The following is a 54,988-nucleotide window of genomic DNA, read 5'->3' on the forward strand; positions in this document are numbered from 1 at the left end:
ACTCTAGGCGGGCTTTTTTGTGCCTGGGCTTTAGGAGAGGCTTCCTTCGTGGACGGCACCCATGCATGCCATTCCTCTGCAGTGTACGCCGTATTGTGTAACGGGAAATAGTCCCCCCAGTTTGGCTTTCTATTTCCTTAGATAACTGCAGTGAACTTGCATGCTGATTTTCTTCCACACTTCTCATCAGAAGACGCTCCTGTCGAGGTGTTAACTTCTGTGGACGATCTGGACGTCTCTGTGAGATGGTTGCAGTTCCATCTTTTTAAAGTTTTTGTTCCACTTTTGCTACAGTATTCTGACTGATAAGTAAACATTTGCTGATCTTCTTGTAGCCTTCACCTTTCCGGTGTAAAGAAATTATTTTCTTTCTCTTCAATGTGATGCCATTGCTAACAACATGAAATGGGGTGGGTTTTTAGTAACACCCTTTTATAGTGTCTGCTGGACACCTGTGTAATGAATAATTAGACTCACCTATGCTTGATTCTTGTTAAACTAGAGATTTGTAGTCTAAAATTTAGCTTTGCTCCAGAGACTTTCAGTGGGGTGTACTCATTTTTGCATCGCCCTTATTTGAGTAAAACTGAAAAATGTGTAATCTAAGTTATATTATTAACCTTACTTTCATGTTATAAGTTAAACAGAGTTGTGTAAAACTTAGTCTTGTCAACATTTTGGAAAATGTTTTTGTGTTCATTGAGATATTGTTTAAAATGTTACTTTTCGAAGGTGGTGTACTCATTTACGCTGAGCACTGTATATATAAGTGGCTTTGCCTGTCGCTGTGGTTCTGCCTGATGGTCAACTTACTAATTCTTTGATGGCTCCCAGAGGATTGTTGACATCCACCTGGATCCATCTTCATCTCCTCATATATAGACATGCATTTCAATCATTTGGACTACCTATGTTGTAAATGTAATTTCTTTTTAATTTACACACGACATCTATTGCACGTCTGTTTGTCCTGCTGAAGGGATCCATCCTTGGTCTTCTATTTTTCCGCCATTAACTGTCGACTGGGCCGGATCTATCATATGGGCAACCTGGGCAAGTGCCCAGGGTCCCTTGAGCAAAAGGGGTCCTTCAGTGACAAGAGATTTTCTTTTTGTCCGCACAACCTCACTCATAAAACATTTCAAATAGAACTCACTCTTCACCACCATAAATACATCTGATTTTCGATAAGAGGAAATATTTGTTCTAAACTGTCTCTGATAGGATCTCACTACACTATCAACTTTATTATTTTTTTATTTTAGCAAAGCCCCTGGTTCAGTTGGAGGGAATTAATGAATTGATCAGTTAAGGAGCTTTTTATACTATAAAGCAGCTCTGTGCAGCATTTACTGTAAGAATCACACACAGTTATTCAATAGGGCAGACATTTCTGACTTGAGCTCTCAGAACCCAGGGGCGCCTCGAGTTATTAATCCTGCCTTGACTGTGGGGTTTCTTTGGAAGTTTTTCCTTTACCAATGTGAGGGTCTAAGGAATGAGGGTGTCGTATTCGTAGTCTGTACAAACTGTAATGTCCCCCCGAGACGTTATATAAATATACTTTGATTGACTGATACAGTACATGTTTTGTATAGATATTGCCTTACAATATATTGTTACAATATAGCATAATAAAGTACCTTTAAATGAGTAGCAGGCGATACTGTTAAGCTTTTAACCCAGTTTAACCTCAAATCACCTTTTTGTTTGGAAACTGGATTAAGCATTACGTTTCATGAACTCAAAACAGTGTGATTCATACATATGAATCATAATGGTAAAAAAATAAAGACTCTGGGAAAATTTGGTTACATAAGACAACCATTTCTTTATTCACACCTCTGCTGTACACAACATAAACAAGCAGACACACAATCTCACAAACAAACAAACAAAAAACAAACAAACAAACACACTCTCCCACACACAGATCTTAAGAAAATATATAAAGCAAACTATGGCTGTTTATATGCCATGTGGGCTGAGCACTGATAATACAGTGGAACGATAAAAAAAAAAAAAAATGAATTATTCGTCATCCTCTTCTTCCTCCCCCTCTTCTACCGCCGCCGCCACCGCCGCCGCTGCCGCCGCCGCCTCCTCCTCTTCCTCCTCATCATCGCTGATAACATATTTCTTGGCCTTTTTGGTAGCCACTTCTTCTTCTTCGTCGTCGTCGTCTTCTGCCTTTCTCTTACTTGGTCCCTCGCCCTCCTGCACAAAAACAGAAGAGAAGAGATGACTCCAATGCTGACAGCAGCAGACATTTTGTACAGCTTCTCGGTACACTCAGTTCGGCATGTTACAGTTTTGTTTGTTTATGGGAAGAACCACAAGTTTTGTTATTCTGCAGAAACAGTGACTGCCGTTTAAAGTGCTTGTTATTTAGAATGACAAGTCCTGTTCGGTTCACTGAAGGCTGACAAATTTCAGTTTTTAAGCTATGAAGTAAACTGCATTACACTGCCCCCTGTCTGTGGAGCAGGATTCAACACCCACCTCATCGCTGTCTAGCTTCTTGGCCTTCATCAGCCTCTGGGCCTTGTCATCATCGGATCCTTCATCACTGTCTGAGGAGTAGATCCTGGCTCGCTCCTCTGTATTGGGGGGAAAAAAATTGAGGATGTTAAAAAGGCCTCATTGACTTCATAAAAGTCTTGTGAGAAATAATAAAATATCCCTCCTCACCTCTGAGACCTCCCCCTCCCTTGAATTTGCTCTTGATGGCTGCCAGACTGATGGCCTCATCGCCCTCCTCGTCGTCATCGTAGCGGTCGGGCTCCAGGTAGCTGCTGCTCAGGCCTCTCTGGTGCTGCTTCTCCCTCATCCTCCTCTGCTGCGATTCTCTGCGGATGGAGGCTCGCAGCCGCTCCTCTTCTTTCTGACAGAAGAGACACAAGGGGGAATCATTTTTGAGCACTGGCTTCAAGTTTGACATTTTGTTTCTAGCCCGCATCAGTTCATGCATCATTCATGTCATAATAAATTCACTACATAGTACTTCTATAACAGGTTTTTACAACCAGAATTAACATTGCAAACCAATTAACAGGTTTGTTTTTGGTAAATCAAAATGTATTTTGAGCAGGCTCACCACCTTATTTCTGGGCTGCAACATTTACCAATATTCACTATCAAATAGCTTAAATATTGTATTTGAACTATTATAATAGTTTTATTAGTGTCAGGTTTTGAACTATTATAATAGTTTTATTAGTGTCAGGTTTTGATATTCTGATATTTTTGAAATTTCAGTATGGAACAAGCTGTTTTCTGTGTCAGAGTTAAGTCTATTATTTATGTTTTTTACTGTACTTTGTTTCATATCTAACTCCTTGAATACTATAACCCTGCTTATTATTTTAGGATTGAAGAAACATGGATGTTGTAGTTAAGCTATGTACTATTCATATTAATAAAGTAATCCATTTTAACTGTACAGTTAAGGCAGTAAAGGTAAAGAAAAGGGAGGGTGTGGTTACAGTTAAATGTCTAAAGTCAAACTCCACATATTGCAAGCACATGAGGTGCATCCAACTCTGAAATTGAAATATTAATGTAACAGAAATTAGCTTTAAGTGCGTCTTAAATGCTGCCTTGTCATTCAACGCAGCAATTGGGGAATTTAACCATCTTATTTCAGACAATAAATGCTGCTTTACGCCCTTTCAAGTGTCCCCCCAGCTTAATTAAGCATAGTGATAACAAACATGTAGGTATCAGCAAAATCTGGCATGTTAGAACACCTTTTTTTTTTACAAAGTTGCATCTTTACCAGCAACAAGAGCAGGAGCCTGATGCCTGTACAGTGATTCTGCCCCAGATGAGCGCTGAGCACAGTGAAACTATAAACGAAGCTATCAGCAGTACTTGTTTGGTGTTGACAGTAGATACAAAACCAGCCCCCTCCAGACATGCTAACACTTTTTCCATTTCACTGACCCATGTGTGACCCAATTATGTAAGGATGTCAGGTTAAGTCTTAATGTAATTGAGCACAATGCTTGTCCACAACTGGTCTCACGCCACATGTTTGGTCCCCGCGAGAAGAAAATCGTTGTCCAACAGGGCAGAGGAAAGAGTGCGTTACCTTGATCATTTCATTACGATGGGACTCCGGATCTCGTCCAGCCATGGGAAGGATTCTGATCTTCTGGGTCTTGGAGCAGCGGTCAGCCAGAGACAGAGTCATCTTCCTGTGGGTGGCGCTGTCTGTGGAGTGTGGCCTGGAAATACAAAAGAAACATCATCTTAGATTTCATGCATTCCCTAGTGCTTTACTCTTTAAAGTATCCCCTAAAACCTCTTTATTTCACATTTAACTTAATTTATTTGGTAAATTGGAAGAAAAAATATATATATTTAAATGAAAGTAATTAAATCCTATTAATTATACAATGGGAGAAATCAAGAAAGGGGCAATTACCATCACGTTTGCAAAAAAAAGGTCAGCACTCAAATGCATGCAAATTCTTTTGAACAAATCTTTAAAAAATGAAACATTGGTGAATGTCAGAATCTTTGTGAAAACATTGTCATTTTCTTATAGAATTGGCTCAATCTTAATCTAAAAGAAAGATTTCCGACATTTCCATAATGATCAGCTCTCATGTCACATTAGAGTTATTTTAACATATTCCTTTAAAAGTTTTACTTTGAAGCTTATTCATGGTCCGGCTATGAGACCAGAACAAATGCACTGTAAGCAGGTTGCTGTAAATTACTTTGGTCCATCTACCCAGAATGTTTTTGCCCTTTTTAATTTGAGAAATTGACTACTTCAAAGGATGTCTCCTCACACTCTCCTATCCTTAATTTAAAACAACTGTGCTGTGATGATATTACACAACCAGAACAAATTGCCATGTCCTGTCTGGCATGGTGGAGAGTCATGAAAGCAGCTTTGGCCTGCGTCCTGCTAGTCCCATGTGTTCTGAGGAGACAGAACATCCAGGTATACTCAAGGTAAGAGGCTTACACACTTCTTATTGGGAGAAATCTGGTCAGCTTGCACAAGGTGATCCTGATCTTGCAGCATAGAATGCATTCCTGAAAGGAGCTTGAATGAAGGCTATTGTTGTTGTTTGGAGTTAGAGGCAGCGTGGGCCTTATTTGCATGTCAGGGAGCCAGATAGAAGAGGAGTATCCCTAGCAACTTATAACTTTTCCCTCAAGGGAGAACTTCTCTTTGTGTGAGACTCAAGTCTTAATAGCAGCCTGTCACCAATAACAACAGTGGTGTGTTACCTGAATGTGAGTTTGGTTTTGAACACAGCCTGTCCCTGCAGTCCTGTGCCCTGTCGGATGAACAAGTGGTTGTGGTCTCCCTGGAGAGGAGCCTTGTAAACATCGAACACTTCATTCCCAAGGTGGAGGGACATGCTGTGGCAAGAAAGAGACATTTTAAAACCATGGAAGTAGAGAGTACGTCCTGTACACAGTGTAGCACGCTCCCACACATCCAGCCCCACATAATACACACCTGCCATCAGACCATTTGACAATGCGTGCATTGCTGTCTCGTATCTCATTTCCCTCCTCGTCTTTCCTGGCTCTCCACCGAATTGTGTTCTCCACCTGTTGGAGAAAAACTCTGGTCACTCTCTTCATCAGAACATCAGCCTTGTATCCAATTATTTTTAGAAGCCTTGTATAGAGAAAACTAAATACATTAAACAAAGAGAAAAACAGTTATGCAATAAATAAGGAAATATTTATAAGCTTAAAATAATCATAAATAATAGAGCAAAAGAGTAAACTGAAATCAAATCCAACACATAAGAACCCCATAGATAAAATACAAGCATTACACAGAAATGAGCAGCAACATTAAAAATGCTTTAAAAAAAAAAAGCCCTATTGCAAAATGTATTTCAGCTAACACACAACTACAAATAAATGTATATAGAAGCATGGCGTGGAATACATACCTTCAGCTTCAGCCTGGTCCGTCCCTCCTCATCCAGCATTTCTTCATCCTCAAATTCGTCCTCATAGTACTGAGGATCGAAGGGTCTATAAAGGGTGATTAAATGAAAATGAATTGACCTTTAAGTAAGGCTGAAGATATCTTGCTCATCAAGCCCGAACACATTTAGCTGAACACTTCAAAGAAAGTGTAAGCTCTTGCAATTCTCTTACTCGCAGGCAGCAGAGTTAAATTATCCTAGGCAGCAATTAAAGTGTCTAGAAATATGCATTTCCTTATCTCTTTTTACATATTTAGTCATTTTTGTACCTTTTCTCTGCAATTTAAAGTACTTGAGAGCTCATCAGGTACAAAATGCAATTGTATTTTGTAGATATTGACAATCCAATGGTTCTGACCTGGGCTCCACAGACAGGAAGTTGGGCAGCTTGACAAAATAAAGGTCAGATCCCAGGTCTGTGCTGACTTTTGGGATCTCTACTTCGATGCGAGTTTCGGGGGCAGGCTCCTCTTCTGGGTGATCCCCGTCCATCCCATCCTCTGCATCCTGGACAGACACACAGAGAGAGTGAAGGAAGAGAACAATTCAAAATACACGGTATCATTTAATGACGTGTAATTATGGGGATCAGCTCCGAGAGGCTTACTGTGAGGCCCTGAGAAAAACAGATTTGGGAACTCTTATAAAGAAGGACCGGGAACAATTGCAGGCGCTTGAGGATCAGTGGAATAAAGAGACAGAGAGCAGGAGGACGAACGTACCAGGGGCTGTCCCGGGGTTGGAGGCTTCTCTGCATCGCTGTCTGAAGAAATGTCATCAGCCTCTCCAAACAGATCATCTGCTGCCGTCTTCTTTACTGTCAATAGTATGTTACAGAACTAATTTAAAGTACTTGAGAGCAAAGAAAATGCATCTTTCAGCTGCAATTAATAGCAATAAAATTTCATTTCATTTTTCAATTAGTTTCTAACCTTTTTTTGTTCCAACATCACTGTCTGAATCCGAATCAGAGGCAATTTTTGCTTTGGGCTTCTGTCTTAGAAAATCATCTTCACTATCACTGCCCTTAGCAAAACCTGAAAAAGAGCAAAACATGTGATATAGCAATTTAATTTGCACACATCAGTTTTAGTTTGTAAAAAGCATTATTATCCAATGAAAAAGTCTAAGCGAAAGATACATTTCTTATTAATCTCAGGGTCCTGAGAGTAACCTTAGAGCTCAGGATGGCCCTGATCTTTTTCCTAAAAACTCTGCCAAGATTAACACGGACGTCTGGCTTGTGGTCCTGGCTGTGTACAATATTGGCTCATCCTCTAAAACTTGACTCAAGTAGTACCTGATTTCCTGCCCCTCGGCCCTTCGTCATCAGAGTTCTCTCTTTCTTCATCGGAGTAATGACGTTTCTCCTGCTCGTCCTCTGACTGGTCGCTCTTAGCCCCTCCTTCCCACTTCTCATCATCAGATTGGTTCTCCCTGGCAGAAGCTTCTCCATCAGTGTGAGGAGTGCCTGGCGCTGACAGCGGAGTCGCAGGATCACTGTGCACACTGGTTATAAACAAACATATGGATGAAATTAAGATCTGGTCTTTTGACTGCACAGGATAGACTTTTGATAGATGAAGAAACACAAGTACATGTTTTTATAAAGTCTAAAAAATGTCACAAAAAAGCTTGGCAACTACAGTTCTGTGTTTTTGTTGGGGTCCCCTCTGGCATCAGATCATGTTATTTCAGGTAAACAATGAAGCACATCCAGACCTTCTGTCTGAACGGGCACTGCCCCTCTCGGAGCGAGGGCTTCCCGCTCCAGACATCCCACTGCCAGCCGGGCTTCCTCTGTCCGACTGGTGGCCCCTCTCCTCCTCGTCTTCATCCTCGTCTTGATGGCCACGCTCTGAGCCGCTGTGCTGCTCTGCGTCAGAGTGATCCCCCTGGTCTGAGTGTATGCTGGCCTCTGACTGGTTCCCAGAACGCTCAGACTGGTTGTCGCTTCCGCTGCGCTGACTGCGCGGACTGCGCTGACTGCGCGGACTTTGCTGACTGCGCGGACTGTGCTGACTGCGCGGACTGTGCTGACTGCGCGGACTGTGCTGACTGCGCGGACTGTGCTGACTGCGCGGACTGTGCTGCTCATCCTCACTGTCGTCACCAAACAGCTCCTATTAGGTTAAAATAAAGGTGAGTTAGATGTGGGAGTGGAGCACACAATGATAGAAAATGAATCAGTGGTTCTAGTAGGGTAGAACTATATCCATGATGGCTGACCCATGGTGTCAGAAGGTGGGGTAAACATGATGTGGTGAAAAAAAGACATAATACTGGCTGTAAATCGTTAAAGAGCTCATTTTCATTTGGGGAAATATTATTTTTGTAAATTTTACCCATAGTATAAATCTTTATTGTGTTTATTTGAACAATGAATTGGAATTTTGTCAAAGCAATATTGACTTGTAAAATATTCAAATGGCAGGTGCCTTATTATTTGTTAAAGTAAAAATACACTTAATCGTTCTCCAAATATGTCTTTGTTTGGAACAGATCTTTATTTAAAATTAAATTAAAAAATCAAACGTTTACATTAAAATGTTAATAAAAAACGAGAATAATGGTGCAAAAATAGATCACACCCTCAAATATGCTGAATAATAATGCAATTGCCTATTGGTCAAAACAATCACATGTAATCCTTTTCCAAATAGTTATGCATTAGTCTAATGTCACATATGAACACCAGATACAATAAAATAAGAAGTAAGACACAAAAGCTTAACTAACTGTAAATGTCATTGGACTGTGGGATCAATTGGTTATTCTAAAAATTGCATTGTGAAATTATAGTAAATGTTTCAGTGATTATTGGATAGGGGTCAGAGTAAATCCACAACGAATGCCATCTTCAAATACACACCTTATTTATGCTGGCTTTTCCGACCTCCCGGCCATTCTCATCATCCTGATCCCTCTCACTGTCGCTGCCGCTGCCCGAGGCGTTGCTGGCGGATCGGGGTCTCTCCTGCTCCGAGTCTGAACCGGAGCCAGAGCCAGACTCTGAAACACAATAAATACATATACATCTGCAACAAGTGTTTGCAATATTGCATGTGATCTGGTTGATACTGTCTTTAAGCCTCAAGACACTAACAACAAAGAGTATAACACATATCATTTAAGTGCTATATATAAAAATTACTTTTACTGGCTGCGATCTCTTAGCTGACTATTGAACTACGGTAATAACTGTGCAATATATACGTTTTCTTTCACTACTGTGATTGGCTGCCATCACATTACTTTTTCATGCTACACTTATTAATTTGTTTAACACTGTAACTGATTACCTGGATGTGTACTTTTGTAATGTATATCTTTAATATGTTATACTGCCTTATATTTAATATATTACCTCCTACTTTTGCAGTAACAATGTAAAACTCCCCTCTGAGGTTGTTTTTACACTGGCTAAACTAACAAAGCTAAGTGTTGTTTGGCTGATGAGAACATGTGCTGGAGATACAAACCGCACTGTTGTTGCAGCTCTACTAGGCTAGTTGATAAACAAAAACAAGGAGCTAATGCAAAGGTAAAAAGAACAAACGTATACTCGTTTCTCGCATAGCTAGCTTTTAGAACATATTTGATCTGCATGCATTACCGTTACGTTTGTTGGGTACGGATACAACAGTTTAATGTTCGGGCAGAGCTCATGCTAATGTGCTTAGCATCGGGAAACACTCGACACTGCTATAAGCTAAATTCATCACTAAATACTATTTTCACCGACGGAGAGACATTATTACCTCGCTGCTCATTGTCGCTGTCCCCATCACTCCCGAACAATTCATCCATGTCCGCCATTTCTTCCAAACTGTGGCAGCAGCAACGATGTGACCTAAGAGGAAATGATCGCCTGGCTTTAGGGAAAGGTTTTGTTTCCGAGTTCAAACCGCGGCGGACATGTTTGTGTAGTGAGCGATGTCAGCCACAAGGAGGGGGTACACACTTAAACATCAATGGGTACACACCACGGTACCCTCTGAGGCTCTGTCTCAACATTAAGTACTCCAATAAAGGGAAACAAATCGTGATTTAAAATCTATATATGTAATAATTTATTAGATGTATAATGTATTATAGACACACAAACTGAGAAAACAATTTAACAATAAAAGTAAAATCTTAACATTTCAAACCTTATGAGGATGGGATGCTATTATTTTATTGGATATAATGAAGCAGCCAAAACGTTTATGAATATGTAAGCCTAATAGAAGAATAGCGAATCATTTTCCTTGTATTTTCTTGTATCATCTTGTATTTCATCTGTGAAATAATGATTGTGAATTAGATTAAAGAGGTGTGTTTTTTTCACGTTATTTATTCCCCCATGCTTGTAATCAATTACGTATTGTGCACATGAAATATATTTGTGTATCAGAAAACAGAAACGTGATGGATCACTAAAGGAATATTATAGAAATCATGCAGGTCTAAGGGAAGTGTCTAAACATTTGAATAAAAACCATGTAACCAAAGACAGACTTGAAAGTAGTCCAGTTCGGAATATAACATGAACATTGTGTGATAGTTTATAAGTTGATTAATATTAATATATTGCAGTTCCTGCAGTCAACCCTGTCTTCACCTTCAGCCATGGAGAGAGTTCTACTGTATTTACATTTATCCTTGGTTATAAAAGTGGATTAAAATGACAGTAAAGATGTCTGTAGTACATTACAACCCCTCTAGCTGGTTGAAGTTTCAGTGTTACATGCAAGGGATCTTGTTACAGTGCACATATAACGTGAGCTGACTGGGTACAAGACATCCTATCTCTACTATTGAGCATCACAGTGTGAAAAAAAGAATCAACGTTAATTTAAGGTTTATTGTGTAGACACTGTATGATTTTGTTGAAAGCGGTAGCGACTACAAAAAGAGATCGAAATGCTCCAGTTTTGCATTATATAGGCTAGTCTGTCTGGTCCTTGGTATTTGTGGTTCACTGCTTGGCAATAATGGAAACTTCACAAACACTAACAGTTTGCTGTAAAAAACAAAACGTTTTCCACTCAACATTTCTTATATTCCTCCTCAATCCAACAATGGGGGTTGGTTGGTTCTGCAACATTTAGTTTTGGGCTATACCATATATCACTTTGAACTTGACATACTGTATTTTAAGTGGGCGGTCCTCTTACCAGTTTTTTCAGGGGGCTTTATCTGATTTTCCTGGTCATATCATTGAGATGTCATACTAATGATTAATAGTAAGATACTTACTGAGATCTAAGTACAGTGATAACATCTTGTTTTAAATAATTGCATATTTGTATATATATATATATATTTCTGAAGCCTGTCCTTGTTTGTTAACTGGATATAAATAAAGGGAAAATGTGAGTAAAAGTAATTAAGTAGTGCACAGTGGAAATATTTTATTATATCTTCGATCTCTCATCTGATTGGTCCTTTTCGGTGCAAAGGGGCGGGATAATGTACGCTATTGGTTCACACCTAAAATAATCTCTACCTATTGGGTCATTCAGACGTCACTCGAGGAATGCTCTGGCTCTCCCTTCCTGTGTTACCGCCCTTGGGCTGAGCGAGAAATCAAGCACTGGAGACATTGCATTCATTGGGAAGACTGGCGATATTTGGAGATTCTTTAGTTAGGTCCCATTAACCTCAGGTAAGAAAATAAATATCTCGGACCGTGTAAAGTTAGTATGTACAATTGATTAACTCGCTAGCCTTACTGTTTAACATACTGTCACTTGTGCTGGTTTAGCTAAACGGCTATCAACTTGAGTCCACGGTTAGCCTGTTAGCTGCTACATGTCATAGGGCTGTTTCTTATCGTGTTACTGCATCCGACACAAATGTAAGTAAGTTACCAAACTAATAGTCTAATAAACGGCTTGGTTTGGCTTTAATTACTTAACAGTTAACGTGGTTATTTTGCCTGGCGATGATAATCACTATCAACACGTTTACTGTCAGCTTTGTAATCATAAACATGTCAAGACTGAGTTAGCTAACGCGGTTCCCTATCCCGATGTGTCCACAAGAGATGGATGAAACTATTATTTTGTTTTAGTTAGGGCTGTTAACTACCATAGGAAACCCATTGAAGTGAATATAGTATTAGTAGTGCGGTATGATATGTCGGTTCTATGCAGTAAAACGAAGCATATAATGATGTGCTAGTTCTTGTTTCTTGTGAAATAGTGTTTCAAATTGTACAAAAGTACAATATAAGACACAATGATCTCAGCCTATCCCTGTCCGCGTGAATGCGTTTATATTCGGGACACCATTACATCGATTGTCTGTTCAACAAAGACAAGTGTTTCAGTGTTTTTTAAGGACGTAGTTTTGGTGGGGTGATTCACTAGTGTGGAGGGTGAGGGAAATGCTGTGGCTTTAGCAGCAGTTCTTGTTTGATAGGTGCAAGGTCTCTGTACATGTGTCACTGAGTCTACTACAAGCACATTCTTTGTGTAGAAGCTAATGTGGATGTTTATTTGTGAGTTCACAAAGGTAGTTTGACCAGCAGGGCTCAATGGTGAATGAAGGGTGTGGTCCAAGTCGTAAGGAGGACGTCTGATTAGGGAAGTGTGGTTTCAGCCTGAAGTCAGGTTGCCCTTCTGAAGGGGTGCAGCAGGTAACTGGGGAATGTCCCAGTGACTGCTGAGATGGCATTTAGTTGATACTGCCTACAATACCACACTCTGCAGTGCAGTATTGCAGATAAACAGGCTCCTCTCATATGATTTGGTTTCCTGCATACCTTTCACTGTGGGAGTGAAACCTGGCTTTACATGCTCTGTTTCACCCTAGATGTAATTACAGACACAATAGCTATTAACAACAATTCGTTTTTTACAAAGGCGTAAAAGGGGTAACTGTTCTTGGACAGCATCATTCACACTCAAGCCATTGCAAGATCTTATTAAGATGAAAGTCAAGGCACAACTTGAAATGTGTTCTCATTATGTATTAATGGAGTGCATGTGTGTCTGGAGTGTGTCAGTAAAACAGTGGAGTTTGCTGCTTATAGTGTGTGTTTGTTTGATAAACTCTCCACTTCCTGCCTGGCCCTTTCCAAGAGTTGGAGGGACAGAACATGCTTAAGTGAATGAACTACATGAATAATTGTTTTTGTCTTTTTCTGACATGTCTTTACACCAGAGATAACAAGGTCTACAGACCAAATAAAAAAGCCATTGATATTTAATCACTTTTAGTGACACCTATATGGTCTTATTCTTTTAACTTGTTCATGTATTGTAGTGAACATACCTTAGTGACAGCAAGATTCAACCCTCTGTTGCTATATTTCTCTTTCCATCTGTTTTCTATCTTTTCTGACATGTCCAGGCACCTCAGAAGGAGGATAATAAAGAGGATAGAGTAGAGATGGGTTACAGCAGGGAGGAGAGACAGAATGGTAGAGAATCAAAGTGTAGAATAGGTAGGTGGTAGGAGGAAGTGCAGACTCTCGTCCCATGGGCAACAGAGCTGGGTCATTCTAACTATAGTCTTTTTGTGGGTTGGCGGGGCGGTGCTCTATAATAATGTAATAATAACCAGTTAGTGCTTCCTGTTCATCTCTGATCTGCAAGTTATTTTTCCTACATCTTCTGCCTCTGGGATCTAAAACTGGCAACCTGGATATTGGTTGCAAGAGCTATACTTGATGGAGATAAATGTAGTATGACTTTTTTCTTGCTTTTTACTTTTACTACTTGTATTACTCTTTTGTATAAGCTAATAGGGTTGCATGATATAATTAAAATATCAATATTGTGTTTATCATAGTGCTCGCAGTCTTTAGTGATGTGTTAATTAAGCGAAATGACATCACGATGGCAAAAAAATAAAGAAAACTGTCCTATTCTGTCTAGCCCTGTTACTTGAATAAAATAAAAAAAACATTGTTAATATTCTGACCAGGAAGAAAAGGAAATAAACATATTTTTAATCATACTCATAGTTTAACTTTATTACAGTAAATGCACAATCAATAATAAATAGAAGTTTCTTTGGACTCTACGAACACAAACAGTAGATGAGATTTTTCTGTAAAGGCTTGATTTAACTTAGTAAATGGGATCATGCATCTTATGGAGTTCCTTTAACCAGCCAGGTTGCAGGTGGTGGAAGCTTTAGTAAAAATGTTTATGTTCCCAACAGTACCTAGGTGAACTGGTCAGTGTATGTAAGTGAAAGGTGAGTGCAGAGGGTAGACAGGTTTGCAGTATTATTGGCTCAGAGCCATCTGTTGTTGTCCTGAAGGATTAACTGAGGAGAAGGAGAAAGGAATCAATCAGACTGGACTAATGGATCCTCTCAGTGTCTCCACAGCAGCCTCAGCCCACCCGTAGCCATCATTATCCCTGTCTGCATGCTCCATTACTCTTCTGTGCGCACACTCCAATGTACTGGACCTCACTGTCCAAGGGAAGTAGGATAAGATGGTTAACAATGTTACTTTGAGCTGACCTTGTCATAAGAGCATTATGTGCCTGTGTGCATGTGTGTCATTTAACACTTCTCCCAGACTACCATCAACAGAACTGTCATCTCATTGTGCCCTCTGGATAATATGATAGTAATTTTACTAAAATTAGGCCAAGCAAGTCATAATCAAACTTTATTTTACACATCAAGACCAAAGACTGTCTTTTCTTACGTTATAATGGCTCGCACAGATGAGAGTGGCGTGGAGGGAAAGAGTTTGATGTCTTTTGGACAGAATATATCAAAAGTCTTAATTCTTCTGACAAAACCACAGTAAAGCCTCCATCCCCGGGCGCTGCACGATAGCTGCCCACTGCTCCTAGTACTAGGATGGGTTAAATGCAGAGGACTAATTTCACTGTGTGTGCTCTGCTGTGTGCATGCATGTGACAAATAAAGAGGGTTTCATCCTCCGATTCTTCTTCTTCTTCTTCTTCATGTGTTTTCCCTGTCCCTGGAAAATCTGGAGTGCTGATTATGAAAGATGATCAAAACATGCGAGCAAAGGCTTTGAATGACGTCATGCTAACCGATTCCTGGCACTGTTCCACGATCCCAGTACAGAAGACTACTTTTGAGGATGGAAAAGGGTTTTCATGTTTATGGATTCATAGGATATGTTTGATCCATCAAATATAATGCTCAGTTAAAAAAAGTTATTTTTTGCATTTTTATAAAATCCAGATTTTTCAAGCACCATTAGCTTCACTTCATCACTTCTTCATTAGCTGCTCTTCTTCCTCCCAGTTAGCTGATATAATAATCTGCTGTGCTTGTCCTAACTGTACGGCCTCTCTATTTAAATAGTACATTACTGTTCAGTGGGACATTTGGGTGGCTTTATTATTATTGCCCATGATATCATACGCTTTGATTAATGTAATCAGCGTTGACATTTGAGCCCAGTTCATCTGCTGGCTCTCAGGCTTACACTTGCCCCTGCTATGACTCTCAGAAACATTTCAGGAATATATGTGTGCAGCTGTAGTGATCTAATGGAGGGCATGAGGGGAAAAATTAGTCCAGGACAGAGGCTGGATTGTGGAGCACTGAACAGTTCAGCGGCAGACTCTCAGGTAATTCCTCTGAACTGGAGAAATCACTCGGGCAGCTCCAGGGAAATGCCACTAAAAGTTTAAAGAATACTTGGCTGAACTAGGGTTGAAGCACAGGTTATGTTTCTGCTGTGAGAGTGTAAAGATGTTGCTGTATTTCTCACTAGACATGAATAGGTGGTGCAATAATCCTGTATACATGTAGCTCCACAAACGTACAAATCTTTATGGTGTATTGCACTTATTGTCCGTCGCTTTGTGTGAGTGTCAACTAACTGCAATGTAAAACGAAGCTTTGTCTTTCCTAAAAAAGTGTTTATTTTTGTGTAGTCTTAAGTGTGTGTGCGTGATTAGGAATAAAACCATCTGTGGAGTCCTGCAGGGAATCTGGAAATCATGAGGTCATTTAGTGTCGGGGCTGTGGCGTGGGAGAGGGGGCTGAAGCCTCCTCGTTTTGTTTGACAGCGTGCACACTGAATCTCTCACACTTCCACTTATCTGAGCTTTATTTAATCTTAACTTAGCTACTTACAGTTTACTCCACCAGGCCCACGTAGGATTAGCTTCTGCTTTTAAGTTGTTAATGTTTTCCAAAGTAGCACAAAGTTGCTGATGATTCTCATGGGAGTGGTCTGATGATTTTCTGAGCTTGAGAAAGTTCTTCCTTTGTTCCAGCTGTGTGTATGTGTTGCATCATTGCAAGGCTCCATTACCCAAACCCAGCTGCGATCCACTATTGTTTCCCAGGGAGGAGATAAACATATCTCTCTGTTCGGATATAATTAGGTTACATAGTTTCAGTCAGCACATTGTATGCCCCGTCATCATGAATGTTAACGTGTGTGTTGGTCCACAGGTAGCCTCCCCCTGGTCTGGAACAGTGAGCCCGAGAGGAAACATTGTGGCTGTGGTCTGCTGTTCAGTGTTGCTAAGCAAGATTTAGCCCGCACCATGGCGTTGTCGTTCAAGAAGGACCTGGAGAAGTACAAGGATCTCGATGAAGATGAGATCCTCAACAACCTGTCGGCGGAGGAGCTCAAACAGCTGGAGACGGCCCTCGAGGAGATGGACCCTGAGGTCAGGACACAGTGAGGGTTACAGGAGCTGTGGGACTTTTTAGTGGGAGGGAGCTCTGTGGCAAAGGGAATCCTGGGGAAATGATGCAGTCAGAAATATATATGCAACCATAATTCATTTTCTCAAAAAAGGGACGCAATTAATCCAAGAAAAATATGGTATGGTAATGGTAAAGAAATCGATCAAACTAAATATTACACCACATTGTCACAGTTCTACTGAACATCACATCAAGGGTGGATTTCTCCTCTGCATCCTCCAACCACACGTCCCAGTCCCCAGCCTCTATGCTGGAAACATTTCTGAGCTGCAGCAGCTCTGTCCGCAGGCTGCCAAGTGTTTGTGTGTTTATTTGTGAGTAGAGCTAAAGAGAGCATAATGAAATCCCCCCCCAGACGCCGGGGCGCTTTATTTAAACTCCATCTAAGCTGAGTGAAATAAACCACCCCTCATGGCCCACAGGAAACAGTTAGCAATAGTGGAACAATATTTTTCTCCCATCCTCCCAAGTGTTGACTCGCCTACACATTTACTTTTGATTATTTTAATTTGAGCCATAATGTTTTGAGTTATACTACTACTACTTACCAGAGCTGAGTTGGGCAACACACAGCCCTGGAAAAAATTAAGAGACCACTGCAGCATCTATTTTTAGGTATGTCTTTGAGTTTCATATTTTTTGTTTTGTTTTATTGTTTTCTATAAACTAGTGAAAACATTTATCTGTGTTGGAATTCAACAGACACTGGAGTGGCTGCCATACATGTAGAGATAAAGATTTAGGAAACATTTGGAGTAGCCTATTCATTTTTTACAGAGCTGTAGTTGCAAAACATAGTGTCAAAAATTCAAGAAGTTGCAACAATGGATATTTTGACATCATATTGAAGACAAACAGATACATAAACAGCTTAAAAACCCAATTTTTACATTTAGCTTTTACCCAATGATGTAGCTGTTTATACAGTCCATGATCTGTGGTCCATATTGAGTGTATTGAAGTCTCATCCTTTGACAGGTCTAGAATGTGTCCTTGTTTCCTCTCCTCAGAATGCTCTTCTCCCAGCGGGCTTACGTCAGAAGGACCAGACGGTCAAGCAAGACACAGGGACGTTCAGCAGGGAAAGCCTTCTCAAATACCTGGAGAAGGAAGCCATGGAGTACAAGGACCGAGATGATGTAGTGCCCTTCACTGGGGAGAGAAAAGGTGTGTTTTCCAACATACAGCTCTGGAAAGACTTATGACCACTGCAGCATTATCAGTTTCTCCGCTTTTATTATTTATAGGTATGTCTTTGAGTGATGCCATACATGTGGAGATAAAGATTTAAGAAACATTATCAGTGGTCTCTTGATTTTTTCCGGAGCTGTATGTATTCACAGTTTTACAAGCTCCTCATGAAAAGATATCATGAAATTTGAGGGATAACTTTGTGATTTGTGTTTGTTGTTTTTACTTACTGGTACTTGACCATCAACTCAGTTATTGTCATTTAATTGATAAACAAAACATATTCCACTAGAGATGCCATACAGTGTACATTGTGTGCCATGCTTAACTGTCATTACCATCATTAGTGTGGAGCGTTCACATATTAGTAATGTGTTTCTCAGGAGATGAAGAGCCAAGGTGTGTCTGTTTGTGTGAGGGTCTGTATCAAAGGAACGGACACACAGCGGTCATTACTGTTCTGCTGTCTATGCAGCTATTACTAATGCATGTCTGCTCTTATGCAATACACACCAGTGTGGGGGAGGCGGGTTTGTACCAGGGGATAGGCAGTAGTCAAAGGAGGAGGCAAGGTTAGCATCTAATGTCTTGAATCCACTGTCCACTAAGTTGTTTAGTTTTCCTCAGACAAAACGATGCAATTCTGAGCCTCAAAGTTTATTTTACTGGGAGGGATTCTTTAAGTCTGAAATGTCTCAGGGGCTCGCTAGGTAAAGATGCATACTGTGACTGTATCTCGTGTCCTAACTATACAAAGTCCTTATTTGTTAGTAGTGTTTTCCGTGCACACTCTGTTGTGAATTGAGTGAGGACCAGTTATTAACCCCACCTAACAGCATGCTGGGGAGAGCTCGCCCTGGCTCAACGCTTGTGTGAGCTAAACCATGGTTAAACTCTGCTGGGGGATGCAGCTATGTCATGCTAGGTGTATTTCTCTGGACCCAAGGAGGCGCAGTGTGAATGTAAAGTTTTTTAGCAGAGGGACAAAACCCAGAAACCAAGCAATCAGCCTGTTCCGAACAGGCACTGCACTAATCTTCTGCAGCAGTTTAATGTGGTTGTATTTGTTACTCACACAGTTGCATACCAAGGCCCCTAGCACTGACATTGAAGGAGGTTAAAGACAAGGCCTTGAATGTGGGATGCATCGGCTTTGATGTCATGCATGATAAAGGGAATTCCTTTGTCAGAGGACTCTTGAGTGTTGGCTCCATACAGAAAGTGTATAACAGACTCCCACTGCTGATCCAGGTGGGATAAATGTTCCTTTTAAAAATGGAATAAACCTGATATTCTTGAGAGAAACAGGTTCTGGTCAAACGGGTATAAAGACCAACTTTTTGTAATCTTAGTCACTTGCTAGGAAAGGAAAAAAGGAGATGTTGAATATATTTAAGCCTAAAGAGACAAGCAACAGTTGTTGTCCAGAGGAATTACTTTTTCTTTCCTTCTCTTGTTTTGGATCTCCAAAGATCTGAACCCTACTCCCTTTACAGAGAAGAAAAGTGAAGCTGACATCTTACCCCTGACCCAACCCTGGTCTGTTAGAAATTATACTCGTGTGTGTGTGTGTGTGTGTGTGTGTGTGTGTGTGTGTGTGTGTGTGTGTGTGTGTGTGTGTGTGTGTGTGTGTGTGTGTGTGTGTGTGTGTGTGTGTGTGTGTGTGTGTGTGTGTGTGTGTGTGTGTGTGTGTGTGTGTGTGTGTGTGTGTGTGTGTGTGTGTGTGTGTGTGTGTGTGTGTGTGTGTGTGTGTGTGTGTGTGTGTGTTATGACAACATGGAAAACAAATCATTGTGGTGGTTCTGTGGAATGCAGCTCTTCCTCTTGTTAAACTCACCCCCTGCTGATTAATAATGTGGTCATGAGTGTGTGTGTGTGTCTATTCTCAGTAACACACACATAATTCAGAGGAGAAACTGCCTGCTTAAATTCCCCTGCAGCCTTTTAACCACCCTATTATCTTGTGTCACTTTCTATTATATGCTAGAATCCATTGTTTTTGTCTTTGTAATTGACATTTGTGTTCTGGTTGGATTGTGATTTAAGTTGTTGAATGTGTCAGCGTAAAGGAATATAACTTGTTACACTATTTATAGCATTTAAGTAAGGCTCGTGTTCAAGTCTGATAAACATGTTGTTTGTTGAGGTTACAGAGGAGGGTGTGGCTGTTTGACCAATGACAACAAACAGCAGCTCTCCATCACACGCCTCCAGTTTCCAGATTCTTTATAAATAGCTTTCACATTTAAGGGATTTGCCATTAGCCAGCTTTGTGTAACATGGATCTGGTACGGCAAATGAAATCGGTAACCACAAATGAGCTGCTAATACAATGAAAAGATGTAATAAATGAGGGTTGTTCTGGTGGATTACATCATATTTCAATTGTTTGGCATATCTATCTATGTGGTTTTAAAAAAACAAACACAGGTTAAGTAAAGGAAACCGTTTGTTTTATCCATCAGTAAACTAACTGAACAATTCAACGGACCCATCAGTTGTTGTTTTCGTCATTTTCTGAACTTGCTTATCACTTAACTTGAAATTTAGAATTTAAAAAGTAATCCTTATCCAGTAAATTCATTAAAAAAAATACTAAAATAGACCCACTCCGGTTATCATTTAGGTTTTGTAATGTTATCTTTCATTTAAAAGTCCCATTAGTGTACTGCTTTCAGCATGCGACACCCATGATGCATTATGTTTTTCTCTTTTTATGAATAGCAGCGATTAATCCACGACTTGTCACATCAAATTAAATGAGGTTTTCACGATCTGTTGTCATGACTGGAAACAATCTCTTGTGTCAAGCAGACACTGCGTTGTTGTCTTGCCTAGTTTGGTCCATTTAGGTTGTTTACTCCATGATATACCCTCCTGTGGGATCATTCAACTGACAGAACTTTGGGGCCGTCTGTCTCTTGTCTCTGTCTCCTCAGTTTTGCCTCTGGGGGGCTAAATGTCTCTAGAGGGACTGGCACAGGATGCGGCCTGATGACTGTATTTTACTGTTTACTGGCTCAGGAAGTGCCAGAGCCCCCACTTGGGACCAGCATGAACAATTTGACTAGCTTGACTGACTTAGAACGAGGAGACAGTCTCATAGGAGCAAATGGGACCCATTGCATGGTCTCTCAGTGTGTGTTCCCCCAGCAGTACGGTTCAGATTAGACTCCCTTCATTGTTCCATGACTTCCTTCGCTCTTTCCGTTTCTTGCATCAGATAGGTTACCATGGTAATGCCAAATTTGTGAGACAGTTGTGGCTGGACTGAGTTCAGCCGCTCTGAACCACTGATGTTTTGGGGAGTGTTGTGTGGAATAGCAGGAGCCCAGACTTTTTTAAATGGCGCATTGTTGTTGTTCAGACTTAAGAAACTTTTTCATTTTGGCCGAAACAACTTTTTCCGTTTAGGTTTCGAAACACTGGCAGAAGTGGAAACAGAAAATGTGTCAAAGGGACCATATGTATCTACTACCTTATCCAATAACTAATAAACTGAAAAGAAGCTTGATTAAGTGAACAAGCTCAGGCATGTGCATTGGAGAGGGAACGCTTGGTTTAATTCCAACCCTGTGTGTGTGTTTATAGTCATACATTTGCTTGATCTGAGCATGTGTCCATTTTCTTATCAACAATAAGAAAATGTACGCACAGGCAGCAATTGGCAGTCATGCAAACGTATGAGTGTGGCAAGAGGATAGCAATGGATGTGGAAGAATGAGTCGCATTAATCAACAGTAGACAGTTTTATAGAAATGTGTCATTGTGTAACTTCTCAAAGAACCTGACGCTGCCTGCATGTTCTCATTTCATCTGTCTGCGTTGAGGTTTAAGTAACTGCCTGCCCATGTTTATGAGGGCTGAATCATTCTCCATCTGGTCTCCATAGGTAAAGTATTCATTCCCAAGCAGAAACCAATAGAAACACGCCAAGAGGAAATCACAACCCTCGACCCAGAGTTAGAGGAAGCCCTGTCCAGCGCCACTGACACGGAACTGTGTGATCTAGCAGGTAAGAATGAAGACCTTTGAGAGAGCTCAGTAGTCGTTGTGAGAGTGCTTTAAAACATTATTCTTTATGAGGGTATCTTTAAAAAGGAAAATGTTGTAGCCGTTAGAAACTTGAGCCTGGTCTCGGACTGTCCTTCCCAGGCCTCCTTCCGTTACTGTAGGTGTTGATGGGGGAATAAAAGGGCTTACTGAGCAAAATAAAACCACTTGTCTGCTATGGCCTCTAGATTTCTTTACCTTTCATTTACTGAACACATGCTTACACACTGATTTCTCACCATGGATGCTGACTTTTAAGATTTGCTTTTGTTTCACAGCGATACTGGGTGTTCACACGCTGGTCACCAGCAGTCAGACGTATGATGGGACCTCCTCTAAAGAGGGTTACAACAGTAAGTACAGTGATAGAGTTGAAAGATTTCAAAGATCCCCAAAGCATGTGCACGTTATTCTGACCTCTGCCTGTGTGTCTCTAGATGTGATCAAAGGGGAGAAGATGAACCCAGTATTTGATGAGCCCCCCAATCCCACTAATGTTGAAGAAACTCTGCAGAGGATAAAAAGCAACGACAGCTCCCTGACAGAGGTCAACCTCAACAACATCAAGGTAAGCGGAAACACAAGCTTTCAGAGTGTGCTTATCTATCTCTGGACCGATGACAGCGTTTCTTTGTTGCTTTTCCAGAACATCCCTATTCCAACACTGAAGGAATTCTCCAAAGCCATGGAGAAGAACACGAGTATCAAGAAGTTCAGCCTGGCAGCAACCCGGAGTAACGACCCAGTCGCCGTGGTGAGTGGGAGCTGCTGCTTGGCTGTTAATAGCTCTGTTGATACCTGATATATTTACATATTTCCTCCTTCCTATTGCTCCTCGCAGGTGTTCAGTGACATGTTGCGAGAGAACAAGACGTTGCGAAGTTTGAACCTGGAGTCTAACTTCATCACCGGGGCTGGGATGCAGAGTATAATTGATGCATTGCGAGACAACGACACGCTCATAGAGATCAAGATAGACAACCAGGTACCAGATGCCTAGTGAACACACATACACACACACACACACAAAATGTTTGTGTCATGCAGTGTACATTGGAAGAAAATGGCAAACAACACGACCCGATTACAAAATCTTCCTTTTCAGTCACCTAAAAGGTTTTTGTGTATTAATGAACAACACATAGATAAAGCATTGTTTTTTAAATAACAGAATTCTATGTATGGACCAGGCGTTACTACCAATAGTCTCTAAACCAAAGTGGCTCTGATAATCTCCTCTGAAGACTTCGGTATATTTGTGTTTCAGAGGCAGCAGCTGGGTACTACTGTAGAGATGGAGATGGCTAAAATGTTGGAACAAAACAACACCATAATAAAGTTTGGCTACCGCTTCACCCAGCAAGGACCTCGCTCCAGAGCTGCCGCAGCTATCACCAAGAACAATGACCTGGGTATGACTCATGCACACACACACATATTTGAGATTTGTTCAAACTTGCAAAAGCTGAGTGAGTTGTTTCCCATTACATCATCAGTTCCCCGGCGTCTGTCTCCACGATGTTTTGTTTTTTCTGACGAGACATCAGTCCACAGTGACGGCTCTCTTTTAGCTCGTCCTCCTGTCAGAGTTGCGGTAGCCCAGGTCTGATGCATGGGTGTGACTCCGAGTGTGTCAGTGCATCGCTGTGTTTGAATGAATTAACACGGTTTGGAGACTAACACGGTGTTATCACACATTTTCAAGAGTGACGACACATCACTTCCTGTTTCTGCACACGCTGACACATGCTGTTGATATGGTTTTAAACTTTGACCGCTTAGCCCATTACGACTCACCGAGTGTTTTCATGATAACTAACAGGCCTGTGTAGGTTGAAGGTTGTGCAGCATGTCTGTGGATCTCTATAGTATCTGTCAATCAATTGACTTTGTGGAAATAAATGTTGTTGTTTTTCCTTCTCCTCTGCAGTACGCAAGAAGCGAGTGGAAGCTGACCTGTAGGGACGGCGCTGTCTCCCAGCCAATCCTGATGTTTCATCTCACCATGTGGAATAATTTCAGCCAATGCCCTGGTCTCATCTCACTGTGTGGATACTTAAGTCTTGTGCCAAATTATAGGGCAAGGCATGCTCAACCCGAACATACATCTGAGAAGAACGGAAAATAACTGGAATTGCCCTATCCCATTTAAATGTTCATACTTATGTTTATTATTGTTGTGTTGTTATTGAAGGTGTAAACCTGATTTGTTTTTATTCATTCCATTTCAGCTGCTCCTTCTCTTTTCCTTTTTTTTCTGAGCCTTCATGCGATCTGTCCAGACTTAAAAAAAAAATTATTTTATACTATGCTATAATCATTGTGGAGTAATTTTGACATTTAGCAAGTAACAGAAATAACAATAACACCTTTTGTCAAAAAAGAATAACTCTGATAAGTGATAACTGATAGTTTGAGGCCGAAGCTCCAAGTATATTATCCGTATTAGACCAACAAAGTGTGTCATTAGAAAGAGTTGAGCGCCAGGAAGTGACATGACAGTCTGCAAACCTTATCTGACTGTACAGCTGTTCGATAACATAAGGTATCATGAGGTAACCATGGGGGGGTGCAGGGGTAGTTGATTGGAGTTGCCCTGCTGGTGTGTGTAATGGTTAACATAAGCCTTAGAACAGCTGTTGGCTCACCTTCTTACATGAATTGAATACTGTACGTATCAATGCTTAATGTTTATAATACTTAACGGTTTTATTCTAGCTTAAGATCTTATCGTCATACTGTTTAAATTCTGATGGTGGTTAGGACTTATATCCCTTAACATGAATTATACATAGGTGTACTGTAAAAGGAGCAGGATGCTAACTTCTGCCTGCTCTTACAAAGGATGCTGTAACATTTCTCTGATGTTTAACCAAGACTAACACATGCAGTGCTTAAAGTATCGCCATGGTAACGGTTATTGGTTTAGGGTTTGGCCTTGTCAGCTACAGTCACTCCCTCACATGGGAAACAACAATTATCTAGACATTGTTGAGATCAAATCATGCTATTACATTTAGATTTTTTCCCCCCATGCCATTTATAGCACAATCTTCAGCAGGTAGTTCTCTGAGATGTGAGGAGGAGTCTGCAACCCTCAGGCTGCGGCTTCTTGTGAACTATTTCTCCTAGATCTTAAATTTCACTTTCCGCTCGTTCACACTTCACTTGGCTCTCAGCAGTAGCATGTCATTCCTTATGTAACAGATAATAACATGCTATGTGTGCCTCCAACTGAACTTCCTGAGGTACACTGACCTGCTTGAGAGGCGAATAACAGGACTAATTCAGGATTACTTGAAAAGTGTATATACTGTTTATGTATAAGAGGAATAATATGCTGGCATGAACATCACATCATGTTTCTGTTGACCAAAAATGTTCCTTCATCTAACAGCCTCACATTCCTTGGACAATAAGTTTGGGTTTTATATCTGTGTACTTCTTACCTGCTCATATCGTATTTCTTCTTTGACCTTTTTTGTTTTTACATTACTGTGCTGTGATGGGGGACGGTCAGCTTAAGTGGAAAACTGCTTCTTTGCCTGGGCTTGTTAAAAGTGGTCTGTGATTCATAATATGTATATTATTAATTGTAAAATGCCATCTCAAATTCAAAGTGCACACACACTCACACAGGTTTTTATGTGTGTACCACTTAGACCCACACATTGCTGAGATTCTTTTGTACTTTAAATGTAAACTCCAGGTGTAGGCTCAATATAAAGAAAATGTACTATTATAAACCCACAGGACTGGTAAAAAAGCACTGCTGAATATAAGACATCCTCAACAATAAATGTTTTTACATACTCTTGTGTTCCAATGTGTTCATTCATATCCTAATACATCTTTAAAATGTATTCATACAGCAGGAAATATTACCAGGTGCATGCATAACTTTTATTCTGGAAAATAAAACTACATTGCATTAAAGAAAAATCCTCTTGGAAAACGTCCTTAGCTTGGTCTTTCGTCTTGTTGGTTTCATAAGCAGATGGAGTTTCCTCCGTTGTCATGGAGATGCTCAGTTGTTGAAAAAGGAGCGAACTACATTTACTTATTAAAGCCACCAAAAGAGGCTGGAAGCTGTACAGATTTTTAATAAAGAGAACATTGTGCCAAGATAGAATTGTAATGTCTAACTCCAATTTCCAAGGTCAACGATGAACCTTAACTATCTACTTTATTGTTTATATTTTTCCTATATCTGTATATAGTAAGAGATAGATGGTGGTAATGCTGAAATAACTTTCTTTATCTAGTGCTAAGACACTCGCTAAATGCAGTTGAGGCAGATGGTAATTTAGTCATTTGGCATGTATGTGGTCATAAACCAAAGTATTGCACAAAAGGAAAAGTAAGTTGATCAGCAAAGTCAGCAAGCTTCATCATTTGCTGGGGAACTACAAACTGTAATCTCCACAGATGTGATTGAAGGCTATCAGCTTTGTGGCCAAACCTCATGTTTTTCTCTAACTTGTAGAGAGGCCTTTTGGTTTTCAGAGGTACTCTAGGTGGTGTATGTATGCACCCTTTAATCAGATCCAGTTTTTCAGAGTGTTTGCACATGCCTGAGAGGTGATGTAATGTATTTGAGTCCATCCCTCTCTGGGTTTCCTGTGCCAGAGTGCTGCGGGGAGCTGCCGTCAGAGAAAACTCTGCACTGCTGGCAGCGAACTGTAACTGTAGTGAATGACTCAAGTGTTTCCACTCTGTGAGCATAGAGGAAAGCAGAACTGCAGGTTGAGGTCATGTCTGTCAGTCACAACAGTTGGCATGATTTCAAAGTAAAAAAACAAGAATCCAAAGGTGCAATATATGGTTGTGTTCTTATATAAGTACAGCACAACTGCTCTCTCGCAGACTATAACTATTAATAAGCACTGCTCCTCCGCATGTGGAAAAAATAAACTGGAACTAACTGTTTCTTGTCCATGTCTTTGTTTGAGCTGATGGCCAGAGCACACTGTACTGACTAGTATACTGCGTTTACCATAAATTAAAAGCAGAGTATCTGGTAATGCATGAAGTTCAAGCATTTAGTGAAATTTTAATGCGCCATCCAAAACCAAGCCTATCATCAGACACCTTCTCATAATGAAAATAAAGAGTATGACGTTGATGTATTCTCTTGAGCCATTTTGCATGGGCTGGTCGATTTGCTGTGATATCAATACATCTCATGGTCAGGGGATGGATTAGATGTCCTGGTGGCACAGATGTTGTCAAGTATTAAACATCACTGTACTGGACACTTCAACAGCAGAGTTGCCCCAACATGAATGGGAGTGATGCAAAAAGACAGCAGATGTTGTAAATGTACACACATCAACCCCTCATCCTTTAAAAAATGTTTGTTGTATGATAACACTTTAAATCACCACAATTGCATACCATTGTTTTAACCCTCTGTCCACCCCCTCTCTCCCTCTACAGTCTTTCACAAGGCAGCATTGTTCTTTAACAGGTATGTTGTTGATTTTCCATCAGTATGAGTATTGTAGAGAAACCCTGAACAAAGCTCTCAACAGTCCCTTACTATTATGGCCTCGTGCACTTGGTAAACAAACACTCACAGATAACCAGGCAGAGGGGAGAATGGGAAGGGCACTCGTTCTCTTATAGCACCGGTAATATGTTCATTTTAGAGGAAATAATACTAATTTGGGGAATGGAAGAAATAACTGCCAGCAGAAATCCACTGTTATCCTATCAGATGTCATAGCTGAAGCCCCTGAAGGTGAGCACTGACATGTTATAAGGACAAAAGGAGCAGAGATGGTGTCCTCTAAACACTGAGTCATACCTGACAGGGTTGTGTAATCGCCCTAACTGAAAACACCTTGAGAAGTAGAAGCAACATCTGTGAGTGTGTGGTTGATATTATCCTTCTGAGCCTGAACATATGCTGCTGTCTGGCTTGTTGAGCTAGTCATGTTTTAGTGAAAGAAGAAATATCTATTTAGGCGGTGGTGGATTTAAAGATGTATAATGAGGCATTAGCTCCAAATAGTGCATCCTGCTGATTTCAGTTTGAACAGGAACAACAGCTACCTCTATTGAAAGGTGGCCAAGTAGCCCTGTAGTATTACAATTACTTCCCTTCGTGTTAAAAATAATACGTTTTCTCAGCCTCATAATTTCAAACACATTCTGCCAAGTGAAACTCCCCACGCCTTCGAAAAAAACAATGACAAGCAACACAATGCAATGACTGCTGGCCCTTGAAATATTCCATGTGGGCTTTAATATGAGTAATCTTTACAATTAAAGAAACTATTGGACTAAAAATCCCTCTAGCATTGTGTCTTAAACTGTGGTTGTTCTTCAGTCTTTCATAACGGCTTTGATTCTTTGTTACTTTCAAAGCAACCAAACTCTACATTGTTTTAATATAACCAAACGAAACCAATAAGTTCCTGTTAATAAATATATTCCATTTTCTAGATTTTGGTTTACAAAAAGTGTAGACAATCTTAAATTCCAAAATATTCTAATGTAGATCAATGAGCCATGAACTCATTACTAAAGCAAAGTGAAAGACCAAAACTGTCTTTTACTTCATTATGTTTCCAAAAGTTCCAGAATTGACTGGCGATTAAATGACACCATCTGGTGGTGGAAAATATAAGGGACTTTGCAAAGATGTAATTCCATAAACTGTCCAGTAGGGTTCAGTCTATAACTACCTGATAAATTAATAAAGACAATGTTGAAAAAGGTCCTGTAGGTGTCTCATGTTCATCATCTTTTCTATGACAGTATGCCGATGGATTCGTCCCCATTCTCCTAACATGAACCTGATGTAGATGCATTGATTTAATTGTTGTTTAATTTAATAATTCATTGTGTTCCACAGACAGCACTTGATGATTTCACAACTGTGAACTTTTATACCACCAGTGTATAGCTGTAACATGAAGGCTCATATCTGATATACGTGTCAAAATGATATAGAATTTAATCCAAAATCATCTATCCCAACAGCTGTGAGTGCAGTCAGATCAGGAGGAGCCAAAGAAAGTTGTCATGGTAATGTTGTTACATATGACTCATGGTATTGTTGCTTCTTCTTACCTTTGTTTCCTTTCTATGCCTATTAGAGAAAGAGAGACTGGGACTGAACTGAAGTAGTCTGATTCCTGTAGGTCAGTCTGCTAATGTAATCTCCTGTTTTTGTTTCGACGTCTGAGTAGATCCCAGAGGTCCATTGTAGATATAAATGTTAAACATAATTCACTAATCACAACAAAACCATAGTTTTTGTTTTGTCCTCCAGCAATCCAACAGAACACAATGAACTGATTTGCAGTTCAATCCACCACATTGTGTATAATTAATGCATTAAGTGCCCTCCTCTAGGTCTCGCTTTGTACCCTTACTTAAGTTTCCATTAGAAAATGACAGGGAGATTATGTATAAGCAAAAGAGACTAATTGAATAAATGAATCATTCAGAAATCATGAATCCACTTGTAGCTGCCTCGTATTTATTTATCAGCGAGTTAGATTTCATGGAGGAACATAACGTGCATCCTAAAGTAACACCTGTAGTCTTTGTTTTCCAGTGAAATGAAATATATCTACCTTTCACCAACACTACATTAAATTACTTAATATACAATTTGTACCATCCTAACGTACTTGCTACACAGCCAGCACTGTTTATATGAGTTATCATATGGCTCTAATCTCCTAACACAGTGATTGAAGGAGGAGAAACAACCTCCGGGAATTCAGCACCATTTAGTCATCTCAATAATCATGAACCAGGGATAAGGGGCAATCAAAGTTTCCACCAGCTAGCTCCCAGTAATAAATACATAATTAAAACTGTACTGTCCAAGTTCACATATGGGTTTTTATATAACTTGGTTATTTAACTAGGATTTATCTTGTTCATTTATGGTCTTTCATTTTCTATTCAACAATGATTAACTGACCTACCACATATCTCATAATGATACAAGATACACAAGCCATAGCACCATTTAGAAAAAAGACAAGATATTACTGAATATCAAACTGTAGAAAAAAAATACAATTTGTGTTTGCTATTATCAGTTTCATACAATTAATCATTGATATAACCAGACAAACCAAATCAAAAGTTATTTAGCACATAAGTATACAGCAAATGTTTAAAGCCAGAATAAAAAAAACATAGAGCAGCTATGTATTCTTGAACATGGCAGTATGTACTTAGAGCCTCATATGGATCAACACATTGTGGTTAATACTTTCCATTCTTAAAAAAAGGTGTATAAGTCAGGTCCTTTTGCAGACTTTATAACGCTGATACCTACCGGGGGGAAATCTTTGATATACATTTATTTTTTAAATAGCTTTAATCATGTTCTTATCATCCAAAATATGTTCTTTGTATGCATGGTTGGTCACTGTTAACCAGGTTCCTCTTACAGAGGCCAGCCAAAGTGAAGCTGCCCTTAACAGCACTCGCTCAGGTTGTCACATGCAGTGGTTAGTGGTCACAGACACATGCTGAATGTTTGCAGCCAATGTGAAAGGATCTATCTGTATTTTGCGTTTCACCAAAAATGATTTGTAGCTCAGTCTGGGATCTAAGGACTTTTTTTTATTGTAGTTGCATAATGATTGACTATTTACCTGCCGTGTTTCAAGATCAATATAATAACAGCATGTATGATAAATGAAAAAAAAATAGCAGAAATCAAACTCTAACACTACTGACCCAGGTTTGTATTAGTGAGTGGGCAATACTTGGTCATATCAAAACATAAAACATGTTGTAGAGGTGGTAAAAGTTCAAATATAAGTAAAATATAATTTTGAATGACTTTGGTCAAATGTTATTTTAGAAATGAGGCTGCCCATCTCCACCGACAAGAGCACTCTCTAGGGTGGAGCTCTCTAAAGCTGAAAAGATAACTTGTTGGTGATGTAGGCTAGTAGCCATAACCAGCAGAAAGTTAAGGTGTTGAGTATTGTACACAAGAAATAGTCACAAAAAAATATGCAAATTCCTAACCTGGGGGTGTAGGCTACTGGGGGATTTTGTTAGCACTCAATTGACCAAAATAATTTAAAAAAAAAAATTCTAAAACATTGTTATAGTATAACCATCAGGGGACCATTGATGTGTGAAAGGATTTTGTGTAGCACAGTATTGAGTATTTAATACAATAAACAAATAAACCAGATTCTCCAATCTTGACAGCCAAGCACACCGAAAACTTGACTTTATGTGAGGAGGGCCATGGAACGTATTGAAATGTATAATGTTAACAGATTATCTAGTACAAATCTTAATCCATCGAGCGAATAAATTAGTCACTGCTATTTTCTTGCATAAAGTTTACCTACGATACCGGGTCTATACGGAGCCGGAAGTTAGCTCTGTCATTTTTATCAACATGACGATACGCATTACGTCTAGTTTTGACAGCTTTAGTTGAAACAATATTCAACACTCTTATTCTCGCACTACAAACAATATCTGTCGGTATGTTGTTCCCAACTATTAAAAAATGTTCGTTATTATGAATGTTAATCTATGTATTATTTTGAAAGTGTAACCGGAAACGATATTATTGTTGTTCCTCTTGGACGTTTTTACGTCAACGTAACGGATCTGTGACAAAAGCGTGAGTTAGTGGTCCCTTAAACATGTCTCTGTTCCCCAGGGCTGGCATGCTGAATATGACCGGGGCTGGAAGTCTCCCTCCAGCCTGAAGCAGCGTCCCCTGCCTGCAGCAAGAGAACCGGACCGGTGCAACACACAACAGAGGTAGCCGGGCGCTTTATTTATTCAAGAGAAGATGGCGGAGTTTTCGCCCGTCCTGTCGATGCGGGAGGGTGGAGGACGTTTTGGCCAGCCCATCTTCCCCCGGTCCAGATCTGGTTCCGAGTCAGAGAGCGAACTGTCCCAGAGTCTGGCCCGGACCAAGATCCGCTCGTACGGGAGCACAGCCAGCGTCACGGCCTCTCTTGGGGAGAAATACATAGAGCATCGGGTTACTGACAGTGATACCCTGCAAGGGATTGCTCTGAGATACGGTGTGACGGTAAGGGTGCCACACAACCACTGCAATGTTATCTCAATGTTTTTGATGCTCACCTTGACAACAAGATGTGAAGAAACATTGAATCAGGTTTGATGCATTGGTCAAGCCTCATTCACAACTTTTATTGAAGCCTGGCAAGAAGAGCCAAACATCACAGCTGTTTTCTCAAGTCATCATGTGGACATCACATTTCTGAAGTCATTGATCCCTCAGGGTACCATGTCAGTTTATGAAGCAACAATACACTTAAACCCAAGCACATTCAAAACCTTGATAATTGTGTTGTTTTAACAGCCACAGTTATCCTGAAAGGCCTGTGAAATTATTATTTCACCTCATCTTTCTTGGGAATTGATCCTACGTCTTAAATCAACTTTCATCCCGGGTCCGGCGAAATTAGGTGACAGTTCTGAGAGGCAACAATGCCTGCATTTGAATTATTATGTTCTGATGAGAATATGGGCGAACAGCTATTTGAGAGTTAACATTTGAGCCTGGATTACCAAACTGCAAGGGTCCAGATTGGATATTTAATTACAATTTTTCACAAACATCGATTAGGACGGATCCTATTTTACTTCCTTATTTTGTTTGTTTCTTTATATTGCATCTTTATAAAGGTTGTTGATGATTTAGTCTTTAGTTCTTAGCTTAAGTGCAAAAAAGGTAGTAGCTTAGTCATAGAAATTATACTTTTTAACACTGTCATATCTGCTGTCATATTTCCCAGATGGAGCAAATCAAGAGAGCCAACAAGCTGTTCAGCAACGATTGCATTTTTCTGAAGAACAACCTCAACATCCCTGTGCTGTCGGAGAAGCGCTACATATTTAACGGACTGTCACTAGAGTCTCCTGATGGGGACGGTGAAGCAGCGTGCCAGGAGGCAGACACACCTTCATTTGTGATGCAGGATATCGAGGGACCCTCGCCCACCTCTTCCCCACCCCCTGAGAACTCCAAACCCCCCCAGCCGGAGGAGCTGTCAGCCAAAGACTTCTTACACAGACTGGACTTGCAAATTAAACAATCTAAGCAGGCAGCGCGGAAGCTGAAAGAAGAGGAAGTGAGGTGAGTTGTTGAAAAAACCCAGCTAAACTGCTGCTTTCTTTCTGCTTTTTTTACCAGTACACCCTTTCAGAACAGCCCATTGGTAGTAATTAGCTTTCTGAATTACAACATATGAAAATAAGCCACCATAATGGTCGACTCAGACTTGTGCTTGTTGAGCATCAATCAGATGGTATTTATTGTGGATGTTAAGTTTCACACAGAAGAGGAATACCTACAAGTGGTGCTTCTGTTTTTTGCTTAGCAAGATGGTGACGTCATTTTTCTGTCTCTACCAAAGTTACAGTAGCACATTTATAGTGTTGAGTCGACCGGATACATTAGAAACTTGTCCAGAATCTTCAAGTGTGTATTGAGAAAAGGTGTTTGTGTTTGCTTCTGGTTCCTTTGTCTTTTTTTTAGCAAGATGCTGTTTTTGCAGATGAAAATAGGTCTGTGGTTAACACAAGCTCTATTGGTGTTAACTAGCGGCCACATAAGACTAAGGAGGCTGTCTTACAGACTAACAATGGGACTAAAGTTTATCTTAGCCTTGAAATGCCTGTTGGGGTTGGGGCACTCTCGTCCCTGAGCCAGTAGGTCGTTGTCAGAAGTCCCTATCAGCAGAAACGGAGACAGTAAAGTACAAATGTTGCCACAAAAAAACAATCGAAGATAGGAAACAGGGTGCTGCTTATCTTGTCAGATGCCACGTTATGCAACAAATCAGTTATTTAGGAGGACAAGTTGCTTGCTGACAGGCCTGAGCATGTCTTTCTGACACTTCATGTTGAGACTGAGAAAGAGCATACTGCCAGAAGTTAGGCAGTCATGGAAGCCTGGCGTACTCCCATTCATAGACAAACAAGCTTGGTTGGTACAATCAGTTCGGTCAGTACTCTGAGTCAGAGTGAAGACGTTTCCCCCACAGACATGGAGTATATTGTTTCCACGGTGTGCTCTCTAAAAGTGTTTCGCTAACAGGAGCAGCTGTTATGTTAGTTAACTTCCTGTTGGCCTCAGGCTACCTGAGCCATGTGGCAGCTGCTGTGGCATCAACTGTCCATTGTCTCTGTTTTTTTATTACAGATTTTGTAGAGCTCTAACAGATCTGTCATTTTCCCTAAAAGAATGAGGGCGGCCTTATCACATAAACACTTATCACATAAACACTTAACTACTTAACTACCACAAATATCAACATTTATGATGCTCAGTGTGTCCCTATAACCGGTATATTTGATTTGGTGTTATTTTATGATCTAGTATGACATGTTTTTTTTAAATGAAAAAGCTACAAGAAATTAGGTTTTATGGTCTTATTTATGAATTCAGATTCATGACAGAATCAAACATTAAACATGAATTTCTTTATTAACATCATGTTGTACAATGTAACTTGGTCCATGTTTTATATACTACTAAATACTGTAAGAGAACATTCTTCAGGTATTTCATTATCATATAATCTCTTACCAACATGTCTTTTTAATGTTGTCCTGATGTGCCAGTAACTCTAGACCTGTGATTTGATTAATGCAAATCATAAGCCTTGAGTGAATGTGCCATTCCTCTTTAAATGTTTACCTAGCAGCTGAGGCTTTGTGTTAAAGCCCTGCCTCTGACTACAGCCACATCAAAGGTTATCTGTGGAGCCGCTGTGTGTTCAGACAAACAGAGACACTCGCTCCGTGTTTCCAGAGTCAGAGCAAACAGACTGTGTGCCTGTTGGCTTTTCCCCCTTTGAGGCAGTAAAACACAAACCTCTTAAGCTCAACGCTTGGGAATGGAGGACCAGTCTATAGCTGTCCTTTTAGAAGAATGTGTACATATCTCATAGTTTGATCAGTAATAATGATCTTAAATGCGGCCATTACACTATATTGACTCTTCCACAAACTCTGTCAACATTTGCAGTCTCTTTGCATCTCTTTAATGTGGTTATATATAAGAGAATGATGTTAGATTAGTCAGATTTACTTCCTGGAAGAATGCATTAGTTTGTAATCTTTTGGAAAAAGTCCCTTGTTAGATCTTCTCAGTTTGAAAAAAATATCCTGTTGTCTGTGAGCACGACACGATATTAAATCTATAGCTTAATAGCAACATAATTTTAGCCTCACACCTTAACTCATCTCTTTCCTTAAATGTTTTCCTGCAAAGTCATTGTGTGAAACTTTCTTCCTCATCCTTTATTGATTTGAAACATTCTATATTTTTGTCCCTAATTAATTATGATCCTCTGCAGCAGACTATTCTCTAAACCTTGGGAGAGACCTTGAACATGAACAGATGCTCTGAAGAAAAAAAACCAATTTCTTCTCAATGAAAGGTTTTGTGACGGCTTGCATTTCTGACGTAGTTTTTCTCAGAGAGTAGCTGATTAACAGCAACATTTTAAGTTCACGATCAAGCTCAAAACATTGCTGTCTGCTACCGTAGGCCAGATGAGCCTTCATCTGTCAGCGGGGAACAATACATCTGTTGGACTCATCCATTATTCACACGCAATACGCTCACCTAGAAACTGTGGGGACTTCTTAAGCTGAGTGAAAGGAGTTAAAGACGATGTGTGTGTGTCGGTATATTACAAATGTTTTGTTTCTGTGAAAATCTTACAAAGTAAATGAAAGGTTATCCATCTTTTTGTCATCCGCAGGAGCAATGAGGAGGACTACACAGCGCCTGCAACATCATATCAGGAGATATAAAGGACCAGTCCGTTTACTGCAAACACAACCATGCTCACACATACTACCATAACCCCATTGCTGTTTTATTTCTCTTAACGTTTGCTTTTTCCATACCATGTTGAGGAAAAGTGTTGTTTGCCTTTTATTTATTGATATTATTATGATGTATATGGTTGTTACTGTTTTGTACACTTTTACTTGGAGACTTAACAGCACGGGGGAGCATCCAATATAAATATCCAAGCCCACGTGCCCATCCTCTCATCATTTGCTTCTGAAGCGGCTGTACAAAGTCCACCTGCTGCATATGTTCACACACACACACACACACACACACACATACACACACACACACACACACACACACACACGCATAGGCAAACACACGGCACTAAGCAATTCCAGAGGGATTAGCTTGTTGGACTTGCTAACTGCTTCTGATGCTAAATCCCCGACCTAGAATAGTATCATTGGAAAGTGTATTCAGGCCTTCCTCATCAGTATTTACCCTGTATGAGCACACCGCACACAGGGGTGGTGGATGGACCCCCGCCTTTTTGCCTCATAGAAGCTGTTTTTCTTCAGGAAAAAGAAGGGACTGCTGTATTTTTGCAGTGTGAATTAATTATTTATGTGTGGAGAACTGTCTGTATCAGCTCTTTTATTGTGCTTTTAAATTCTTTTGGTTTCATTTGGGAATAATAAATATGTACTTAAACCAGACGTGAACATTTCATGTGTTTTTATGACATTTGTAGGCATGTGAAGCTCAGTTATTGTTGATTTTTTTCCTTCCTCCAGTGCTGCTTCATTGTCACATTTAAAGACACAGATAAAGAAAAGGCAACGTTTTAATTGCTTTTAAACTTTAGGAAAAAAATCACAAATATTTACATTTAGAAATACTTATCTTGAGTCTCTACAGAGAGGGAAATGTTGAACTCAGAGACATGCAGAGTGAACTGAAGATAGAAACATGGCCCCCTAGTGGCCCCCATAAGTATTACAGCAGAACATAACGGGAGTACGGTGGGCACTGACATGACAACAACAAATATATTTTTGGTAAAAGAAAATATCCATTAACATCTTACATATACACCGGAAAAGCAAATATAATAGGCTAAGACAGGTTACACAGAATGAGTACAGTTGAATATAGGTGCATTTTGTTGCAAAAATTGTTTTGGAAACTGGATGACAAAGCTACAGCATCATACTCTCAAAAACATTCATTTCCTGCAGGAATCAGCTTGGAGTAAATGCTAGCATTTAGTTGGATGTGTGAGTTGGTTAAATAAAATACCTTAATGTCCTCTCAATTATATTCTAGGTATTATTACTCTGCAATCTTGGCGTGCAAATATAATCAGTTAACTTTAAAGAATAGGTTATTGTTATTAAATCTCTTTTCTGGATACATTTTAGGAATGTCTGGGAAAATAAAAAAGTTCCCTAAGCAGGTAGTTTTGAATACACAGTATATACTTTACCATGCCATGGGAAATAACGGTAAGTATCAGGGTTTTGTTTGAGATGTAAGTGTCAGATTCAGTCTTGTGTTAGGTCAGAGGTCGGGTGGAGGATGGGTGATGCTGTTACAGGCTGCTGTAAATCCTTTTGATTGTGTCGCCTTCATCCTTGGCGATAATGCCTTTGTCAATGTAGGAGTCGACCTGCTTGTCCATGAAGTCCTTCAGTTTGGACAGGTCATAATCTGGAAAGAGAGACAAAGCATAGGACGGGTTTATAATCTGAGATGTAATCAAAGATGAAGACCAAGAGATCGTGGTGGTTGGTTGGTTAGATAGATCAGACATTAGACTTCTTAAAACAGCACACCCAAACATGACTTAATCTGGTATGGTAATTCATTATCATTGAGGATTAAGGTCATAGCATGTTTGTGTTGGGTCTAGAAGATACCACATACATAATAAGAACACTGAAAGATCTTAGAGTAAAAAATGATAGCCATGTTCTTACATTAATCCCTAGTAATAATTGTCATCAGTTTCTGGTAGTCATTTAAAACATACTCCATCAAATAATGATTAATAACTAAACGATTGTGAAACTTTAAATAAATACAAAAATAAAAATGTTAACCTATATTGTGCAATAAACAATAAGCATATACAGCAATATTTGTACCAGTTATTAAATAAATAATGAAAATGACAGGATTCAGCAATTTTGACAATTATAAAATTAACATACTATACTGTTTGATATAATACTGATAAAAGCTTGTAGAGAGTTTGTCTGGAGCTTTATTTGGGATCTAATCTTGAAGAGTGATCCCAATTCTTCCATTGAGGCATCATTTCACTTAGCTCTGGATCAGTCATTTCACAAAGCACCATAAGGCAGCAGCAGGATGTGGCTATATTTAGAGATAAACACAGCCTAAATCTGAATCATGGTAACAAATGAGTTTCAGAGAGCAGGTTGGCAAACAGCTGCCGCACTACTTCTCCTGCTCTGACTGAATCTGATACAGAGGGAGCAGAAGGGCAGAGGACAGACAAGACGTCACACAATAACTTTTAAAAGGAAATTTTGAACAGCAGCAAGAATACAGCCTTGCAGTGCGGATGACAAACAGGATGTTTGTGAGGGATTAACTGGATGTGATTAGAGACGGCGCTGCTTCTCTCAATCTTGACTGCGACGAGCCAAAAGGCAGAAACAAGGATGTTGCATTGACGTCCATCTGCTCCACTGACACGCACGCACGCACGCACACACATTTAAATGCACACACTAAGAGCTTGCTGAGGTTGTCCTAATGAGTTCCTGTGATAGAATAAACATAATAAATGGACCGTGGCCCTCTCTGTTACTATGACACTACTTTTTGGTTGAAAAGGCTTTTGTTCTCCTCCAGCTGTACTTTCCCTGAAGAGGGAGGGAAAATAGAGATAATAAGGATGAGGTTTAATGTGCTGAAAAGTGTATTATAAAAGTGGTGCATTATTACAGCTATTGAGAGTGCCACCTTGGGGAAAATTGGGTGGTTTTGGGAGAACATTTAGACTCAGTGTGAGGTTTTCTTTTTTCGACACCCTTATCTGTCTGTCTTCTGTGCCCAGATCACTGACTGGCAGGCGGGAAGGGCCCCTGTTGTCCCAGACAACCGCTCCACGCATCAGAATACTAATGAAGCGGCCTATATAGAGCAAGGTCGGAGATGAGCCCCAAACAAAACTTCCCTGCTGCTTCGGCTCCGGACTCTGCAGGAGTTTAAGCTCAGTGTCAGCCATTTCTTTTCTTCTTCTGTGTTAAAGATGCAAACAAGAATCTAGGTCAAACTCTGTCTTTTTGTTGTTACTCTGGAGTGGATGAATCTATTTTTTAACGTCTCAGATGAGATCAGGCCACTGATCTCTAGTATTATATATAAATCTCAGTTAAACCTTTTGGGGTTTTTTCTCTTCCGAGATGTCCTGCGGAGATGATTAACAGTAGATGGATGGCCTGAATAGTGAAAACTCATTAACATTTCATTCTTCTCTGCTTAATTAAGCACCACTGGACAATTGATTTTTACACTGTGGAGAGCCAAACAGCAGGCTTCTCCTGTCAGACCGGAGCTCACAGTTTTCACAGCTCTGCAGACTGGTGCAGTTTCTGGGTCACATACTGCTTTTTTAAATGCTGACAGTTACAGTATGTGTAAGGCAGCAAATCTAAAAGTACTCCCTGAAATAATATAAATTCAGAGAGAAGGCGTGCATGCCATGATCAAGAGGTTTTCACTCATTTTCTTTCTTTTAATGGCTTTTCTGTGTTGTTTTAAATGCTAATTATTAACTATTCAATATCAACGACTGCATTTCCTTTTTAAACGCTCTCACACATGCCCAACTGCTCTCAAAACATAAATGTTGAGGAACAGGCAGGAGGGAAAAAATCAATAGCCCTTTGTGTCAGAACGAGGAAGCTGTAGCACAAGTAATTAGGACAGACTCATCAAGAATTATCCATATTCATGAGATCTGGAGTGAAGCATCCATCCTGGTATCCCAAAACTAATTTTAATTGCAAATTGGGGGGTAACAAAAGAAGCTTCACATTTTCTGTTCTTTAGTGCGTCGCCTCAGACCTGTCTGTGACAAAACACAGATAAGTGGGGAGACATGTGTTTGCAAATGAGGATGACCTTAGTTTTCCTGGTCTGGTAATGAAAACTCACAGATAAGAAAAGGGATATCAGTTTAAGTTGACTGGTTAAAATATAAATGTTTGGTAAGGAATGGTGTCTCACCCTCTTTGCCTTCTTCTTTGTTGTGTTTCTTCAACCACTCAATGTTCTTCCTGATAGCCTCCAGATAAGTCTCTGATTTGCCAGGCTGATCTGGTAAGAGAATGAGAAAATAATGTATTAGAAAGTGGAAAATAAAAACATTTAAACATTTTGTAATTTCTGTAATTAATTTACTCATAAGGCCTCGTTTCCACCCTTTAGTAAGGTGATATAAATATTGCACAACATTCTTCCTAAAGCAATATTGACAGACAGCATTTTAATTTTGATGTTATATATTTACTATCAGCATAATAAAGAAAAACATTTCCGACATGTTATGTTGTAAGGTGATAGCTACAGTAAGTATTTTGATATCTACAGTTTGTTTTTAACAAATCATAAATCAGATTACGCATAACCACAGAATAAAGTTGGACTGTATCACAGGCCCCCCATCTTACCATCAATATCACATTTTAAATGACATTGCTCAAGATTTTTCCCATTTCCTGCTGAAACGAATGTCATGGTGCTAATCCTTATCTATGTTTGGTTTGTTTTTAATTTGTATGCGTGCGTGTGTGTTTGTGTGGATTACCCTGGTAAACCGTTACTGTACAGTGTACAGGGACACAGAATAATGGCAGCTGTGAGAAGCTTTTCTGTTAATGTTATTGGACTGGCCTAGTTCAGGGGCGAACAGAGACTTAACTTTGATTGGCCAGACTACAGAGTGTTGTTTACTTCCTGTCAGCCCTGCTGAGTGAAAACAACCTAAAATGCCCTCGCCCATTACTGAATGTTAAAACACATTTTTGAACATAACATGAACATTCGTTGAGGTACAGTGAAGACACTGTTTTTGCTTAATTGTGGTTGGAATCTGCTATTTTTTAGCAATCTGCATTTATTTAGGACATTTGACACAAAACAAAACAGGGAAATCGTATAGCAAAAAAACTAAATAAAACAAAAACTAAAGAAACACAAGTCATGCAATTCACAAGGCACATTGTTTGTGATTTTTGAGGGGCAAATTGGTAAATTGTATTAAATTATTTTGGCAAATTATAATATATAACTAAAGAAAAAGCTATTCATGTTTCGTCTGGTCATCAGGATTGGGAACTGGACTGACTGGTCTCGGTGGATCGCTGCTCCTCCTTAGTTGAGTCCTTCAGGTTTTCGTACTCCTTCTGCATCTTGGCCGCCTCCGCCTTGGTGTTGTCGTCCTCGTCCAAGGTTTTTCCTACAGCAAAGGAACAATACAGGTAGCATGAAAAAAAATGCTAAGTTGCTGCTAGAGATACTTCATGCAGCTGGGGAATACACCTGTTAGCTTTCTGGCAGAGACTGATTTTTAATATACATTTTTTGTATCTTTTACACTATGCTGTACATTTTATTTTCTAGAATTGAACATAGCAATTTTTGTTATTGTTTTAGTGGTGCAGTGACACCGATTCCTATCTTCTGACTGTATCCGGCTAGCTAATTTCCCCTTGTCCTTCTGCTTAGCTAACTAGCTGTAGCAACACATTTAAAAGTTGTATCGATGTTCTCATCTAGCACCAGAAGCTAATCAGCAGATTCCCCAACATTTCAAACTATGCCTTTTAAAGCAAATGTAACTTATAACAGGGGTTTTGAACATACGGCCAACCCTGGCCTGCCAAAGGGTTCAAAGTGGTCCCATGGATGATTTAGTACATTGTCAAAATTACAGCAAATTCCATCTTTCCAATATTCCAATAAAAGGCACTCCTATGCCTTTTTTCAACTGGGTGTTGTGCTGTCCTAAGGGTAATGCCCAATGCTTGATGTGCTATTGTAGATCCAACATGTTAACATGTTTGGATGTACAGTAACTATCATACCCATCATGGTAAGAATTACAAGAACTTGAAACCCCAACAGAGAACATAAACTAATTGGATGCAGGTTTGAGGAAACAGTAGTCTGTTTTTATATAGAGCATGCATTTCATTAAAAAAAAGGGAATTTAGAGATCATTTAAACGTTATTATGCTACTGGTCCGACTCCAGATAAAAGTGGGCTGCAGGAACCTCCTGTCTCCTGTATCTTAATATGTTGATATGTATATCTAAACAAAAGTATTTTCATGTTACAAACATGAACCATGTTTTATTCCATATGAAACAAAAAAAATCCCCTATTCTTATGTTAAGTCTATAAAGCCCTGCAAAGCCCAACATACAGTACATATTACTGATGTTTGACATGTTACCGTTGGGTCCAGTGAAGTCGGGAGGCCCCAGAGCCTTCCCCAGCTTGTTCTTGGTTTGCATGGCTATCATAGTATCCAGGTTCTCTGCAGGAGAAACAGGCCAAACATTTACTTTAGATTTGATCAGCATTGTGACGTCAGTCCACTCTCCTGACACTGCCACGCTGTTCGTGTGTGGCTCAGAGGGCATTATCATTAGAAAAGGGTTTCATTTTATTAATGGAAAGGAGGCTCATGTCAATGACGATAGCAGTGAAGAAAATCTTGTTCTTTTTCATTATCATTTTCAAAAATGTGATGATGATATAATGAATATTTTTGGTAATTAACTTTAAGCTTTAACCATTTACTTTTAGCAGATTTAGACAAGACAAGGAGACAAGGAGAATTAAGTTATATCAAGGCATGACCAAGGCATGATGCTGCAAACCCAAAGGAATAGGGGAAAATACAAGTCAAAGCAGGTCCAGATTTTAAGGGAGTTTCAAAAGTGATAAGATATATGAAAAAAAAGATTGCGAGAAACGTGTAAAGTTCAATTTCAGCTCCAAACAACTGAGCATTAAGGATCCATACACTTTCCTTCCTCTTATTCTTTCACTGAAGTCTCCTTTTATTTCTATCTGAGCATCTCACTTGGACTTTCTATGCATCTTATCTGCCGCCTCCCACCTGTAGCACAGTGGAAGCCCATTATTATTTCATCATTTCCCTCTGCCCACACACACGCACGCACGCACGCACGCACGCACGCACGCACGCACGCACGCACACACACACACACACACACACACACCATCATTGCTCCTCCCCGGCTCTCTCCCTCTATATCTCTCTCTATCTTGGGCCCTGCATTACTAGATTAGCGTTGATTGACAGCCATGTGTGTTCAGTCGTCTACCTGGGTGGGTGACTCACTGGACTGGGGGGGGGGTTGGCATTAACTCGTTGCTAGGCGATGGAGGAATTCCGTCCTATTATCTCCTCACAACCTATGCTACATAAAGAGCGTGGGGGGGTTGCCTAGGAAACCCATATCTTGTGTAAGGGGTAAATGCCCGTTTGTTCTGCTGTGTAGCGTCAACCATCGTCATTTGTTCCACTGTCAGATACAACACGTTGCCAAAGGCAGGGAATAAATCAGTTAAAACTGGTCAGCCTTAGTTATAATATTTCTATTAACACTGCTTTTGTACTGGCATAAACACATTGTAAACGTTTTCAAATGAGTTACACATTATTTTTCTCACTTGTGGTAAGACTACTATTGAAAAAATAGGTCACTGTTTTCTGGATAGTACAAAACAACAAGTCATTTGAAAACATCTCATGGCTCTTCATAATTACCACCAGTGACATTTATAGTTTAAAGATTCCCTCAAAACGTCACTGGATCTATTTCATTTAAATTAACATTGTTAGTGCGCAGGCTCTGTTTGTTCTGTCTTGTACATGTTGTAATGCACAGCACTTATTGTTTATCTTCTAAGTCTGAATGCTTTTGTAAATATACTTGTTATGTTTTTTTAAATGATTGAAAACATAATTGACCCATTAATCAATAATGACAATATGGTTTCTGCCCTATGACACTGTTGTATTTAAAGCACATCTTTTGTGTTTTTGAGTCTTGATTAGGCAGATATATCAAGATAGAGAGATGTTGGGTCTTCCTGAGGCTCACACAGAGAGATGACAGCTGTTTCTTACAGGTGGCTGACCTTTCCACTGGCTACTGATGTGACGTAAAGCCATAAACGCCAGCCTGGTTATATAGGGTGCCCCTGACACTAATCTGTCTGCACAGGCTTTACACTTCGCTGCACAGGCTGATAGTGGACATTAGCTCTGCTGAACACACAATAAACACAAGCAAAAAGCACATACAGTATGTAACACAGAGACGAGGGATGCATATGCACTAGGCAGCTAATGCAATGGATAGATAAAAACATACCCAGATGTAAGCCACATAAACATGTGTGTGTGAGTGCTGTATCATACCTATATGAATATACAGAATACCTTCTGATATAGCAAATGTATGAAATCCCACAAAATAAGATTCTTCATGGCAATTTAATGCATTCTACTGTACAGCAAAACAAAGTTTAGTTTAGTTAAACATTTACTTTCACTACATTTTCAAACTGTTTCAACCTCACTTTAAAGATAATAAGACAACACTAGCAAATACATTTTTGTCAGACTACTCCAAGGTCAAGGATTAACTATCTCACTAAAGATATACTCTTTTTTCATTTTATCCCCTGTCCTAAGTAAAGATAATATTATTTACAACAAATGATGTGACTGTGGCACCTATTATCCTAAGTACGCCTCATGCTGTGGCACTGAGTGTACCAGACTGATAGATAAACAGAGCTGTTATTAAGTTATGTCTTACCTAAATAGGAGACTCCCTCCTCCGGAGTGATGGTACCGTACTTCACCATCATCTTCACAAAGTCGATCAATGTCTTCATGATGGTAATCAATGTTTCTCTCTCCTGAGCGTCTTGTTCTGCAACAGTAAAGCGGAAACCAGTGAAGTATTAATCAGAACCATAAATACTATAATATATTGGCTTTATTGGGTTTCATTACAGTCACTCCCTTCCTACAAATATAGCTATATAGACAGAGAAACAATCACAGTAGAAATATATATATAAACATGGAGAAATTATAAAAATAGAAATATTTAAAGAGAGAAATTATAAGAAATAAGTATATAAAATATATATTCTACAATATAGGCTTCACTACAACACTGTAAATAATAATGCTGTAAAAAAGAGTCTGTTTTTTAATGGTAATTGGTTTCAGTGGTGTTGATGTTACCACATGGGGTTTTACTGTGGGGGTCATGAGGATGGGGTTATATATAATTTGTTATGTGTGCACGTTTCATCCCCACTTCCTTGAAAGACGTGTTGGGCAAGCATTGACTGGAGAATAGTATCTCCATGACAACAGCAGCGCTCCAGTTCTGTTCCTGATCTGGAAAACGTCTATCTTTGGGTGAAAGAAGCTGTGAGGCAACTATTTTCGTGCCTCGGATGTAAACTGTCACAGACTGGGCCTGTGTTAGAGTGTTTACCTGAGTCGAGGCTGCGGAGCAGGTGGTAGAAGTTGGGGAAGTACTGCAGGTCCTGGAGCCCGTCCTCGGGGCTCACCTCGTTGCCTTCCTCAGTATCTTTGTCCCAGGTGTTGGCATCTTTGTCGTCTCCTGCATCCCTGTCCACCTCGTCCTCAATCTCATCATCATTTTCTTCCTCGTCTTCCTCGTCTTCGTTGTAGCGGCGCTTCGGTGGCTCCCACGTGTCCTGTAGATGTTTTAGTGGTTATTGTTGTGACTCTCATTTCTATCATATCATAACTATTGATTCTTTACAGGTTTTTACCTTGATTGCGTCAGAGCCCTGTTCGTCCTGCCCTCCCTGTATTTCTTCGTCGTTGCTCTCTATGTTGTCAATCTCGTTGTTTTTGGCGTTTTTGGTGATGAGATCCTGCAGAGCCTCGGCCACCTGGTACTCCAGAGTGTCAGCCTGACTGTCTGTTATCTACAGAGGGACGAAGAGAGATACTGAGAACAAATGTGTGTAATAACACATCTTATGTAAGATTAGCTAGAACAGAAAATCATGTCCTGACTGTAAACTTCTATGTTACACATAGTGATTGCTGTCAATGAGAGAACCATCTCAGGGAGCAATTTGGACACCTCTTAATTAGTTATTGAGTGTCACAAAAACTAATTCACAGCTGAAGCCATGGAACCACGCTCAATTCACACTTCTATCGCCCGCTGCAGGGAGAGAGGGGTTCCTCTTGAGTAAATGTCATGCTACACGCTGATGAAACAGCATACAAGCTCACAACCTACCAGCCCCAATTTGAGTAGCTTTAAGACGATCCTGTCGAACACCCCTCTGTCGTCCTCCTCATAGATCTTGTTTGCGATCTTCTGGACAATGTCTTCTGCTGTCAGCGGAGTGCCGTCCACTTGACGGAAGCTTTCTGTTTCATCTGAGAGGATAAAAACAACACATATGTTATAATTTGTAACTTTCTTTTCTTGCTTATTAGCTTTGTGCAGGTTTAAAGCAGGTTTAATGTTTACGTTTTTATCTTACAGCTGGCAGATTTTCAACTTCCCCCACCATAGGAGATTTCATGAAACTTGTTTTCTACCTTGTCTACTTTACTCGATCTGTCCTATTTCTTCTCTGTCTCATTATTAAATGTTAAAACTTGACCTAGAAATTAATTAGCTAGCTCATAAGGCTGAAAATGTGTCAGTAAAAAATTATTCATTTTCTCTCTCCTGATATTCAACATCAATATCCGCTTTACTCAGAAGCAAATGTGAAATTGTTACAGCTTGACTGTTACATAACTGTCCCTGCTGCTTCTCAATGTCCACGCACAATAAATATAACCACTGCTAGAGAACTATTGCCCATACTGGCGGGTTTATTCATCCATGATTTCACATTCTAACACATTTCTGTCTCACCACAGGAAATAAGAAATAAAATCCAGACTGTGCTGGCCAAATTTAGATGTAGCGTAACCTGCTTGTCATTGCCTGAGCGACCACATGAATCGATGAAGTGTAGCACTCAGCGCTTTGTGTCTGAGTCACCTCAGATAATTTTTTTAATGCTGCTGATTGGACTAAGATATCAAGTTACATGCGTATACAGAAAACTGTTTGCCGATGTTATGAATATCTATTGAGACTGAAAACCTATGTAGACATGAGCAAATTTGGGGATTTTTAGTGTATTTACAAAAAGGCCTATGAATTAAGAATTGTGGTTGCATCTCAAAAATCAATGCCACATATTGCATAGTCTCCTGTGTAAAGGTGGACCTGATACAGAAGCCCAGCATAAACTTTCACTACTGCAGGGAGATAATCTTTTTCTCTCCATGCCCGTGTTCTCTCTTTGACTATTTCTGTCTGTATGTGCTTATCCCCATCACACATGCACATGATTTCTCTGCCTACTGTTTCTTAAAATGTCAGTGCCAGAGAGAAGCATGCGGCATGAGACCTGCCCTTTGAGGGAAAAGGTCAATGAAGCAAAAGGGATAACACCTAACACTGTGTAAAGCAGCACCTTCACAAACATGCCAGGAAAGGTGCATGGTGACAGGTGAGATACCCTGGTACTTGCCGTCGTCCATGCCGGTCTTGGTGGAGTCATAGTCCTCGACCAGGCGCCGGCTCTTGGTCGAGTCTGATTCATCATGAATGTACTGGCCCTCCTTCTTCAGCGGCACCTCAGTGGTCTCCTTGGATTTCTGGCCATCCGCCAGAGATTTCAACAGGGTGAAGTCATCGAGGTCCTGCTCTGACTCTCCATCCTTAGAGGCAGACGGACGCTTGCTCTCTAAAAAAGCAGCATAGAATAAATGATCAAACAGGAGGAACAAACGTGATGGAGATGAACTCACTCGTATTAATGCAATTCTATTTTTGATATTTCTCAGTGCAGATGAAGCATTTTTTACTGGAAGTGCTGCAACATGAATCCAGCAGGCGGAAATAAGGTCATTCATTGATTGGCAGTAAAGGTTTCCTCTTACCAGCAGACTGTACTGCAGCATTCACGCTGTCTGCCTCAGCAATCTGGGGAAAAGATGAACAATAAACATACAATTTCCACTGAGGATATAAGCTCTGATTAATTATATTTGCTTGGCTAACACCAGTTGTTTGACTAGGAATCTTACAGCCTATTTGGCCGGATATTCGATAAAAAAAATTGCTTCGGAACAGTGAGAAAGAGAGCTTACCTGCTCCTCTAGTGGTCTTTCTTCCGTCAACTGCCTGTTGTATACAGTTTTATCTGCAACAAAATAAGATGCATGTCAATTCTAAAATAATGGGTCAAATCAGACTTTATTTTTTTAAATGCAGTCAGATTTTCTAGGTTACAAAATTGATTTACACATAGATACATATTATTTTTAACAGCTCTAACATTATTTAGGCTGCTTGTATCAAAAAATGTAAACACTTTTGTTTTGCTTTGTTTTATTTTTGCAATTTTTATCTTTCAGACTTCTGTGATTGGTTCTGGTCTTTTCTAACTCACTATGCATAGCAGAGGCAGTGCTTAATCGGATTATCAAACAAAAGATTAAACTACGGCTAAAATAGACCACAAGCGCCATAATAACATGAGCAGGCGTCGTTAAAAACTCCACTGCTGGTGCTGGAGCTGAACTTTATTTTGATGGTCAACAGATTTACGTATAAAACCACAGAGCTACAGATAAAAGCTACAAAACATTGCAAAACCTGAAGATGAACATACATAGTTCAATATTAAATAAATATCGTACAAAGTGTACAACGTGTAAATGCCAGATGTATTACACATTTGAGAATCAAATGTTATGAGTTTATAATAACCTATAGCTTAGTATCTCGTATTTTATGCATCACGTGTGCAGACAGAGTGTTATGACTTTACACTTAGTGGCGTTTAAAAATGTCAGTTATCACCAACTTCCTCCAGTAACATATTCCATTAACAAAACAGGCTCGATTAAAATATTGCACTAATACTTTACAGTACAATACTAACACAACGCATTTCTACCTCACGGTTAGAGGCGATATCCAACTCACCATCCGCTGAGGCTGTCGGTGTTGGGAAGGCAGATATCTGGCTCACTAAATTCAGAGCTACAAGCTGGAAAAGGACGAAAAGGCCGACGTATTTTGACGCCATTCTGAAGTGATCAGGAGGAACAATTTATCTCGGCTGTCTGTGGGGTGTCCTCCTGCAGAAGCAAAGTGCTGAATGTGTGGACAGCTCCGCTCCGCTTCGGCCGGCTGCTGGTGCTGAAAGTGCCGCGGAGTCTGCGCCCTGGAGTAGCCGCTCTTTCGGACGCACAGCGTGGGGAGGGGCTGGACAAATCTCCGCTGGTCACTGGAGCTGTTGACGAGCCGCGGTGCTGAAACCAGGTCACCTCGCTATAATTATAACCAGATAAGCAGGCTCTTCAAGCCCCGTGTGAGCTAAAGAATCACCTGCTAAAACAGTATATGCCACTACAAGACCTGCCCCCTCCGTCTTTACAGAGGAGGAGGAGGAAGAGGAGAAGAGGGAGGAGGAAGAGGAGTGAACACTGCAAAAAGTGTCCATTTAACATTTCAGCTTTTGGATGTTCTAAAAGATGATGTTTTCGTTGTTGATCAGGGGAAACAGTATATGAACTAAATTATTATTATTGATAAAAGTTTTTCGAATTATTTATTGACATAAGTATAATTGCTCGATATATGCAGAGAACATTTTCAATCATCATTCAAAATCACCTTTTGCAGAATGATCCTAATAATGACTGGTTAAAGTAAATCATTTCCTTAATAATTTATCTACACTATTGCCAAGTGTCCAGGACAGTTAACAAAATGCTGAGTTTAATATTTTTCGTAGCGTTTGAGCAGAAAAAACGCCCATCGCGTGCGTCACACACAACCTGCGTCATGGTCATATATCTTCCTCTGTCCGGTCAATAGCAACCGTTATTAAAACGGCAAACAATTAGACACACCGACAACGGGGAAGATATAATAGGTCACTTTTATGACCGCTTTGCTTGCACACAATCAGGTTATTGCTAATTAGATTCAGGCTTACGTCTCATATGGTTGATCCAGGTACTAATAGGTTCACTTTTCAATGTGAGGTTTTTTATTTTCATAGTTCTTTACCTACACTTAAATGAGAGTAAAATAGTTTATTTAATGAAAGTTCTTGTTCTCCTTACTGATGATAAACAATTATTATGACTAAAAATAAATGTATTCCATTAGGGATTGACTTAACATTAGATAAAACAAGTTGAATGCAAGGTTAAAAGCAGTCATCATGAAAAAGATTGCAGTGATGCAGGAAAGCAAAGCATTAGTGGCAAAAGGGCATATTATTTGTATGATGAGTCTTTGTTAATCCTCTGGTTTATATGAAAGCCTCATGTCTGAGATTAAAATGCATCATGGTCAGATTGAATGTAACTAAAAACATTTACTCAAGTGCTGAAGCCTATTTAAGTACAATGTTGACCTAGGCCTATATTTTTATTTATAGTATTTCCATTTTATACTCTAAGTTTTTTACACCTCGATATTTCAGAGGCAAATATTGTTATTGTTGTACCCAGCATTCAAAGCTGTTACTTTCTAAATAAAAACACATGTTATGCCTACATTATAAGGTGCAGTATTATACTTCTAAACTACAGAAGTATACCTAAAATGTCCTCTACATACCCTAACTACAACATTAAAATGTACCCACACAGCTAATTACTTGATACACCTTCAGTCAGGTCGAGGCTGTGTGAGGTGCAATAAAGAATAGCAGGACAATGAGGAAGAAGACGATTAAACCCAGTTTTTACAGTCCTGGGAAGATGTCAAATTGGTACTTTTGTTTAGGGAAGGTTGCATTGAATGAATTCCAGTAAATGTATTGGAAAATATATACAATACTCATTGAGTGAAGGAAGAAACTAAATTCACTGCTCTTTTAATAGCAGAATACACCATGTCATTCACTACAGAAGAGATTAAGATGAAGAAAACATGGATCATGTCATGATCACACATCAATCAGTTATTATTCATATTTTCTTTGATGTTCCATTTCGCCTCAGATGCTTTAAGATTGAATAATTAATTCTGCCTTAATACTTTTCCCCGTGCAGTGCAGGATGGGATGTTTGCCATATCCTGTGGTATGACTTGACTTCCTGTCCTCTGCCTGCCTCAGCATTAAAGAGCAGCAGCTCTGCCAAGTTTTAGGCCTGTCTCATACTCAGGCCAGTAAGAAGACCAAAAACACCTAAAGAATATCATGTAGTAATGCAAAAGCAGTGACAATCATAAAAACAGAGCAGTTCATTTACCTTTGCAAGACTTGCATCATATTTAATCTACACTGCCAGGCAAAAAGAAAGGTCACACTCTCGTAATATTTGTTGGAGCGCCTTTAGCTTTGATTACGGCATGCATTCGCTGTGGCATATTTCCACAAGCTTCTGCAATGTCACAACATTTATTTTGGTCCAGAGTTGCATTAATTTTTCGCCAAGATCTTGTATTGATGACGGGAGATTCGGACCACTGTGCAAAGTCTTCTTGAGCACATCCCAAAGATTCTCAATCGGGTTCAGGTCTGGACTCTGTGGGGGCCAATCCATGTGTGAAAATTATGTCTCATGCTCCCTGAACAACTCTTTCACAATTTGAGCCCGATGGATCCTGGCATTGTCATCTTGGAACATGCCTGTGCCATCAGGGAAGAAAAAATCCATTGATGGAATAACCTGGTCATTCAGTATATTCAGGTAGTCAGCTGACCTCATTATTTGGGCACATAATGTTGCTGAACCTAGACCAGACCAACTGCAGCAACCCCAGATCATAGCACTGCCCCCACAGGCTTGTGACCTATTTTTTGGCCGGGCAGTGTATTTTCTCTAAGTGTAGCTTTTTCTTCATCATGTTCAAATTGCACAATACTACTGACATCTTGTGTGCAGTAGCTGAAATTACAGTCTTCGGTTACTTGTTTCCTCTAGTAACACCTTGACAACAAGCCAACATGTAAATAAAAGACCAATAAACAAACATTATATATCTGTCAGCTTCCTCCCTGAGAGTCAGGATATTCACAAGGACCTCCTGACCTCTTAACAGAAAAATGAAAACCACCATCTCTTGTAAACTACTGGTATAGCTTTTTTTGTGGCTTTTCTAATCCTTTTCCCCCTTGTTAACTGGAAGCAATTTACTGTGTTTATAAACAAGACTTTTATAAACTGTAAGATTCACTATGTATCACTATGTAAGTCTGACATTAAAACAGACATGTAATGTTAAGACTGTGAAGGTAAATTAAAGTTTTGTAAATAATTTGATCATATCTTCCCATTTATTTGATCTTAGTTACATTTATTTCAGTTCAGTCTGCATACAGATGAGATTGTCTCACATCATTTTATTGTTATGCTCATTATATAAAATCTTATTTTCTTTTATTAAAACTGTTGCTATTGGTGAATATATTTAGGCACAGACCTAATTAAAGCATAATGATGTCTGTAAAAGCTGTATAATATTATTCCTAGATCAAGTCTGTGTTATATTTAAAGTGAATATACTGCCATCATGTGTTCACTGAACATACCACAGTATGTGCTAAAATTAGGCTGATGCCAGCAAGGGGCAAGAGTATTAACATTTGAATTATGTTCTACAGCCCATACTTTAATTACAAAAAATGGTAAAAATATTTGAAAATATTTGACCTTGCAGTCAACATACAACACGTTGCCCGAGCTAAGCTGTCTAACAAAAAACTCACATCTTTATCATGAAGCATGTTCTACTCTTAAGGACTTGCAATTGATAAAAATGTAAGCGGATTTTCTCAATATGCGAGGAGTAGGTCCTAACGGTAAACAACCTGTAACTTCCTGCTGGAGGTAGTTCTTGACCTGCAAATACAAGTCAATAATGGCATGTAGATGTCTTCAAAACTTCCTGTTTTAATGTGAGATCTTATAATAAATAATAATTATTTAATTTCAGCCGTGTCCTTCCGATGTTGTCGTGCTCTGAGCCTGGAAAAAAGATAATCATTGTGACTGGTTGTGTGTGTGTACAATGATTGTGTTTAGTGTAGTGCACTGTTGACCTGGTGTTTGTTTGTCTTTTTCTGATGTTTTGGGAAGGTCTAAACAGTAAACAAGCTGTCTCCAGAGAACATGACAGATATGGACATGAAATCCCTTTTTATATCAGACCCAAGGGCAAACTGTTTGTATGTCTTCAAAGACTCCACCAGTGACTTCGTGGAGCAGGGAAGCTTTTGATATGTCATCTATTTACAGTCTTCTTCAAACAGTATGCAGAGGACACTTTATTTGTTCAGTGGTTTCCGAGACGTCCTGTGGTTTTCTGGACAAACAAACCTTTGTGTGGATACACTGCCACCATTTTTTCCCAAAACTCAGATGGTTATCTGTGGTCACCAGGTCTGTGTGTACAGGTCCTATTTGAAGTATATTCTTTGTTTCATTTGAACAGCGGTTTCAGAGAAAAAAAAGCCCAGCTGTAACAAACAAGTTCCATTTCATAAACCTTAATATGAAAAGTTTTCTTATCAGTCACACTGATAATACGTATAGTATTTATTTGTGTGATTAGTTACTTACCATGAAGGGTCGTTGCTTTCCTCTTAATCACTGAAGAGGAACATATGGAATAAGAAAAGGGGAAATTGGGCAAAAAGACAAATAAAACATACCTGTTATTTGTATTATTGCCCAATTGTTGAAATGTAACATCTCTCACACTGCCACATCCTGTTTATTTTAAAAACTGTTTTAGGAGCTGTACCATTTTAATTTTTTTATAATTGTACCACCTCCAGGCAGGTTACATTGAAGTAGCCAGAACTTCTCTGTGTTCCTTTTCAAAAGGTCACATGTCACCCAATGGGGATCAAACATGTGACCTGACAGCAGTGTTATCAGCAGTGAGGCCTCTCTTTCACCAGCTGACAGATGATGCTGCCTCCTCCTCCTCTGATCCTTTGGGGAGCAGCGTTGGGAGATCATTAAGTCACAGGCTGTTTTCAGGCTGTGTGGTCTGTGGTCTGGCCTGCACGTCTGAGAACCAGTTTGAGTTTATAACATCTTTTAGCTGGAACATATCTTTTTTTATTTTTCTATCTTTAAATTCCACATACTTTACTCATAATGGGTAATTGTACTGAGTACTACTCAAACATAGTGTTATCATTAGGGGTCATTTCCTCCTACTTGTCTTATGGGATGTTTTACATGGTCTTGGACTTACAAAATTGGGGTATAGAAATACAATATAGAGGTTTATAATGGGCAGTTTGATTTCAGAGAAATGTTTACATTTGTTGCATTATGGAAACTGTAATATCCAATGTGTTCACAGCTTGACCCAAACTATGGACACAAATGAGCATATCTTTGTGCTTCTGTCTTTTTCTTTATTATTTAATCTGTATGTGACTCACTACCCCAAATGTAAAGATTAAGTTAAGGGTGTGATGAAATTAGGGTTAAAGGAAACATTTACATTTAGGTCAATAAGTGTTTTTGCCAAAAAGAAGATCGGTACTTGTCTCTGAACCTGTGATTTATATAAAACTACATTTGAGATTGGCTAATGACTAATATATCATATTTCGTGTGTGTGTGTTAATGTGTATTTCCTGTACCAAACCACAGTTTTCATTTTCCCTGCAGGATTTTGTGTGCTGTCTTCTTTTCCTTTTCCTGCTCTGTTGGATAAAAAAGAACAAAGGGCAATAGAGATAGATAAAGTACATAGTTAATTACACAAATGCCATCTTTCTTCTAATGGTCAATAACATTTACTACTTTGACCTTATAGTTCACTTGATACATGTTGGTTTGACAGGAAGTGAGTGCAAATAAAGACTAAATGGGTGGGTGGTCTTTCTGTGTTCCTACAAAGAGACAGAGACATACAATTGGACTTCTTCTCCACTGTCTGCCCAAATAATTCAGCTGGAGTCACACCAAGCCAGCAGTAATGTGTTTTCCTGGACTGGAGAGCAGAGTAGACAAGAGGGCATCAGATGAACCAGAAATGACAAATCACTGAATTTCCTGCTCACGACAAATTTAGTGCTGGCAAATTTATGCCTAGCGTGCGTGTGGGCCAAATGGACGGATGAAAGTGGTAGCTTAATGCACCATATGTGGTTTATTTTCCAGAT

General features: G+C 39.7%; 4 protein-coding genes across 4 annotated transcripts; 2 read left to right on the forward strand and 2 right to left on the reverse strand.

Annotated features, from left to right (window-relative positions):
* Positions 1-1,806: 1,806 nt before the first annotated feature.
* Positions 1,807-9,848, reverse strand: leo1 (LEO1 homolog, Paf1/RNA polymerase II complex component). The gene is made up of 14 exons (XM_063880531.1): positions 9,734-9,848; positions 8,845-8,984; positions 7,695-8,095; positions 7,273-7,481; positions 6,905-7,009; positions 6,695-6,789; positions 6,331-6,479; positions 5,934-6,018; positions 5,486-5,580; positions 5,251-5,385; positions 4,094-4,229; positions 2,692-2,884; positions 2,503-2,600; positions 1,807-2,217 (listed from the first exon to the last, which is right to left on the reverse strand). The coding sequence occupies exons 1-14, from the start codon at positions 9,789-9,791 to the stop codon at positions 2,032-2,034; spliced, it is 2,085 nt and encodes a 694-aa protein (XP_063736601.1). The 5' UTR covers positions 9,792-9,848; the 3' UTR covers positions 1,807-2,031.
* Positions 9,849-11,500: 1,652 nt separating this feature from the next.
* On the forward strand, positions 11,501-25,687 carry tmod2 (tropomodulin 2). Its single transcript, XM_063881339.1, has 10 exons — positions 11,501-11,625; positions 16,371-16,591; positions 17,642-17,798; positions 21,715-21,837; positions 22,154-22,228; positions 22,313-22,443; positions 22,522-22,629; positions 22,717-22,860; positions 23,143-23,287; positions 23,806-25,687. The coding sequence occupies exons 2-10, from the start codon at positions 16,466-16,468 to the stop codon at positions 23,835-23,837; spliced, it is 1,041 nt and encodes a 346-aa protein (XP_063737409.1). The 5' UTR covers positions 11,501-11,625; positions 16,371-16,465; the 3' UTR covers positions 23,838-25,687.
* A 5,766-nt stretch (positions 25,688-31,453) lies between these two features.
* lysmd2 (LysM, putative peptidoglycan-binding, domain containing 2) lies at positions 31,454-36,389 on the forward strand. Its single transcript, XM_063881747.1, has 3 exons — positions 31,454-31,923; positions 32,654-32,994; positions 35,633-36,389. Exons 1-3 carry the CDS (start codon positions 31,678-31,680, stop codon positions 35,682-35,684), a joined length of 639 nt encoding a protein of 212 aa, XP_063737817.1. The 5' UTR covers positions 31,454-31,677; the 3' UTR covers positions 35,685-36,389.
* Positions 36,390-36,499: 110 nt separating this feature from the next.
* On the reverse strand, positions 36,500-49,230 carry scg3 (secretogranin III). Its single transcript, XM_063881746.1, has 12 exons — positions 48,820-49,230; positions 47,979-48,031; positions 47,769-47,811; positions 47,357-47,572; positions 46,057-46,199; positions 45,575-45,733; positions 45,271-45,496; positions 44,575-44,691; positions 42,168-42,251; positions 41,057-41,167; positions 39,937-40,026; positions 36,500-37,383 (listed from the first exon to the last, which is right to left on the reverse strand). The coding sequence occupies exons 1-12, from the start codon at positions 48,920-48,922 to the stop codon at positions 37,265-37,267; spliced, it is 1,464 nt and encodes a 487-aa protein (XP_063737816.1). The 5' UTR covers positions 48,923-49,230; the 3' UTR covers positions 36,500-37,264.
* Between the last annotated feature and the right edge of the window lie 5,758 nt (positions 49,231-54,988).

This window comes from Eleginops maclovinus, chromosome 4 (assembly GCF_036324505.1).
Source record: "Eleginops maclovinus isolate JMC-PN-2008 ecotype Puerto Natales chromosome 4, JC_Emac_rtc_rv5, whole genome shotgun sequence".
Taxonomy (NCBI): Eukaryota; Metazoa; Chordata; class Actinopteri; order Perciformes; family Eleginopidae; genus Eleginops; species Eleginops maclovinus.

Excerpts from the sequence above, each read along its gene's own strand:
- leo1 (XM_063880531.1), bottom strand. The coding sequence starts at position 9,791 with ATGGCGGACATGGATGAATTGTTCGGGAGTGATGGGGACAGCGACAAT. Across the intron at positions 2,885-4,093 it reads ATCGTAATGAAATGATCAAG|AAAGAAGAGGAGCGGCTGCG; the intron begins GTAACGCACTCT and ends CTCTTCTGTCAG. Across the intron at positions 2,218-2,502 it reads AGAAGCTAGACAGCGATGAG|GAGGGCGAGGGACCAAGTAA; the intron begins GTGGGTGTTGAA and ends GTTTTTGTGCAG.
- tmod2 (XM_063881339.1), top strand. The coding sequence starts at position 16,466 with ATGGCGTTGTCGTTCAAGAAGGACCTGGAGAAGTACAAGGATCTCGAT. Across the intron at positions 17,799-21,714 it reads CTTCACTGGGGAGAGAAAAG|GTAAAGTATTCATTCCCAAG; the intron begins GTGTGTTTTCCA and ends TGGTCTCCATAG. Across the intron at positions 22,229-22,312 it reads CTCTAAAGAGGGTTACAACA|ATGTGATCAAAGGGGAGAAG; the intron begins GTAAGTACAGTG and ends GTGTGTCTCTAG.
- lysmd2 (XM_063881747.1), top strand. The coding sequence starts at position 31,678 with ATGGCGGAGTTTTCGCCCGTCCTGTCGATGCGGGAGGGTGGAGGACGT. Across the intron at positions 31,924-32,653 it reads CTCTGAGATACGGTGTGACG|ATGGAGCAAATCAAGAGAGC; the intron begins GTAAGGGTGCCA and ends CATATTTCCCAG. Across the intron at positions 32,995-35,632 it reads CTGAAAGAAGAGGAAGTGAG|GAGCAATGAGGAGGACTACA; the intron begins GTGAGTTGTTGA and ends TGTCATCCGCAG.
- scg3 (XM_063881746.1), bottom strand. The coding sequence starts at position 48,922 with ATGGCGTCAAAATACGTCGGCCTTTTCGTCCTTTTCCAGCTTGTAGCT. Across the intron at positions 45,497-45,574 it reads AGGGCTCTGACGCAATCAAG|GACACGTGGGAGCCACCGAA; the intron begins GTAAAAACCTGT and ends AAACATCTACAG. Across the intron at positions 44,692-45,270 it reads GCTCCGCAGCCTCGACTCAG|AACAAGACGCTCAGGAGAGA; the intron begins GTAAACACTCTA and ends TTACTGTTGCAG.